At 38.0% G+C, this 72089-nt stretch overlaps 2 protein-coding genes, 1 long non-coding RNA gene and 1 pseudogene across 4 annotated transcripts; 2 read left to right on the top strand and 2 right to left on the bottom strand.

The window, feature by feature from the left end:
• The first annotated feature begins 29840 nt into the window (after positions 1–29840).
• On the top strand, positions 29841–32918 carry LOC133298103 (uncharacterized). Of its 2 annotated transcripts, XR_009749736.1 has the most exons (4): positions 29841–30282; positions 30355–30592; positions 31755–31838; positions 32581–32918. It is a non-coding gene; the product is annotated as an uncharacterized LOC133298103 (long non-coding RNA). The 2 variants fall into 2 exon arrangements; XR_009749735.1 differs by having other exon boundaries at positions 29841–30592.
• A 15321-nt stretch (positions 32919–48239) lies between these two features.
• Positions 48240–49226, top strand: LOC133298105 (polygalacturonase inhibitor-like). Its single transcript, XM_061497338.1, has one exon. The coding sequence runs from the start codon at positions 48240–48242 to the stop codon at positions 49224–49226; it is 987 nt and encodes a 328-aa protein (XP_061353322.1).
• Positions 49227–51190: 1964 nt separating this feature from the next.
• LOC133298104 (polygalacturonase inhibitor 2-like) lies at positions 51191–52170 on the bottom strand (annotated as a pseudogene).
• A 1345-nt stretch (positions 52171–53515) lies between these two features.
• On the bottom strand, positions 53516–59171 carry LOC133298102 (guanine nucleotide-binding protein-like NSN1). Its single transcript, XM_061497337.1, has 9 exons — positions 59066–59171; positions 58683–58927; positions 58266–58374; positions 57972–58148; positions 57670–57884; positions 56382–56646; positions 54610–54789; positions 54270–54481; positions 53516–54116 (listed from the first exon to the last, which is right to left on the bottom strand). The coding sequence occupies exons 1-9, from the start codon at positions 59082–59084 to the stop codon at positions 53754–53756; spliced, it is 1785 nt and encodes a 594-aa protein (XP_061353321.1). The 5' UTR covers positions 59085–59171; the 3' UTR covers positions 53516–53753.
• Positions 59172–72089: the final 12918 nt, after the last annotated feature.

Below are 72089 nucleotides of genomic sequence, written 5' to 3'. Positions count from 1 at the left end.
AACATTTATTGAATTCACGAGGCTCCCTGTGAAAAGATAAGCTTTAAACATGGGGCCATTTGGTACCTGGCTTTTGGGAGGATTCCCAGAAAATTAATTTTTTCTAAATTTTAAATTTTCAGATATTATCGTAAATTGAATGCAAAAGTTATATTTTTGAAAATCAAGATTCCCGGAGATCTGGCGGGCATGGTATTGACTGGACCGATCGGTACCATGTGGGCTTTGGCTTTGGTCGGTGCTTGGAGCTTGTGTTTGCTTGGTACATTGAACTTTCTTAACAAGAAACACACGGTGGGTTCTTCCTTTTGGCGACTGGTAACAGGCCATGAACAACCGCGTTGATGAGGGCAGATCGGTGACTATTGCAGCAGTATTCGGCGATCTGGATGTATGTGCTTGATACCGAGGGGGTGTTCTTATCATACGTCCCTGATCTGAACGCCGAGTGTTATCGATCGTCACAGGGTCGATCAGCAAGGAGTGCCCTGCATAAGGGCGACTTGCATAAAGGCGATTGGAAGATGGGCGACCTGAACAAAGGGGGGCCTTCAATGGTTTTCTGAATGAGTGAGGCTGGTTAAAACGACGCTCGGTGTGAAGCAAACCAAAGCCCATCCAGTATTGAAGGAGAGGTGTGTTATTGGTTTTTTGACTGGTGTGGCCTTGTAAATTGGGGCGGGCGAGCGTGAGATGGGTTCCATGGGAGATTTTGTTATTAGATAAACTTGAAATTCAAAGAAAAGGATGTGAAAGGTTTATGTCTGTAAGAACCTGCACTGTTAATTAAGGAAATTAATTAATTAATTATGTGAAATTAGGAAATAATTTCATAAATTGACCCTAATAATTATTATGAGGCTCTAATAATTATAGTAAGTGAGTAAGAATGTTGAAAGTTGTTTTTCGGAAGAAAAATGTAGATACCAGTTCTGCTAGTCGGTATAAATGCATACCGAAAAAGTACCCCAGAAAATTATAATAAGTGCATGATAATTACTAGAATAATATGTAGGACTTGTAAAACGAGTTTCAAGTCAAAATAATGAGAACTGGTGCCAGAAACTGATACTGGCTATGAAAAGCGGGTACCAGAAAGGTGCTCCAAAAATTCTAAGAAAAGTATGATAATTCTTGTAAAATTGAGTAGGTTAAGAATCCAAAGTTTGAGATTAAAATTCTAAGCGTAGAAATTAAATTTAATACTGTGTATTTAATGAGTGAGTGGCTATAAATACCCGTATTATGAGCACAAAACCCTAGACTCTTCAGCCTCCTAGTGACTTTTGCTGGTGTGTGAGCTCCCCTTGCTGCCACCTTCATTCTTGGTCATTCTTGCTTGGTTTTGTGTCAAGTCTTCACCTTTTCTTCTCTTTTTCATAATCTAAACACTTGGTTGGAGTGAGGGTGAGCTTGGTGAGTGAAAAAGGCAGTCATTTTCTGAGTTGGAGACTATTTTGAGGAACCTTGAGTGCTGACTTGGTTGGTTGTGTTGTTGGAGCCTTTGCTATGGCATTTGGAGCACCAATGAGTGATCTTTGAGTGCAAAGAAACCACCTTTGAGTTCATTTTCGTTTTCTTGGTGAAGTCAGAACCTTTGGTGTTGGTAGTGAGCTCCAAGAGCATCTTTCTTTTCTGTTTGAAGCTTGGGTAAGTGGTTGAACCCATGATCATAAGTTTTTATGCTGAAAAATGGAACCTTGATGCATGTAATGGTTAAAAGATGATAACCTAATGTTGGGTAATGCTTAACACACCTAGAAATGCATGTGTTAGTGTCTAAAATCGGTAAAAACCCAACCTTTGAAGGATATCTTCGCGAAATGCAGAAACTGTATTCTGTCGCGAAATATCCGGATATTTGCCCGTGAAATATCCGGATATTGATATCCGGATATGGATATCCGGATATGGGGATCTGGATATCCGGATATTGGATATCTGGATATTGTCAGTGAGATATCCGGATATTGTATATCCGGATATGCCCCGAAGAATATCCGAATATTCTGGGATTTCGAAGAACAGTAGCTGTGCTGTGAGGACAGTAGGCTATTGGGGGTTTGTGGACCCTAGATTGATGAAGTTGAACTTCTGTTTTAATTGAATTAAGTCAGAATCATGTGATTAAGGGCTTGTGGCTTTGTTGGAAGCCTTAAGACATAAATTGTTAAAGGAGAACATAGTCTTTATGTTAATGCTTTTGAGCTATGTATGTTGATATACTTGCTGGTCCTAAATCAGATTGTGATCTGCTGTGTGGTGGACTTGAGCTGTGAGGACTCTTGGCTTTGGATAGTGAGCTTGCAAGGTAAGCTTTCGTGTCCCCAGTTTAGCCATGTTGTGGTTCCACCATGTCCCATGGGGGTATGGTTATATGCATGTTGTGTTACATGCTTTTGATATATGAAATGCTGTTGAGCTTTATGTGTTAATGGCTTTTAATATGCATGTGTTGTTCCATCTTGACGGTAAGCCTGAGTATGCAGCATCATACAAGACGGTGATCCGGGGTGGATTCAAGTAGTATCTTGCACTATTTGTGGGTATTAGACGTATATAAATCCTACATTTCTCTGGCCAGTAGAATAGAAACAACTTTTTTTACATTTTCCTACCAAACTCACTTTCTAACCATTTCCCTATTAATTACATTTCTCTAGTATTCAAAAAATTTCTCCTCAACCAAACGCTCCCTCGTAGCTTTAGCGAATGTCTTTTAAAAAAAATCTTCATGCCCAAGGATTCAACATTTATTGAATTTGCGAGGCTCCGAGTGAAAAGATAAGCTTTAAACATGGGGCCATTTGGTACCTGGCTTTTGGGAGGATTCCCAGAAAATTGATTTTTTTAAATTTTAAATTTTCAGATATTATCGTAAATTGAATGTAAAAATTATATTTTTGAAAATCAAGATTCCCGGAGATCTGGCGGGCATGGTATTGACTGGACCGATCGGTACCATGTGGGCTTTGGCTTTGGTCGGTGCTTGGAGCTTGTGTTTGCTTGGTACATTGAACTTTCTTAACAAGAAACACACGGTGGGTTCTTCCTTTTGGCGACTGGTAACAGGCCATGAACAACCGCGTTGATGAGGGCAGATCGGTGACTATTGCAGCAGTATTCGGCGATCTGGATGTATGTGCTTGATACCGAGGGGGTGTTCTTATCATACGTCCTTGATCTGAACGCCGAGTGTTATCGATCGTCACAGGGTCGATCAGCAAGGAGTGCCCTGCATAAGGGCGACTTGCATAAAGGCGATTGGAAGATGGGCGACCTGAACAAAGGGGGACCTTCAATGGTTTTCTGAATGAGTGAGGCTGGTTAAAACGACGCTCGGTGTGAAGCAAACCAAAGCCCATCCAGTATTGTAGGAGAGGTGTGTTATTGGTTTTTTGACTGGTGTGGCCTTGTAAATTGGGGCGGGCGAGCGTGAGATGGGTTCCATGGGAGATTTTGTTATTAGATAAACTTGAAATTCAAAGAAAAGGATGTGAAAGGTTTATGTCTGTAAGAACCTGCACTGTTAATTAAGGAAATTAATTAATTAATTATGTGAAATTAGGAAATAATTTCATAATTGACCCTAATAATTATTATGAGGCTCTAATAATTATAGTAAGTGAGTAAGAATGTTGAAAGTTGTTTTTCGGAAGAAAAGTGAATATACCAGTTCTGCTAGTCGGTATAAATGCATACCGAAAAAGTACCCCAGAAAATTATAATAAGTGCATGATAATTACTAGAATAATATGTAGGACTTGTAAAACGAGTTTCAAGTCAAAATAATGAGAACTGGTGCCAGAAACTGATACTGGCTATGAAAAGCGGGTACCAGAAAGGTGCTCCGAAAATTCTAAGAAAAATATGATAATTCTTGTAAAATTGAGTAGGTTAAGAATCCAAAGTTTGAGATTAAAATTCTAAGCGTAGAAGTTAAATTTAATACTGTGTATTTAATGAGTGAGTGGCTATAAATACCCGTATTATGGGCACAAAACCCTAGACTCTTCAGCCTCCTAGTGACTTTTGCTGGTGTGTGAGCTCCCCTTGCTGCCACCTTCATTCTTGGTCATTCTTGCTTGGTTTTGTGTCAAGTCTTCACCTTTTCTTCTCTTTTTCATAATCTAAACACTTGGTTGGAGTGAAGGTGAGCTTGGTGAGTGAAAAAGGCAGTCATTTTCTGAGTTGGAGACTATTTTGAGGAACCTTGAGTGCTGACTTGGTTGGTTGTGTTGTTGGAGCCTTTGCTATGGCATTTGGAGCACCAATGAGTGATCTTTGAGTGCAAAGAAACCACCTTTGAGTTCATTTTCGTTTTCTTGGTGAAGTCAGAACCTTTGGTGTTGGTAGTGAGCTCCAAGAGCATCTTTCTTTTCTGTTTGAAGCTTGGGTAAGTGGTTGAACCCATGATCATAAGTTTTTATGCTGAAAAATGGAACCTTGATGCATGTAATGGTTAAAAGATGATAACCTAATGTTGGGTAATGCTTAACACACCTAGAAATGCATGTGTTAGTGTCTAAAATCGGTAAAAACCCAACCTTTGAAGGATATCTTCGCGAAATGCAGAAACTGTATTCTGTCGCGAAATATCCGGATATTTGCCCGTGAAATATCCGGATATTGATATCCGGATATGGATATCCGGATATGGGGATCTGGATATCCGGATATTGGATATCTGGATATTGTCAGTGAGATATCCGGATATTGTATATCCGGATATGCCCCGAAGAATATCCGAATATTCTGGGATTTCGAAGAACAGTAGCTGTGCTGTGAGGACAGTAGGCTATTGGGGGTTTGTGGACCCTAGATTGATGAAGTTGAACTTCTGTTTTAATTGAATTAAGTCAGAATCATGTGATTAAGGGCTTGTGGCTTTGTTGGAAGCCTTAAGACATAAATTGTTAAAGGAGAACATAGTCTTTATGTTAATGCTTTTGAGCTATGTATGTTGATATACTTGCTGGTCCTAAATCAGATTGTGATCTGCTGTGTGGTGGACTTGAGCTGTGAGGACTCTTGGCTTTGGATAGTGAGCTTGCAAGGTAAGCTTTCGTGTCCTCAGTTTAGCCATGTTGTGGTTCCACCATGTCCCATGGGGGTATGGTTATATGCATGTTGTGTTACATGCTTTTGATATATGAAATGCTGTTGAGCTTTATGTGTTAATGGCTTTTAATATGCATGTGTTGTTCCATCTTGACGGTAAGCCTGAGTATGCAGCATCATACAAGACGGTGATCCAGGGTGGATTCAAGTAGTATCTTGCACTATTTGTGGGTATTAGACGTATATAAATCCTACATTTCTCTGGCCAGTAGAATAGAAACAACTTTTTTTACATTTTCCTACCAAACTCACTTTCTAACCATTTCCCTATTAATTACATTTCTCTAGTATTCAAAAAATTTCTCCTCAACCAAACGCTCCCTCGTAGCTTTAGCGAATGTCTTTTAAAAAAAATCTTCATGCCCAAGGATTCAACATTTATTGAATTCGCGAGGCTCCGAGTGAAAAGATAAGCTTTAAACATGGGGCCATTTGGTACCTAGCTTTTGGGAGGATTCCCAGAAAATTGATTTTTTTAAATTTTAAATTTTCAGATATTATCGTAAATTGAATGTAAAAATTATATTTTTGAAAATCAAGATTCCCGGAGATCTGGCGGGCATGGTATTGACTGGACCGATCGGTACCATGTGGGCTTTGGCTTTGGTCGGTGCTTGGAGCTTGTGTTTGCTTGGTACATTGAACTTTCTTAACAAGAAACACACGGTGGGTTCTTCCTTTTGGCGACTGGTAACAGGCCATGAACAACCGCGTTGATGAGGGCAGATCGGTGACTATTGCAGCAGTATTCGGCGATCTGGATGTATGTGCTTGATACCGAGGGGGTGTTCTTATCATACATCCTTGATCTGAACGCCGAGTGTTATCGATCGTCACAGGGTCGATCAGCAAGGAGTGCCCTGCATAAGGGCGACTTGCATAAAGGCGATTGGAAGATGGGCGACCTGAACAAAGGGGGACCTTCAATGGTCTTCTGAATGAGTGAGGCTGGTTAAAACGACGCTCGGTGTGAAGCAAACCAAAGCTCATCCAGTATTGAAGGAGAGGTGTGTTATTGGTTTTTTGACTGGTGTGGCCTTGTAAATTGGGGCGGGCGAGCGTGAGATGGGTTCCATGGGAGATTTTGTTATTAGATAAACTTGAAATTCAAAGAAAAGGATGTGAAAGGTTTATGTCTGTAAGAACCTGCACTGTTAATTAAGGAAATTAATTAATTAATTATGTGAAATTAGGAAATAATTTCATAAATTGACCCTAATAATTATTATGAGGCTCTAATAATTATAGTAAGTGAGTAAGAATGTTGAAAGTTGTTTTTCGGAAGAAAAGTGTAGATACCAGTTCTGCTAGTCGGTATAAATGCATACCGAAAAAGTACCCCAGAAAATTATAATAAGTGCATGATAATTACTAGAATAATATGTAGGACTTGTAAAACGAGTTTCAAGTCAAAATAATGAGAACTGGTGCCAGAAACTGATACTGGCTATGAAAAGCGGGTACCAGAAAGGTGCTCCGAAAATTCTAAGAAAAATATGATAATTCTTGTAAAATTGAGTAGGTTAAGAATCCAAAGTTTGAGATTAAAATTCTAAGCGTAGAAGTTAAATTTAATACTGTGTATTTAATGAGTGAGTGGCTATAAATACCCGTATTATGGGCACAAAACCCTAGACTCTTCAGCCTCCTAGTGACTTTTGCTGGTGTGTGAGCTCCCCTTGCTGCCACCTTCATTCTTGGTCATTCTTGCTTGGTTTTGTGTCAAGTCTTCACCTTTTCTTCTCTTTTTCATAATCTAAACACTTGGTTGGAGTGAAGGTGAGCTTGGTGAGTGAAAAAGGCAGTCATTTTCTGAGTTGGAGACTATTTTGAGGAACCTTGAGTGCTGACTTGGTTGGTTGTGTTGTTGGAGCCTTTGCTATGGCATTTGGAGCACCAATGAGTGATCTTTGAGTGCAAAGAAACCACCTTTGAGTTCATTTTCGTTTTCTTGGTGAAGTCAGAACCTTTGGTGTTGGTAGTGAGCTCCAAGAGCATCTTTCTTTTCTGTTTGAAGCTTGGGTAAGTGGTTGAACCCATGATCATAAGTTTTTATGCTGAAAAATGGAACCTTGATGCATGTAATGGTTAAAAGATGATAACCTAATGTTGGGTAATGCTTAACACACCTAGAAATGCACGTGTTAGTGTCTAAAATCGGTAAAAACCCAACCTTTGAAGGATATCTTCGCGAAATGCAGAAACTGTATTCTGTCGCGAAATATCCGGATATTTGCCCGTGAAATATCCGGATATTGATATCCGGATATGGATATCCGGATATGGGGATCTGGATATCCGGATATTGGATATCTGGATATTGTCAGTGAGATATCCGGATATTGTATATCCGGATATGCCCCGAAGAATATCCGAATATTCTGGGATTTCGAAGAACAGTAGCTGTGCTGTGAGGACAGTAGGCTATTGGGGGTTTGTGGACCCTAGATTGATGAAGTTGAACTTCTGTTTTAATTGAATTAAGTCAGAATCATGTGATTAAGGGCTTGTGGCTTTGTTGGAAGCCTTAAGACATAAATTGTTAAAGGAGAACATAGTCTTTATGTTAATGCTTTTGAGCTATGTATGTTGATATACTTGCTGGTCCTAAATCAGATTGTGATCTGCTGTGTGGTGGACTTGAGCTGTGAGGACTCTTGGCTTTGGATAGTGAGCTTGCAAGGTAAGCTTTCGTGTCCTCAGTTTAGCCATGTTGTGGTTCCACCATGTCCCATGGGGGTATGGTTATATGCATGTTGTGTTACATGCTTTTGATATATGAAATGCTGTTGAGCTTTATGTGTTAATGGCTTTTAATATGCATGTGTTGTTCCATCTTGACGGTAAGCCTGAGTATGCAGCATCATACAAGACGGTGATCCAGGGTGGATTCAAGTAGTATCTTGCACTATTTGTGGGTATTAGACGTATATAAATCCTACATTTCTCTGGCCAGTAGAATAGAAACAACTTTTTTTACATTTTCCTACCAAACTCACTTTCTAACCATTTCCCTATTAATTACATTTCTCTAGTATTCAAAAAATTTCTCCTCAACCAAACGCTCCCTCGTAGCTTTAGCGAATGTCTTTTAAAAAAAATCTTCATGCCCAAGGATTCAACATTTATTGAATTCGCGAGGCTCCGAGTGAAAAGATAAGCTTTAAACATGGGGCCATTTGGTACCTGGCTTTTGGGAGGATTCCCAGAAAATTGATTTTTTTAAATTTTAAATTTTCAGATATTATCGTAAATTGAATGTAAAAATTATATTTTTGAAAATCAAGATTCCCGGAGATCTGGCGGGCATGGTATTGACTGGACCGATCGGTACCATGTGGGCTTTGGCTTTGGTCGGTGCTTGGAGCTTGTGTTTGCTTGGTACATTGAACTTTCTTAACAAGAAACACACGGTGGGTTCTTCCTTTTGGCGACTGGTAACAGGCCATGAACAACCGCGTTGATGAGGGCAGATCGGTGACTATTGCAGCAGTATTCGGCGATCTGGATGTATGTGCTTGATACCGAGGGGGTGTTCTTATCATACATCCCTGATCTGAACGCCGAGTGTTATCGATCGTCACAGGGTCGATCAGCAAGGAGTGCCCTGCATAAGGGCGACTTGCATAAAGGCGATTGGAAGATGGGCGACCTGAACAAAGGGGGACCTTCAATGGTTTTCTGAATGAGTGAGGCTGGTTAAAACGACGCTCGGTGTGAAGCAAACCAAAGCCCATCCAGTATTGAAGGAGAGGTGTGTTATTGGTTTTTTGACTGGTGTGGCCTTGTAAATTGGGGCGGGCGAGCGTGAGATGGGTTCCATGGGAGATTTTGTTATTAGATAAACTTGAAATTCAAAGAAAAGGATGTGAAAGGTTTATGTCTGTAAGAACCTGCACTGTTAATTAAGGAAATTAATTAATTAATTATGTGAAATTAGGAAATAATTTCATAAATTGACCCTAATAATTATTATGAGGCTCTAATAATTATAGTAAGTGAGTAAGAATGTTGAAAGTTGTTTTTCGGAAGAAAAGTGTAGATACCAGTTCTGCTAGTCGTATAAATGCATACCGAAAAAGTACCCCAGAAAATTATAATAAGTGCATGATAATTACTAGAATAATATGTAGGACTTGTAAAACGAGTTTCAAGTCAAAATAATGAGAACTGGTGCCAGAAACTGATACTGGCTATGAAAAGCGGGTACCAGAAAGGTGCTCCGAAAATTCTAAGAAAAATATGATAATTCTTGTAAAATTGAGTAGGTTAAGAATCCAAAGTTTGAGATTAAAATTCTAAGCGTAGAAATTAAATTTAATACTGTGTATTTAATGAGTGAGTGGCTATAAATACCCGTATTATGGGCACAAAACCCTAGACTCTTCAGCCTCCTAGTGACTTTTGCTGGTGTGTGAGCTCCCCTTGCTGCCACCTTCATTCTTGGTCATTCTTGCCTTGTTTTGTGTCAAGTCTTCACCTTTTCTTCTCTTTTTCATAATCTAAACACTTGGTTGGAGTGAAGGTGAGCTTGGTGAGTGAAAAAGGCAGTCATTTTCTGAGTTGGAGACTATTTTGAGGAACCTTGAGTGCTGACTTGGTTGGTTGTGTTGTTGGAGCCTTTGCTATGGCATTTGGAGCACCAATGAGTGATCTTTGAGTGCAAAGAAACCACCTTTGAGTTCATTTTCGTTCAATATCCGGATATGCCCCGAAGAATATCCGAATATTCTGGGATTTCGAAGAACAGAGCTGTGCTGTGAGGACAGTAGGCTATTGGGGGTTTGTGGACCCTAGATTGATGAAGTTGAACTTCTGTTTTAATTGAATTAAGTCAGAATCATGTGATTAAGGGCTTGTGGCTTTGTTGGAAGCCTTAAGACATAAATTGTTAAAGGAGAACATAGTCTTTATGTTAATGCTTTTGAGCTATGTATGTTGATATACTTGCTGGTCCTAAATCAGATTGTGATCTGCTGTGTGGTGGACTTGAGCTGTGAGGACTCTTGGCTTTGGATAGTGAGCTTGCAAGGTAAGCTTTCGTGTCCTCAGTTTAGCCATGTTGTGGTTCCACCATGTCCCATGGGGGTATGGTTATATGCATGTTGTGTTACATGCTTTTGATATATGAAATGTTGTTGAGCTTTATGTGTTAATGGCTTTTAATATGCATGTGTTGTTCCATCTTGACGGTAAGCCTGAGTATGCAGCATCATACAAGACGGTGATCCGGGGTGGATTCAAGTAGTATCTTGCACTATTTGTGGGTATTAGACATATATAAATCCTACATTTCTCTGGCCAGTAGAATAGAATTGACACACATGATATGATTATCTGTTGCATTACACTGTTTCAGAAATGATATTGATGAACTGCTTTTAAACTTATATTGCACATGTAAGTGAGCTTGGGGTGGAAGACCCTTGAGGACCCCTTGTCTTACTTAGATTTCTTGTTTAGAGATCTCACCCCACGTTTGGGGAATGCTTATTTCAGGTTCAGGTAGTATGGTGACTGATGCCTCTGGCGGCAGGAGGCCAGAGCTTAGCTGATTATGATATTTATGTTGTATTACTGTCATGACTGGATTGGATGTTGTTTATGTTTTCTGCTCTTTATGTTTTGAGTTGAGACTTATGTTGGGCTTTGTTGCCTTATTTGGGTGAGCATGGTAGTTGTCCATGCCACTATGTTGTTAGTACTTTTGAGTTGAGTTGTATAAACTGATAGTTGGTCTGGTCTACGTGTTGTAGTTCCGTGACTAGAGACATACATTATGTTATTTTAATTAATGAGGTATTTCAGTTAGCTGTTTTATTGCAATTGCATACAGGCGATGTTTTATTAATTGATTAATAAGCAAGTTGGTAATGATAATGACATCATAATTGAAAAGAAAAAGATATTCCGCATTTTTAATTAAGCGCAGCTTAATACGATAGTATGATAACATTACCGGATATATATGGGGTGTTACATTTATGGTATCAGAGCAATGGTTCGAGGAAAAAGCCTGTATGTATTGCAATAGCTAGGATGTTTGGTTGTGTCTGTCTTGTGTGTTTACTCCGTCAAATTTTAATATGATAATGCATACGTAATCACATTGCGTGGGCCTGATCAACTCATAATTTGTGTAACTTGTGCAGAGTCATGATAAGGTCCAGGAGAACACGAGAGAATTCTGAGGATCAATCTGATCCTATCCTGACTGCATTGGCTGAGATGCAGGCGGCTAGGTTAGCCGATCAGGAGGCCACTAGATTGGCCAATGCGGCAATGATGGATGTTGTTCGCGAGGCGAACCGAATAGCTGCAGAAGAGGTTCGTGAAGCGAACCGGAGGACCACTGAGGATGTCCTCGAGGCGAACAGGATGGCGAACATGACGATGATGAGAGTCATGTTGGAGGAGATGAGGGTTGGTCCTGCTGTAGGCCAGTTTCCGCCGCCGCCTCCACCTAGTGTTCAGGATGAGAGCCTGAGTCACATTGGCAGTGCTGCTCATGTCGCTGAGACGATGGAGACTCTTGTAGAGCCTGCTGAGGATCGTGACGTGATAGATCATCGGCTGAATGCTTTCAGGAAGCATAAGCCACCTGTGTTTGAAGGGTCTTTGTATCCTATTGCTGCGGCGAGATGGCTGGAATCGCTGGACAAGATATTTCGGGTCATGCAGTGTACAGACCCACAGAAGTTGATGTTCTCGACTTACATGCTGGAGGGCGATGCCCATGAGTGGTGGACGAACACCTCTCGTGTTTTTGAGATGCAGGGTCGTGTTTTGACATGGCCATTCTTCGAGGAATGCTTCTTAGGCAGATACTTTCCCTACGATGCGCATGAGAGGAAGCAAGGGGAATTTGATAAATTGGTTCAGGGCTCGATGTCTGTTGACGAGTACCTGGCCAAGTTTAATGAGCTTATGAAGTTTGCGCACTTCCGGATGGTTCCTCCTACTCCGATGTTTCTGGATGCTAAGTTCCGTAGAGGACTTAGTGAGGTGATTGCTGAGCATATTGCTGGGACTGCTTCGAGGGATTTTGGTACACTGGTTCAACAGTGTAAGGACATTGAGGATGTCTGCATAGCGAGCAAGGCCAAGAGGGCCAAGGGCGACGAGACCAAGGGGACTGTTAGTTCCACTCCTGCTCCTACGTCCTTGAAGGACATGAAGTTTGCCGGGAAGGGCAAGGGTAAACAGTTGGCGACTAGGCAGGCGCCTGGTCAGTTCAAGAGGGATGCTTTACAGCAGGGGAGTTTTGCTAGGCCTCCTTCCACTCCGAGATGTGTGGGGTGCGGAAAGGAGCATGCTAGTCGTTGTGCTTCGGGTCAGCTGATCTGTTTCCATTGTGGCAAGGAGGGCCACTTCTCTAGAGACTGTCCTTCATCGACGACGAGAGCTGTAACTGTTCAGGCGGTTCCTTTGCAGATGGTTTCGATGGCTTCTACTTCGGCACCTGAGGTGCCACCTTCTGTTGGGCGTGTGTACACATTGGATAGGCAGCAGTCGGACCGCGCTCTGAACCTTGTTAGAGGTACTGTGTCTATTGGTGGTATAGCTGTTGATGCATTGTTTGATTCCGGGGCTACGCATTCTTTTGTTGCTACCCCGATTGCTTTAGGGCTTGAGTTATCCATTGCTGTGCTTTCTCCACCGTTGCGGGTGACTACCGCCACCAGAGAAATATGTGATTCTACCACTGTACATCGCGATGTAGTGTTTCAGTGGGATGGCCGTGAGTTCTCGGTAGATCTGATAGGATTGCCGATGGCCAACTTGGAGATTATTCTGGGCATGGATTGGTTGTCTAGAAACTGTGCACTGATTGATTGCTGTGCAAAGCGCGTGGTAATGTCTCCGTGTGATTCCACAGCTAGTTCCTCGCCATATATTTCATTGTTGCAGGCTAGGAAGGCCTTGAGAGCAGGGGCATTTGGTTATGTCATGTTGGGAGGTTTGGTTAGTGAGACACAGGAGGATATCACTAGCATTCCTGTGGTGGGGGAGTTCCTCGAGGTGTTTCCTGAGTTTCCGCCACAGCGGGAGATAGAGTTCTCCATTGATTTGTTGCCTGGTGTGGGGCCGATTTCTTTAGCTCCATATCGGATGTCGCCACCGGAGTTGGCTGAGCTGAAGAAGCATATTGAAGATGTTTCGGCAAAAGATTTCATCCGGCCGAGTGTGTCTCCTTGGGGAGCACCAGTCATCTTTGTGAAGAAGAAGGACGGGACAATGCGATTGTGCACCGACTACAGGCAGTTGAACAAGGTGACGATCAAGAACAAGTATCCCCTTCCTCGGATTGATGATCTGTTGGATCAGCTCAGGGGTGCTTGCGTGTATTCCAAGATTGATCTCCGGTCCGGATACCATCAAATTCGGGTGAAGCCGGAGGATGTCCCTAAGACCGCATTTCGTTCGAAATACGGTCACTTTGAGTATTTGGTGATCCCGTTTGGACTCACCAATGGGCCGACAGTGTTCATGGATTACATGAACAGGATTTTCCAGCCGTATCTAGATCAGTTTGTGATCGTCTTTATTGACGACATTCTGATTTACTCCAAGATTGAGGAGGAGCATACGGAGCATCTGAGGATTGTTCTGCAAGTGCTGAAGGAGAAAAAGCTTTATGCTAAGCCTTCTAATTGTGAGTTTTGGCTCAAATTAGTCAAGTTCCTTGGGCATGTGATTTCAGCGGATGGAGTTGCAGTGGATCCCAACAAGATTGAGGCCGTGCTGGATTGGGAGAGGCCTTGTTAGTATATGGGTGTCCTAGAGACAATCTTTTGATTAAATAAGGATATTAAATGTAGACCTTTATTGTCGCAAATAAATAATAAGCACTCTTTATCCTGTTTCATATTATGTCTCGATATTATTGTTAATATTATGAATAAACTGGATAAAACCCTTGGAATAGAACATGTATCTCTTGAGTATGTGTGATGAGATCACAATCATGAGGATTCAAGGATACCGCACGTTTATTCCTAATTTTATGTTCCTAGTCTAGAGACACTGAGAATGGGGATCAGTGATCTCGGATAAGACTAGCACGACTTATCTACTTGTATACGGATACAAGGTAAAGACCTCATGTGCTACAGATATGGAGATGTCTTAGCTAAAGTCGTGGGTGGACCTATAAGGGTATAGCTCGCACTGAACAGACCCACAAAGAGACTCTATGAGGAAATCTCACAGAGAGTATCATTAAAGTAGTCTCTTTATATTTGGGTATGTCTTTCCTTAGACCAGAAGTTATTACCTAGACTGTGTTCTAGAAGGCATGCTTTGACTGTATACCTCGTCTGCCTGAAACATGAAGACTCATAGGTATACTGTTGGGCTTGTCCTGAAAGAGCACAGGGCTAGGGTGATAAGCTGAAGGAATTCGTCAAATCTCTGTGAGAGATTAGGTTATCTGTAAACCGGAGAAATCGAGATGACATTTACAAGGACTCGGGAATCTATGCATAGTAAAAGAGATCATAAGATGATCTGCCTTTAGAGTCAGTAAATTGAAGATTCCCTATTTCAAATAAAGCTTACCCTAAACCGCAAGGGTTGATACATTTCCTTACCCTAGGTTAATGGGAAGATAATCGAGACGAAGGGAAATACATACGGCAACCAAATATGTGTAATAGAATGATCAAGTCATTAATCTAACTTGTTCTGGGGAAACAAAGCATTGCTAGTGCTCTGTGTTGTCATTAGATGGGTTGTGGGCTTATTGGGCCCAAACCCATTTATGTCAGTGGCTATGTTGGACCTAATGGGTCACACGCTAACACCCAATTGTATAGATGAACTAGCATTAAAGGTATTGGGCCTAATAATGGTCATTAGTCCAAGAAGTAGTTTGGAAGTCCACCTTGAGGGTGGAGGGCGCATGATCACAGTAATGGGCTTGGATAGTCTAAGACACTACTAATTAATTTAATTGGTTAAATTAATTATCAAACATTTAAATTTTGAAATTTGGAATTTGAATTTTGAAATTTGAATTTTGAATTTGAATTTTGAAATTTGAAATTTGAATTTTGAATTTGAATTTTGAAATTTGAATTTTGAAATTTGAATTTTGAATTTTGAATTTGAATGTTTGAAAGTTTGAATTTGAATGTTTGAATATTCGAATTTAAATATTTGAATTCAAATTTGAATTGGCTATGAAAAGTTGTTTCATAACAAAAGGATAAGATAAGATCTTGTTGGAACAAATCACTAGTATGAAGAGGAGATCTTTTGGACAAGATCCAAGAAGATTGGGGCGTTGATTTTGGCTGTTGGTGAGTGTCATTTAGTCATCAAAATCAGCTCCAAAAGATACGGTCTGTTGGGAGAATATTTGAGTGAGTTGATTCAAGTTTGAATGCAACTACTCTAACGTATCTGGATTCCTTTTGGGACTGAGTGGGGCGCACAGTATGAGTGATCATGTCATGACCATCAGGTCAGAATCTTGATTAAATAAAGATCTTATCTCATAATGATTCAATGGAGAGGTTGTTTGGAGTTTTGAATTGCAACAACTCCTTTATCTCCTCATTTGTTGTGTGCCACTTTCATGGGATTTTGAAGTGAAAAATCTGATTTCACTTATTTATTCCCTCACTCTCTTGTGCTATATATAAGTGTGTTCCTCCTTAGGGTTTTTAAGTGAAAAATACCTAGCCATTCTCTCCTCCTTCCATGCGCCACCTTGTGAGGTTTTCTCTCTGAAAACATCACTCTTCTAAACACATTTGCCTAGCCTCCTCTTTCATACATTGAGCGCATAGCAAGCCACATTGTGGTGATCAATTGGTGGTTCTACAAGAAGGAGTTCTTGCATCTAGACGCGGGTGGTGTGGATCAACGTTAGAGGGTTTGAACCCTTCAGACCTGACCTTGATCATCCTGAAGTTTTACGAACAAGGTATAATATACGTCTTAAAGCACGTATCTTGATGTGCTTGTGTGTTCCGCGAAAATTTTTGTTTTTCCCTATCACATGCCTCGACCTTCAAGGTCATTCTACTTTCAGGCCCAAGACAATTACAGAGGTGAGGAGCTTCTTAGGTTTGGCAGGTTACTATCGGAGGTTCATCAAGGATTTCTCCACGATGGTTCTCCCTTTGACTCGCCTTACCCGAAAGGAGACTCCATTTGTGTGGACTTACGAGTGTGAGGCGTGCTTTCAGGAGTTGAAGGAGTGATTGACTACTTCACCTGTGTTGATTCTTCCTGATCCTGAGGAGCAGTTTGAGCTTTACTGTGATGCTTCTGAAAGGGGCTGGGCTGTGTGTTGATGCAGTCTGGTAGAGCTGTTGCTTTTGCTTCGAGGCAGTTGAAGCCTCATGAGGAGAACTACCCGACTCATGATTTGGAGTTGGCTGCGATTGTGTTTGCTTTCAAGATTTGGAGGCATTACCTGTTCGGTATGCAGTTTGCGGTGTTCAGTGACCATAAGAGCTTGAAGTATCTGTTTGATCAGAATGAGCTGAACATGAGGCAGAGGAGATGGATGGAGTTTCTGAAGGACTACGACTTTGAGTTGAAGTACCATCCTGGCAAGGCCAATGTGGTAGCTGATGCTTTGAGTCAGAAATTTGTGAGTCTATCCAGTTTGACGATGGGTGACTTCGACCTCATAGAGAAGTTTCGAGATCTGAAGGTGACAACCTTGTTTGGGGGTGCACTTCTCGAGATGGAGACTGTGAGAGTCAGGAATGAGCTTATGGAGAAGATCCACGAGGCGCAAGTGCAGAGAGAGTGTCTCGACTACGTGAAGAACCAAGACGGTGTGTCTTGGAATGAGGATGGACTTCTGTTGTTTCAGAAGCGTGTTGTGATTCGTCAAGGTCCTTTGACAGAAGAGGTTATGGCAGAGGCCTATAAGGGACAATTTACTGTTCACCCTAGTGCTACAAAGATGTACCAAGACCTGAAAAGGAATTTCTGGTGACCAGGAATGAAGAAGGACATATCTGTGTATGTGTCCAAGTGTTTGATCTGCCAGAAGGTGAAGATTGAACACCAGAAGTCGTCTGGTAAACTTCAACCTCTTGAGATTTCGGAATGGAAATGGGAAAGCATTTCCATGGACTTCGTTGTGGGTTTACCGAAGACTCAGGTTGGCTGTGACTCGATATGGGTCATTGTGGACAGACTGACGAAGTCTGCTCATTTTCTTCCAGTGAAGGTGAGCTTCACTACTGAGCAGTTGGCCAAACTGTATGTTCGCGAGATCGTGAGGCTTCATGGGGTGCCCGAGAGTATCATCAGTGTTAGGGACCCGAAGTTCATATCTCGGTTCTGGGAGGCGCTGTAGGGAGCTTTTGGTACTCAGTTGAGATTGAGTACAGCCTATCACCCTCAGACTGATGGACAGACTGAGCGGACTATCCAGACCTTGGAGGGCATGTTGCGGGCTTGCACGTTGGAGCAGGGCTCGGCATAGGATAGGTACCTTCCGTTGGTGGAGTTTTCGTATAACAACAGTTTCCATGCTAGCCTGGGCATGGCACCCTACGAGGCGCTCTATGGTAGGAGGTGCCGTACACCTACCTGCTGGTCTGAGGTTGAGGATCGTGAGTTTTTTGGCTTGGACTTTGTCCAAGATACCACCCTGAAGATCCAGATGATCAGGGAAAAGCTGAAGCAGGCGCAGAATCGCCAGAAGAGCTACTACGATGTCAAGCATCGTCCACTGGAGTTCAGTGAGGGTGAGCACGTGTTTGTGAGACGTTCACCTGTCACCAGTGTTGGACGCGCACTCGGAGTGAGGAAGCTGAGCCCGCGGTTTATTGGGCCATACCAGATTCTTGGTAGAGTAAGACCTGTTGCCTATCGGCTTGCCTTGCCTCCGAACCTAGCCAACATCCACGACGTGTTTCACGTGTCTCAACTTCGCAAGTATGTAGCGGATCCTTCGCACGTAGTGCAACCGGATGATGTGGAGGTTCGGGAGAACTTAAAGACTCCTGTTGGACCACTCAAGATTCTCGATCGTGGCGAGAAGCAGCTGAGGAGCAAGATCATTCCGATGGTCAAAGTGCAATGGTCGGGAAGAACTCCTGAGGAGTGTACCTGGGAGGAAGAGGACGAGCTTCTCTGGCAGTATCCCGACTTCCGAGACAGGTATATTCTGATTTTGAGGACAGAATCCTAAAAAGGTGATGTGAATGTAAGAACCTGCACCGTTAATTAAGGAAATTAATTAATTAATTATGTGAAATTAGAAAATAATTCCATAATTGACCCTAAAAATTATTATGAGGCTCTAATAATTATAGTAAGTTAGTAAGAATGCTGAAAGTCGTTTTCCGGAAGAAAAGTGCAGATACCGGTTCTGCTAGTCGATATAAATGCGTACAGAAAAAGTATCCCAGAAAATTATAATAAGTGCATGATAATTACTAGAATAATATTTAGGACTTGTAAAACGAGTTTCAAGTCAAAATAATGAGAACTGGTGCCAGAAACTGATACTGGCTATGAAAAGCGCGTACCAGAAAGGTGCTCCGAAAATTATAAGAAAAATATGATAATTCTTGTAAAATTGAGTAGGTTAAGAACTCAAAGTTTGGGATTAAAATGCTAAGCGTAACAATTAAAGTTAATACTGTGTGTTTAATGAGTAAGTGGCTATAAATACCCTTATTATGGGCACAAAACCCTAGACTCTTCAGCCTCCTACGTGACTTTTGCTGGCGTGTGAGCTCCCCTTGCTGCCACCTTCATTCTTGGTCATTCTTGCTTGGTTTTGTGTCAAGTCTTCACCTTTTCTTCTCTTTTTCATCATCTAAACACTTGGTTGGAGTGAGGGTGAGCTTGGTGAGTGAAAAAGGCATTCATTTTCTGAGTTGGAGACTATTTTGAGGAACCTTGAGTGCTGACTTGGTTGGTTGTGTTGTTGGAGCCTTTGCTATGGCATTTGGAGCACCAATGAGTGATCTTTGAGTGCAAAGAAACCACCATTGAGTTCATTTCCGTTTTCTTGGTGAAGTCAGAACCTTTGGTGTTGGTAGTGGGCTCCAAGAGCATCTCTCTTTTCTGTTTGAAGCTTAGGTAAGTGGTTGAACCAATGATCATTAGTTTTTATGCTTAAAAATGGAACCTTGATGTATGTATTGGTTAAAAGATGATAACCTAATGTTGGGTAATGCTTAACACACATAGAAATGCATGTGTTAGTGTCTAAAATCAGTAAAAACCCAACCTTTGAAGGATATCTTCGCGAAATGCAGAAACTGCATTCTGTCCCGAAATATCCGGATATTTGCCCGTGAAATATTCGGATATTGATATCCGGATATGGATATCCGGATATTGTATATCCGGATATGCCCCGAGGAATATCCGGATATTCTGGGATTTCGAAGAATAGTAGCTGTGTTGTGAGGACATTAGGCTTTTGGGGGTTTGTGGACCCTAGATTGATGAAGTTGAACTTCTGTTTTAATTGAATTAAGTCAGAATCATGTGATTAAGGGCTTGTGGCTTTGTTGGATGCCTTAAGACGTAAATCGTTAAAGGAGAACGTAGTCTTTATGTTAATGCTTTTGAGCTATGTATGTTGATATACTTGCTGGTCCTAAATCAGATTGTGATCTGCTGTGTGTTGGACTTGAGCTGTGGGGACTCTTGGCTTTCAACAGTGAGCTTGCAAGGTAAGCTTTCGTGTCCTCGGTTTACCCATGTTGTGGTTCCACCATGTCCCATGGGGGTATGGTTATATGCATGATGTGTTACATGCTTTTGATATATGAAATGTTGTTGAGCTTTATGTGTTAATGGCTTTTAATATGCATGTGTTGTTCCATCTTAACGGTAAGCCTGAGTATGCGGCGTCATACAAGACGGTGATCCGGGGTGGATGCAAGTAGTATCTTGCACTATTTGTGGGTATTAGACATATATAAATCCTGCATTTCTCTGGCCAGTAGAATAGAATTGACACACATGACATGATTATCTGCTGCATTACACTGTTTCATAAATGATATTGATGAACTGCTTTTAAACTTATATTGCACATGTAAGTGAGCTTGGGGTGAAAGACCCTTGAGGACCCCTTGTCTTACTGAGATTTCTTGTTTAGAGATCTCACCCCACGTTTGGGGAATGCTTATTTTAGGTTCAGGTAGTATGGTGACTGATGCCTCTGGGGCAGGAGGCCAGAGCTTAGCTGATTATGATATTTATGTTGTATTGCTGTTATGAATGGACTGGATGTTGTTTATGTTTTCTGCTCTTTATGTTTTGAGTTGAGACTTATGTTGGGCTTTGTTGCCTTATTTGGGTGAGCATGGGAGTTGTCCATGCCACTATGTTGTTAGTACTTTTGAGTTGAGTTGTATAAACTGATAGTTGGTCCGGTCTACGTGTTGTAGTTCCGTGACTAGAGACATACATTATGTTATTTAATTAATGAGGTATTTCAGTTAGCTGTTTTATTGCAATTGCATACAAGCGATATTTTATTAATTGATTAATAAGCAAGTTGGTAATGATAATGACATCATAATTGAAAAGAAAAAGATATTTCGCATTTTTAATTAAGCGCAGCTTAATACGATAGTATGATAACATTACCGGATATATACGGGGTGTTACAATGTCCGTTAGGTTTCTTTTAGTGGATATTAATTGTGTTTAGTTTTTCTAAGAGTCTTTTAAATGCTTTAGGGTATTATACTTTTGCTTATAAATGCTATCTTATAAAACAATTGTAAGTTTGGTTGGCAGATTATTACATAATAAGAAGTGTGTGTTTCATAGAATATTATTGAGTTCTTGTGAGTTCTGTGTGAGAACATCAGTTAAGGGACCTGTAAAAGCCAACAAATTGGCATCAGAGCATGAGTCAATGGAGAGTGTAACGAGTAATAGTCTGCCACTACCCCGCCTGACAAAGACAAACTACGAGAGTTGGAGTATCTGGATGAAGGCTCTTTTAGGAGTTCATGACAGTTGGCATTTGATGGAGGAAGGGTTCGTAGAACCAGCAACAACAACAGGATTTTCAGCTACTCAACTAAAGCAGTTGAAAGAGACGAGAGCAAAGGACAGGGGGGCGTTTTATATGCTGCTTCGAGCAACAGAGGACTGTCGGGGTTTGGAGAAGATTGGAGGCGCAGCAACAACAAAGGAGGCATGGGATATTTTGGAGGTGGCTTACAAAGGAGCAGACCGAGTCAAGCAGGTCAGACTGTTCATAACCCGGGTTCAGACCGTGGTGAATCAGTTGAAAAGAAATGGAGAAACCTTGACAGATTCCCGAGTTGTTGAAAAAATTCTGAGGTCATTAACAGACGACTTCGAGAATGTGGTATGTGCAATCGAGGAGTCGAAGGACTCGTCTACGTTCTCGGTTGAAGAACTAGTAGGCTCTCTTGAGGCGCATGAGCAACGCAAGAAGAAGGAGGAGGAGGAGTCGCTTGAGCACGCACTCCACACCAAAGCAACCATCAAAGATGAAAAGGCTCTTTACTCAACAAACTTCCGAGGTAGAGGTCGTGGACGAGGTGGACGTGGAAATGGCCGAGGTACTAGAGGCCAAGGTCAAGAAGCAAGGCATGAGGAGAAAGCTGAGTGCGGTCAGCAACATTGGCAACAAAATTGGCGAGGCTGTGGACGAAGTCGTGGAAGAGGCCGGATGTCAAATCAATCAAACATGGAGTGTTACAAGTGTGGGAAGTATGGTCATTATTCAAAAGACTGTAACTCGGACAGGTGTTACAACTGTGGCCGAGTTGGGCATCTTGCAAGGGAATGCCGAGATGAGAAACGAGTAGATGAAACCTCAAACCTTGCTACAGAAGGAGAATTTCGGGATTGAGGAGTTTTGATGATGACAAATGGAGATCAGAATTCAAAAAATGAGACAGAATGGTATATAGATACTGGTGCTAGTAATCACATGTGCGGATATAAGCACTTGTTCAAAGAGTTGCGAGTTGTGGAAGCCGGACACGTCTCTTTTAGAGACGCTTCAAAGGTTGATGTAAAAGGTCGAGGTACGGTCTGTTTCTTACAAAAGGATGGATGGGTTGGAACCATCCGAGATGTCTACTACGTGTCGAATCTAAAAAGTAATATCTTGAGTGTGGGACAATTGATGGAGAAGGGATATTCGGTTCTTAAGTCAGACCGAGTTCTATTGTTGAAAGACAAACAAGGTCGGCTGGTGTGCCGAGTTCATATGGAGAAAAATAGGATGTATAAGTTGAACTTGAGAAGTGTGCAGGTCGGCTGTTTGCAAGCCGAAATAGAAGATAAAGTGTCCTTATGGCATCGTCGGTTTGGACACCTTCACTATGGTGGTCTGACCGAGTTGACGAGGAAGAATATGGTGGAAGGATTTCCAAGGATGAACTATGAAGGAAAGTTCTGTGAAGACTGTGTACTTGGAAAACATGCAAGGAGCTCATTTCAGTAGTCGGCGAGATACCGGGCTACGCAACCTCTGGAGCTTATTCATACTGACTTATGTGGACCCATTACTCCGGGTTCATTCAGTGGGAAGAGTTATTTTGTGTCATTCATTGACGATTTCAGTCGAAAAACTTGGGTGTACTTTCTGAATGAAAAGTCTGAGGTGCTTGAAGTGTTTAAAAGGTATAAAGTGATGACTGAGAATACAACTGGGAGATTCATTAAGTTGGTCCGTTCTGACCGAGGTGGGGAGTACATCTCTAACGCATTTAGGAAGTATTGCGAGGAGCACGACATAAGACGTTTTCTGACAGCTCCGTACTCACCACAGCAAAATGGAGTTGCCGAAAGGAAGAATGGACTATCCTGGATATGGTACGATCAATGTTGAAAACAAAGAAAATGCCTAAGGAATATTGGGGAGAGGCAGTACAATGTGCTGTGTATGTGCAGAATAGATGTCCTCATTCGAGCTTGAATGATAAGACTTCGCAGGAAGCATGGAGTGGACATAAACCTTCAGTGGATCACCTCGGGGTATTTGGCAGTGTGGGTTATGCACATGTACCAGATCAGTTAAGAAGAAAGCTTGAAGATAAGAGTAGAAAGTTTGTATTCATCGGGTATGATGAAAAGACAAAGGGATACAGATTGCTAAATCCCGTCAGTAAAAAGGTGTTGGTAAGCCGAGATGTGAAATTTAATGAAGAAGCCGAATGGGACTGGAGTAGTCCAACCGGGATCATCTCAGAACCCGGACATCCATCAGTTCGTCCATTTGAGGTCGGACAACCCTCGACGTGGATCCCGGCAAGTCCTGAAAGAACGGATGAAGAGGACGAGCTGAGACAACCCAGAATGAGGAGCTTACAAGATTTGTGTGATTCAACTAACGAGGCACATCTTATTTGTTTATTGGCAGATTCAGAAGATCTGAGTTTTGAAGAAGCAATCCGAGATGAAAAATGGCAACCGCCATGGAAGAAGAAATCAAGGCCATTGAGCGGAACAAGACATGAAAGTTGGCCGAGCTACTTGAAGGAAGTCGGCCTATTGGATTAAAGTGGGTGTATAAAAGGAAAATGAATGCTCAGGGAGAAATAGAGAGATACAAAGCACGACTAGTAGCTAAAGGATACAAGCAGAAGGCCGGAATTGACTACGACGAAGTATTTGCACCGGTAACCAGGATGGAAACAATCAGATTGCTAATCTCTCAGGCAGCTCAGTTCGGGTGGCGTATATACCAGATGGATGTAAAATCAGCATTCTTGAATGGAATACTTGAAGAAGAGGTTTATCTCGAACAACCTCTGGGCTTCATGAAAACCGGAGAAGAAAGGAAGGTGCTGAGACTGAAGAAAGCATTGTACGGACTGAAAAAGGCACCACGAGCGTGGAATACCCGGATTGACAATTACTTCAAGTAAGACGATTTTGAGCAGTGTCCTTATGAACATGCTCTCTATGTTAAAAGAAGTGGAAATGATATGTTGATTATAGCTTTATATGTAGACGACCTCATCTTCATAGGGAACAATGAAACAATGATTCAAGATTTCAAGAAGAAAATGACAAAGGAGTTCGAGATGACAGATCTCGGGTTGATGAGATATTTTCTTGGGTTGGAGGTCAGACAAGACGAATCCGGGATTTTCGTCTCTTAGGAGGCTTATGCAAAAGAAATTCTGAAAAGGTTCAAGATGTTGAACTGCAACCCGGTTTCAACCCCTATGGAACCTGTAACACCCCGTGTATACCCGATTTGTTAACATATCATCGTATTAAGCTGCGCTTAATTAAAAATGCGAAATATCTTTTTTTCTTTTCAATTATGACGTCATTATACTTAGCCAAGTTGATTACTTAGTCAATTTCATAAAATATCGCCTGTATGTAAATTGCCAAAAGACATCTAACTGGAATACCTCATAATATAGATAAAGTGAGTATCTATGCCACAGATCTACTACACATAGTCCGGACAATATCCTGGTACATTAATACAACTCCAAATTAAACAAGACAATAAACAAGTCTACGTGGCATGGATAATCCCCATGCTCACCAAATCAACAGCATAACCAACAAAGTCTCAACAGAGAAATCCATAAACTGAAGCTAAAAGCATAAGACAGTAAACAGGATCCAACATGCAATCATAACAGCATATCAGCAAAGCAGCATAAACATGTAACATCTATCAGCTAAGCTCTGGCCTCCTGCCACTAGAGGTCTCAACCCCCGCATTACCTGAATCTGAAATAAGCATTCCCCAAACGTGGGGTGAGATCTCTAAACAGAAATCTTAGTAAGACAAGGGGTCCTCAAGGATCTTCCACCCCAAGCTCACTTACATGTGCAATATAAGTTCTAAAATCAGTAATCCAATATAAGTTCTCAAAACTCAATGCAGTGCAACAGATATTCATGCCATGTGTGTCAATACTATTCTACTGGCCAGAGAAATGCAGGAATACGTCTATTACCTACAAATAGTACAAGGAACACCGCTTGCACCTCACCCACAGCCTCACCATATTGTATGTACTACATACTCAGGCTTACCGTATAAGTGGAACATCACATGCATATCATAAAGGCACTAGCATATAACAGCTCAACAGCATTTCCAAAACATCAAAAGCATGTAGCACAACATGCATATAACCATACCTCCATGGGACATGGTAAAACCACAACATGGCTAAACCGAGGACACGAAAGCTTACCTTGCACGCTCACTATCCAATGCCAAGAGTCCACACAGCTCAAGTCCAACACACAGCAGATCATAATCTGATTAGGACCAGCAAGTATATCAACACTCATAGCTCATAAGCATAAACATAAAGACTACGTTTTCCTCTTACGATTTATGTCTTAAGGCTTCACCAAAGCCATAAGCCCTTAACCACTTGGTTCTGACTTAGTTTGATTAAAACAGAAGTTCAACTTCATCACTCTAGGGTCCACCAACCCCCAATAGCCTACTGTATGAACAGTGCAGCTACTGTTCTTTGAAATCTCAGAATATCCGGATATTCGTCGGGGGCATATCCGGATATCTCTCTTCCAATATCCGGATATCCATATCCGGATATTCAGATCCCCACATCCGGATCCGGATATCAATATCCGGATATTCACAACAAAATATCTGGATATTTCGCGACAGAACCCAGATTCTGCACTTCGCGAAAATCCAAACCAAAGGTCCAACTTTTACCGATTACATAAGCTTAAACATGCATTTCTAAGTGTGTTAAGCATTAACCAACATAAGGTTAACATCTTAGCTCATTATATGCATCAAGGTTCTATTTTTAACCACTTAGACTAATGATCAAAGGTGATGAAGCTTACCCAAGCTTAAACTCAGCAAATAAACACTCTTGGAGCTTCCCGCCAAGTACTCACAGTTCTGACTATGAAGAGAAACGAAAATAACACACCACCAAGGTTCTCTCTTTACAAAGGTTGCTCCTTGAAGCCTCACAAGCAAGGAACAAAGCCCTTCAACACTCAACCAAGAAGTCAGCCCTCAAGGTACTCCAAGACAGTCCCCAAACTCAGAAAATGGCTGGCCTTTTCACTCACAAAGCTCACCCTCACCCCAACCAAGTGTTTAGATTAAGAATAAAGAGAGAAAAGGTGAAAGCTTGGGAGATTTTCAAACAAGAAGGACCAAGAATGAAAGGAGCAGCAGCTGGCCTCCAAGTTTCACGTAGAGTGGCTGAAGAATCAGCCTAGAGTTTAGTGCCAAGCACTATATATAGGCGGTTAGGTCATTAAACACACAGTATTAACATTAATTGCTATGCTTAGCATTTTAATCCCAAACTCAGGATCCTTAAACTACTCGATTTTACAAAAAATATCATATTTTTTTATATTTTTCGGAACACCTTTCTGGTACGCGTTTTTCATAGCCAGTATCGGTTTCTGGCACCAGTTCTCATTATTTTAACTTGAAACTCGTTTTACAAGTCCTATATAATATTCTAGGAATATTCAAGAACTTATTATAAATTTCCAGGATACTTTTTCGGTACGCATTTATACCGACTAGCAGAACCGGTATATGTATTTTTCTTCCGAAAAGCGACTTTCAGCATTCTTAATCACTTATCATACTAAATTAAGCCTTATAATAATTATTAGGGTCAATCATAGAATTATTTCTTATTTCTCATATATAATTAATTAATATCCTTAATTAACGGTACGGGTTCTGTAAGAACCCGGTTTAAAACTCTCAAAGTATGATAGTGGAGACCGAGTTGATCTGAGTAATTACAGAAGTTTAGTTGGATGTTTGAGGTACTTGACGTGTACAAGACCGGACTTATGTTTGAGTGTTGGGATTATAAGCCGGTTCATGGAGGATCCGGGCTACTCACACTGGAAGGCGGCAAAGAGAATACTAAGGTATATACGAGGAACAACATCCATAGGACTTCACTATTTGAAGTCGGATAATTACAAGTTAATTGGCTACTCGGATAGTGACTGGTGTGGAGATGTGGATGACAGGAAGAGCACGGCTGGATAGGTATTTTTCATGGGAAATACGGCATTCACTTGAACATCGAAGAAAGAACCCATTGTGGCACTATCGACTTGTGAGGCTGAATACGTGGCTGCGTCTTGGTGTGTATGTCACGCAATTTGGTTGAGAAATTTGCTCGGAAAGCTGAAACAAGAACAGGCTGGACCAACCGAGATCCAAGTCGATAACAAACCCGCTATTGAGTTAGCTAAGAACCCGGTTAATCATGAGAGAAGCAAACACATTGATGTCAGATTCCATTTCATCTGGGATCAAGTAAAGGAAGGAAAGGTGGAGCTCGTACACGTGGGAAGCTGAGATCAAGTTGGGGATATTTTCACAAAGCCGTTGCCAACTTTACTTCTCGAAAACTGCAAAAGGATGTTGGGAATGAAGGACGGTAGAAAATTTAAAGTTTATGGGGGAGTGTTATTAGATAAACTTGAAATTCAAAGAAAAGGATGTGAAAGGTTTATGTTCGTTAGGTTTCTTTTAGTGGATATTAATTGTGTTTAGTTTTCTAAGAGTCTTTTAAATGCTTTAGGGTATTATACTTTTGCCTATAAATGTTGTCTTATAAAACAATTGTAAGTGTGGTTGGCAGATTATTACATAATACGAAGTGTGTGTTTTAGAGAATATTATTGAGTTCTTGTGAGTTCTGTGTGAGAACATCAGTTAAGGGACCTGTAAAAGCCAACAGATTTTGGGCGGCAAGTTGAGGGAGATGAGTGAACGCCGGAGAGTCTTGGTAAGTATGTATCTCTTTTGTTTTTGATTTGTTTATGATGGATTCCACTCGTGTCTCTGGTTGATGATGTTTTGGATGACTGGCTTGATATTTTCTGAAAGGTGGCTGGTATGGTGCTTGATGCTTTTTTGAGGCGAGTTTTCCTCTCGGTGTGTTGAAGTCTTGGTGGGGGACGCCGAAGAGGGCATGTGAACGCCTGAAGCTATGTGAACGCCAGAGGGTAATTGAACGTCTAACTTCCTGTCGGCATGAAGCTAGCATGTATCTCTCTCTGACTGGCGCGACTCAAGGGTGTTCTGAACCGACAACATATGCTGAAATGGTGCGACTCATGACTGCAAGTGGAGTAGAAGGATATTTCTGGTTGGTTGTTATTTTCTTTTGGGCGATATCTTTTGGGCGATGGGAACTTATGGCGGGCGGTGGTTTCTTTGAGTCTTTTTTGGGCGGAGGATCTTTGGGCGGTTGCCATCTTTGGATCTGCTGATGAATGTTAGACGGTGGGACTTTCTTTGGGCTTTGGGTTGTTGGCATGATGGGTGCTCTGGGCGACCATGAAAGAACGATGTTGCCATTGGTTATGATAGAGTCATGAAGTTCAATCACTTGTTGTTGATTTGTTGCATATGTTATTGAGAGATGGCTAGACTGGTGTTGATGCCAACAGGAAAAGTACAACTAAAGCTTGTAGGACCCCTTCAATTTTAGGCATTTAAACCGACAGGATTATATACTAATTTATGGCATTATAATAATGTATGAATGCTGTGAATGCCATAATAACAATGTATGGCGTATATAATAAATTTGGTGGCCATGAACGCCAATATAATATTGAATGATGTATGACATTATAATATATGATATTATATACCTTCTTACTAACGCCAGTTTTTGTGAAGTGTAATCAACTTACCTTTGAAGCATGTAAGCCGACTGGAAACAAGTTAAAAATAACGAGATGATGATTCCTAACAATGAAGGTCGATTTTTCTCGCACCACAGATGCTTGAATTTCTGACTGGGTGGGTGATGTCGAGCTTGAACTTGTTGAAGTTTGTGAGCATGTACCTTTTCGATAGATCTGGGTTCTTTGGTTATGATATTCTTTGCTCTGAGTTCTGAACTCTGGTCTGGAAAATTTGCACTTCTTTATAGATGTGGGTTCTTTTGGCTTTCCTTTCTTTTGGTAGATCTAGCCCTTCTGGCTCTTTGCAGATCTGGGCTCTTGCACTCTGACTTTCTGAAACTTTCTCTTATCTTTCGTTTCTTTATATGATCTTCAAGCTCTTTTTTTTTATGGTTCTTCGTGCTCTTCTTGTTCAATTGCAGAAGTGTGGAGGAATTGCCTTTCGATAGCTTTTAGCAAAGAAGAGGGAATCAGAGTTTACTGTTTACCACAAACGGCGCCAATGTACATTTGGTATACATAAGATGTGTCCAGTAACATTCCGCAAAATTAGAAAATTACATAACTTACAATTAGGGGTGTGTAGCATGCTTGAAATTCGAAATAAACTTATGTTTAGAATGGAATGTATTTAAGTTAGGAAAATTATTTTGTGTTGATAATATAAGTGAGTGTATGTGTGGATTCTAATAGATCCAAGATACTAGTTAAAAAAGGATAATATTGCATTTAATTACATTATAGATAGGGACACTAACCACTAATTTGTGGGAACATGAAATAATAATTATTAGGAAAAATATTTAAAGTACCACATACAATGAAATCCTAGATAATAATTGGTGAACCACATGAAACAACATGGTTTAGGTGAAAGCTTGGGCCCAAATTCCCCATTGGCCACGGCCCAACCCTTGTAAAATAGGGGACTAAGTCAGCCTATGTTTTTCCTCCAGTGAATCTCTAAACAAATCTGTGTGCTTTGATTGGCCAAGAGGAAGCTGACTTGTGCCATTTGTCAAAAAGCAAACAACCTCACCTTATCTCTACTTGTACGTCTAACACCAAGAGAAGCAGCAACCCATTTTGTTGGTTCCCTTGTTCAGAATTAAACTGAGTCTAGTCCTTATTCCATTCCCCTCCAAGCTGTAACAAAGAGAAGGAATACCCACACAAGAAAACGAATATTTCCCTTCCCATCTTCAACCACCAAGCGCTGATTAGGAGTTGGCAAGTCTGAGTTTATAAGTTTGTACCCAGAGCCCAGTTCCTTTATTTTCCCCCTCAAGATCGCATACCACTTATGCAGAAGAACAAATATCACCTAGCTTTCAAGTTTCTTCCTCCCTTTTTGAGCGCTAGGCTGAACATCAGCAGCAGGGTTACAAGTTCTGTTCCTTCCCATTCTTCTCTCCCCAAGTCGCTGATCTTTAGAAAGGAGGAATGAAAACCTAAGCAACCATCTTCATTCCCTTCCAATGGTGCGCTCGGCTGAACCACAAAGAGGGATAGGTGATGAACCTCTTCCATGTCCCTATTTCTTTGCACCATTCCGTTTTGTAAGCTTCTTTTCCCTGAATGCAGTTTGAACGTATTCTTTGGATGAGCATCTTCCTCAAGCGGGCTTGAGAGTTTTTTGGACACATGCATGAGGGTATGAGTTGAGTTATCATAACTCTCCTTCCACCCCCATGTTTCGACCTTCACATATGACCTAGGAGAGTGGTAATTGGTGAGTTCTTTTTGTTCCTTTTCTGTTCAGCCCTGCAACGTTGGACTGTTGGATACATGCAACCAAAATCTGAGTTTGGGAACTTGAAAGGTAACTATTATGGAAATTAGGGATTGTACTTTGGAATGGTATAAATGTTAAGCTTTGCGGGTATTTTTATTCATGGAGACAACATACAAATTTACTCATTAGTTCATGTCCAAATTAAGTAGAAAGGTCTTGTTAAATGGAAATGATTCTTAGACTTGATTCTGCTTTGGAATGAGGCATTCATGTTATATAGATTGAACAAAATTCTATTTGGTAATAACTTAGCAATGAGCACTAGGACCCATTGTAACACGTTGATTGTTGGCCATATGAAGAAAACTTAGGAGATGATAGAACTTGTCAACCGGAAGTATGTGTTCTGTTTTAGTTAAAACTTAATGATTAGAACAAGAGCTCTATTGGTTATGTGACCCTCGGCCAAACCCCTTAAAAATGAGAATTTATAGTTGGAAAAAAAAATTATACAGCCTAGCATGTTTTAATTCTGTTTGAACAACCTTGGAATTGATACTTAGAAAATCGAAATTGATAGTTTGTGAATTGGAAAAATAATTCCTTAATTCTGCATTTTGTACAACACTAGAACTTGATACATGTGAGCCTAAACCGATATCTTGTGAGCATGGAAATGGCTCTCTTTAAACTTGGCTGGACTGTTTCTTGAATTAGAAAAAAATTAAAGTAGGAGGATGGACCTTGTTAATGGTTTTAAAAACCGAGGCTGCATGCTTAGAAAATTTGGGTGTGGTCACTAGATAATAATCGGAATGCACTTTAAGTCAGAAAATGTATGTAGTCAAGAGATTTTGAACATCATGTTTTAGGTCCCCTGCAATACTCCTAGGTTTAGTGGGTTTGGTTATTTAAATAAAATTTTGAATATCTTGTTTTAAATGCTAGAAGAACCGAATCTGCATATATATGAGGCTTTGGAATTTCTCGCCGTTATATGTTGGTAAATTAATATGAAATTAGAAATTGTGTAGGAAAAGAAGCATGGTAAAACCGAATTGGATACATGGAAGAACCTTGGATGTTTATTAATGTAGCAAGTTAGAAAAAAAATGATATAAAGTCGAAAAATTAAATTATTATGAGAACCATGAAAGCTGATCATATGCAAGAGTAGGAGGCATAGGAATTGTTTGTGAATTATAGGAAAAATTATATGAGATTCTGATTTGGTGCAATGGTATATTAGGTGCGCAAATTCCCTAAGAGCGTGGTCTATTCTTGTGCTGTTTGATTGATACTTGGCTGTTTGATTGATGCTTGGACTCACAAGGTATGTGTTTGGTGGTGAGACCTACTGTGACTATTAGCTAGAGTATGGAATTTTGAACTGATGCTCACATGCGACTTATGATTAGTATTTTGTTATATGTTACATGTTATATGTATTCTGCTTTTGGACTTGCCATGATGGAAAATTCTGCCTATGGAAGTATTTGTTATTCGGCAGCATGGTATTAAATATACAAGAGATATACGCTATTATGATTATGATCTAGTCATGCATATGCACATCATGTTTCACCTTTCTCTGTTTGTGTGTGTGTCAAGCATGTCATAGCATACAGCATTATGCATTCATCTTCGAGATTGAAGTATATAATAAAAGTAAGCATACGTTTGAGCACGCCTCATATAGGCATCCCTCCGGTACCAGGGTATGGGACACTTGGCTTCCGTCCACTTAGGTCACAGTTGGAGCCCTTTTGAGGAGCCACCCAGGATTCTCCACTGTGTTTGTTAGTGATATATGCACTGTAGTGCTATGAACTTACACTTTTGGCGTTATATACGCATCTTGATTAGTATTATGGCGTTATATATGCAATATGATTAATATTTTGGCGTTATATACGCACTTTGATTATATGTTAGCATCTGTCCGGAAAATCAAATGTTGATGCGATTGTTTTGGAATTTTGTGCTTAGTCTAATATTGTTGCTGTACTGGTTTTATTGCCACACTACTGGGATTTTTCTCACCCCTTCGGGGGCTCAATTTTTATAAATTGCAGGAGGACTTAGGAGCAATTGAAGAAGTGTTTGATGACATGATCACATGGCTAAATCTGTTTAAGTTATGCTGGTGACAACATTGTTGTTTGCTTGTTGTTTCTGCTGATTGTATTTTGATTATTTGACCTTGATGTAGTTTCTTAAAGAATGGCATGCCATGATGTATATTCTGTTTTGAAAAGAAGTGTAGCATGATGTTTATAATTCTGGTAATTAGTTTGTGAAAATAATTACTGTTGTACTTAAATTCGGATTTTTGAAATGTTTTTGCGAGCACTTTGCGAGTTGCCGTTCTGAGGCTACAGACCTCCGAATGAGGTATAATTTATATGTGTAAAGCCCCAGTTGTGTACTTTCAGATTATATAAAGATTATGTTCAAAGTTTGTAATCCTGAATTATTATGATTTTTACAAGTCAGGAGGTTTTTAGAAATATACACTGGATTTTCGAGTACATTGCGAGTTCTGTTTCGTGGGGCTATTCTCCTCCGATTCACTTATAATTTATATGTACGCGTAGCTCCGGATGTCTAGTTTCCTTGCATCAAAGAATATTTTTTTAAGCTGTAGACTTCGAATTTACATTATTTTTGCAAAACAGGCTATTTTTAAGAAAATCAGAGTGACGCAGCGAAAGCCTCTTTAAAAATTTATTTGTTGTTTCTATTTTTTTTATAGTCAGTTTTTGAGGCAATCTTTTCTAATTGGTAATATCAAAAAGATTTTGGAAAAAGAATTTTACTCGTTAACATTTCAACTCTAATCCGCTTAGCAGACAACTGTTTTGGATGCATACAGGGGAGGGTGTCACATGTCTTATGGATGGTGAAGTATGTTGATATAGGGGGTGCTCATAGTGGCAATGGTAGAGACCAAAACACTAATGAAGCTTCCCATGGTGTGCATAAATGGGAGGTGTGTGAGAGTGGCTAGGATTGCTCTCCAGGGTGGCAGCGCATCAAGCTGAATGGAGGAGAAGAGGTCTTTCCCTCAATGTGAGAGGGGGTATTTAGAGTTGGAGCCTCTCAACCTAGCCAGCCTAGCCCTCTCAGGCTAGGCATGCTGAACCTCTGCCAGTGTGCAGGGGCAGCCTTGTGCCTTGGGAAGAAGGGGAACCCTAAGTATTAGTAGTGGGCTTTTTAGATTGGACCTAATAGTGGGCCTATGCATGTGGGCTATCCAGAACAAAAACTAAATTAAACCGAATCATATCCATTTTTAAGCGTATAAAAAATCAAATTGAACTAAACCATACCTATTTTTTAAAGTATAAAAATTCAAATGAACTTGAACCACAAACCAATGTCAATGTGGTAAAGGAAAGTAGGCTTTCTCCAGAAAACTGGGATTTCAACTAATTTGAAGCATAATCACAATGAATTTAGCCATATTTCACGTAAAGTTAAAAAATATTTAGCCAAATATGAACTTTCTAGTAACTGTTCCAAAACCAAAACAGATGCCTGAAACTTCGATATGGAAAATATTTCCATGTAAATTGAACTCACAGCAATAGATTCAAGGTCTCGATTTTGAGAAGAGGGAACCATATCTCGGTTGACAGAAACTATATAATGTCCTCATGAGAGATCAATTGCATCCTTCACATAAACCAAAAAATATGAACAGAGTAAAGTAGTTACCAATAAACAAATAATTTCTTTATATGAAAAAAAAATTGATATATTTTTAGGTCCAGAAAAACTCAAAAATTAAGTCAACTCAAAATCTGATTAGTATAGGTGGGAAGAGGACATATTGCATAAGTTTTCTTATGAATATGAACCACAACTACGTGAAAAATCCATATCTCCAAGAGCATAATTACTACAAAGAGAAGCAAAATCTCAATAGAACTTTGAATTAGGATGCAGAAGTAAAATCAAACATACAAAGAACCATACCTATTTGATAATGAGTTATGACAGCAGATGTGAATTCTACCCAATACATATATTGAGGCGAAGAGTATTTTTAGTACTCTCATAGCACTGAATAGTAGGTATTACTCCTATTCAAAATGAAATTACAGGCTATGTATTTCAAAAAATACGTAAGTATAATATTAGTTATTTTTTTTATCTCTCATCAGGAAACATATCAGCATAAGTCATATTTTTATTGGCTAGATGTAAGTACAACGGGAGTATATTAAATATTTCCAACGAGACGATGTCCACACACTTGCATTATTCCATCTCAAAACTTGTTCAAATAATAGCACAGAAGTGCATTCCAATTTCCAACCACAACAAATGTTTATCTAGTCTCAACCCAGGCTATAGAATAGGGAGCTTCATGCTCTCTATAGCAATGTTCCAGATAAAAAATAAAAATAAATTAAAATTCAGGAACCCTTTAATGAATTAAAAAAAAATTAGACGGCCTAGGATCATTAAAAATGGGGTGAAAAAGTTAATTATCCATAGGCACGTCATTAGTAATGTAATTTAATTCGCTTGTTGATTTAGTTAGAGGATGATAAATTTGATGACTTGTCAATTGGTTAGTTAATAGTTGGATAATCTTGTTTTATAAAAGTCCCATATATTGGCTTGTGATGCACACTTTTACACATTTACTAACTCTTTTTTCCACCACTCATTTTTATTTTGTTTTTTGGCTTTTGTCATGGTTCTCAACAACAATGTCTAAACCGAGGACACAAAAGCTTACCTCCTAAGCAACTAATCCAAGCCAAGTCCACACTAGCTCAATATCACCAAACAACACAATCACAGTCTGTTTATGCAAAAAATAATCATTAATATTCATTGTCCGAGATTCCATTAAGTGACTAAGGCTTTCCAACTTGTTTTAGGTGATTTCAAGCAAATTCTGTAAGAGGTATTCGAATACTCCTCGATGAGTATTCGAATACTCCATGTCTCCAGAAAGTATCTGAATACTTTCACTTAAGAATTCGAATACCACAGGGTATCCGAATACTTTCCCAACAGTATTCGAATACTACACTATGGTATCCGAATACTTTTCTTCCCAGAAAAGTATCCCAATACTCCTTCAATGAGTATTCGATTACCTGCTGATGAGTATTCGAATACTCCACGAAAAGTATTCGAATACTTATCAGACAGAATGCAGAAACTTGAGCTGTTCACTGCGTAATCCTATTTTTAAGTGTCCAATTATGATTTGGAGTCCAATGACTCCGTAAACATATGTTTATTAACATATTTAAGACATAGATTACCAGCCTTTAGCTCAAATGGTTCAAGTTTCTATTTTTCAAGACTCACACAAGTTCAAACCATGGAAAATTCAAAAGGGATGATCATGGCTCACCTTAGGACTTGAAAACTCAGAAAAGACACTGACTTGGAGCCTCCAACACAGCTCCAAGGTGCTAACCTTAGAGAATCACGAATTAGACACCTCAAGTTGGCTCTTTTACACTTAAAAATGGCTCCTTGAAGCAACCAAGACAAGACAATGGCTCTCACAATGAGAACTCACAACTCAGCCCCCAATACCTCACAAAATAGAACCTAAACTCAGAACACAAAAGCTTTTCTCCCACCCAAGTCTCAACCACACTCAACCATGGTGTTTTTTGATGAAGAAACAATGGAGAAAGGTGGTCACTTTGAAGGTTTCTTTGGAGAAATGAAGGTGGCAAGGTGAGGGACACAAACTCAGAAAATGGAGGCACGTAGAATCAATTTTGAAGAATGAAAACTGACCTAGAAAGGTGTGCCCTTAAGTATATATAGTCTACTTAAGTTTTAATCGTCAGTATTAGCGCTAATAGCTATGCTTAACATTTTAATCCCAAATTTTGGATTCTAAACGTAGCCATTTTTCTAGGATTTAAGATATTTTTATTTTATTTTTTGCAGCACTTTGCCAGTACGCGCTTTTACGTAGCCGGTATCAGTTCTGACACCAATTCTCATTATTTTGACTTCGAACTTGTTATACTAGTCCTATATATTATTATAGTAATATATACACACTTTTCATAATTTTTCGGGATACTCCATCAGTACGCATTTATACCGTGAGACAGAATCGGTATCTGTACTTTTCGTCAGAAAAGCGACTTTCAACATTATTAATCACTTACCATAATTATTTAAGCCTTCTCATAATTATTAGGGACAATGATGAAATTATCTCATTAGTCTCGTAATTAATTAATTAATTTTCTAAATTAACAGTGTGGGTTCTTACATGTCACGGGGAGTACAACTCTTATTACATCTTATGAAAGGAAATCTACTACACATTGCTCTCAATACAGAGTTTGAGGCATCTCCAAATCGCAAATGCCACAATGTAGAGGCATTAGTGAGTGTGTTATTTGCATATCCACTATCAGAAACATTGATATCAAAAACAGTGACTTCTTCCAACTTCTTGTTGTTGTGTGTTTCCAATTGAAATAGTCCATTGCATAGTCTAGCTAAACCAATCACTTGCTGTGACTTGATCTGTTTAATACAACAAACATAATTATGGAAAATAAGTTCACAATCAAGGGATTGAACTAGCTTGGCCACTGAGATCAGATTAACACAAAAATCTGAAACAAATAGAACATCAGACAAATGCATATTTTGCAATATTTCAACAGATCCAGAGTGGTGAGCTAAAAATTTCGAACCATCGGGTAGAGTATTGGAAACTGGACTAATATCATGGAAAGAAGTGAAATCAGATAAATTGCAAGATATATGATCCGTTGCTCCAGTGTCAAGGATCCAATGAAAATTTGTCTTACCAGAATTTTGTGTGCCTATAGGAGTAGCATAGGCTGTAGTGGAAGCTGTGTGAATCATGTTGACAGCATGGTTAATGGAGTTCTATTCTTCTCCATTGTGAACCTTTGTTTGCTGCAACATATTCATTATATTCTGATACTGTTGTTGAGTCATAATCATGGCATCCTGGGATTCATTTCGTTCAGTTCTTTCATCCCCAAGAATCGCATTTGCAGAAACATTTCTAGGCCTCGATTTGAACCCTGGTGGATATCCATGCTTCATATATCATGTATCCACTGTGTGATTGGTTCTTCCATAGTGTGTGCACAACTTATTTCCACGTGGCTTTGGACCTTTCTCTTTATTGAAGTTACCATTTCGACGACACTGATCTATAGAGTATGCTCTTGGTTCCATAGCAACAGATCCATGAACTTCAGAATTAAGCTGACGTTCTTGTTATGTAACAAGTGAAAACGCCTTGTTCATGTTAGGTAATGGTTGGATTAGCATGATCTGTGAACGGAGATGTGAGAACTGATCGTTCAGGACTTTGAGAAACCTGATTGCTTGATCAAGTTCTCGTCCACGTCGCATTTCATCAAGAGCTCCACAGTAGCATCATGGAAAAGGATTGAGATTATCTAATTCATCACATAGTGTTTTCATTTATTTGTAATAATCAGAAACGCTTCTCTCTCCCTGATGCAGACGTTGAATCTCCTCTTGAAGATCTGCAACTCTAAACATATCAGATTGGGAGAATCGCTCAAAGAGGTCACACCATACATCAGCAGCATGTTCAATCCATAGAGTGGACTTCAAAATTGATTCATCAATGGAGCGATGAATCCAAGACAATACCATTGTATTGCATCGTACCCAAGCTGAGAACAGAGGATCCTGATTATCAGGAGGAGGAAAACTTCCATCCACGAAACAAAGCTTATTCTTCGAAAGCAAAGCCATTTTCGCACGCAACCAAGTGTGAAAGTTGCGTCCATTCAAAGGAGGAGCTACAAGAGCTAAGGAAGGATTTTCGTTCGGATGGAGGTACAGTTAGTTCGCTGGATTTGACAAGTGATCTGGAAGAGTGCTCTGGTTCGCCATTGAAGATGAACAGAAGAAGAAATCAAATTGGAGGAAGAAGAATGCTTCAACAGAAGCTGAGAAAATTCAAGAGGTTGCGATACCAGAGCTCTCTAGAGCTCTGATACCATATTACGATCCAAAGAACTCAAAGAATACATGAAAATGAAGTAATGAATATTCACACTAATTCTCAATAATACAAGGATGTATATATACAAAGAGCAGAGAGCTAATACAACACGTAGAACATCCACTCGCGTACGTGGAGCACCAGCCTGGGCACGTGACTTCACATGAAGACACAACGTGGCAACTTGAGCAACGTGGCAACTAAAGTTATCCCTTGGTGTTAGACGGTTGTTAGTTAGTTAGGAATACTCATTAGTGTAGATAATGAGATGTATAAATACACATAAACTGAGATGTAAACAATCAATCAAATGAAATAAAACAATTCTTCTTCTTTTCTTTGATCAGAGTTTTCTCTCTCTTTCTTCTCTGCAACCCTAGGTTGCAACATTGGTGCTTTCATTCTTGTTCATAAGCCTGACACAATGCGGGTACAAGAGGTAGTTGATGAATTGGCTTCCACACGGGCGGAGTGGAACCAGAGAAATCTAGAATTGACTCAGAGAATCAATCAAATCTCTGAGTCTTTGGAGCTTCGTTTGACGAATTTCTTTGAAGCTCGGTTCAATACCTTAGAAGCTACGATGAGGGAGTTTGCGCATCAAGGAACACACCATGTTTCTCCAGCAAGTTCTCACAGCCATGCGCGTACCGATTCACAAATTGGGGGAAATGTTGTTCATGACCAGCGTGCAGCATTGAAGTTTATCAAGATGGAAATCCATCATTTGATGGCCAAAATCCTCATGTTTTGCTTTTCAAAAATGAGCTATTCTTCAACATGCAAGTCATTCCTGAAGAATTTAAGATTCGATTGGCATGGCTAAAAATGGAGGGTGCTGCAGTATATTGGTTCCAGTGAGTGCATGCAAGTGGAACAGTGCGATCTTGGGAGGAATTTGCCCAAGCTGTTCGTCAGGGATTTGGGGGTACTGCCTATAGGGATCTTTGCGGTGTGCTTTCTAAGCTTTCCCAATCAGGTTCCCTACATGATTATGTGAAAGAGTTTGAGGCACTCATGAATCAGGTACCTGGTTTAGATGATAACATGCTTTTGAGTTTTTTTTTGTCTGGGTTAACCATGGAACTTCGTAGTGTGATACAAGTTCACTGGCCAGCCAATCTCCACCAGGCCATGCAGTTGGCTTTTGCTTATGATGCTCATCATCAAGAACTTCGTTCATCCTTTTATGGCCAATACAAGAAACAAGGTTGGAAGAATAATGCACAACCGACTACTACAGCCTCCACCATGTTACAGAACGCTGTCACTCCAAGTGTACCTCTGTTACCAGCTCCTTCTTCTTTACCAATTAAAAGGCTATCACAAGAGGAACTTAAGAAGAAACGTGAGCCAGGCATATGTTACACATGTGAAGTGTAAGGACCCGCACCGTTAATTAAGGAAGATAATTAAATAAATATGAGAATTAGGAAATAATTCTATAATTAACCCTAATAATTATGAGAAGGCTTAAATAATTGTAGAAAGTAATTAATAAGGCTGAAAGTCGCTTTGCTGACGAAAAGTGCAGATACCGATTCTGCTACTCGGTATAAGTGCGTACCGATGAAGTATCCCAGAAAATTATAACAAGTGTGGAAATATTCCTAAAATAATATATAGGACTAGTGTGTCAAGTTTCAGGTCAAAATAATGAGAACTGGTGCCAGAACTGATATTGGTTATGTAAAAGCGCGTATCGAAAAGGTGCTGCGAAAAATAAAATAAAAATATGAAAAATCTTAGAAAAATGAGTAGGTTTAGAATCCCAAGTTTGAGAATAAAATGATAAGCGCAACTATTAGAGCTAATACGGTGGGATTAAGGTTAATATGACTATATATAGAGAGTGGCACAAAGACCTAGGTTAATTCCTATTGTCTTCTACGTGGGTGGCTGGTCAGCAGCTGGTGCCCCTCTCCTTCTTCACAATTCCATTAACTCTTCTTCACCAAAATCCTTCAAGACACCACTTTTATGAGAGATTATCCACCTCTAGCCTTGTAAACACTGAGTAGTTGGCTTGTAGGTGAGTGAGGTGTTTCATTCTGTGATTTTAAGTTGCTGTGTGTGGGGTTTTTGTGCTGAGTTTGGGAGTTGGGTTGGTTGAGGCCATTATCATGGCATCTTAGGCTTTAAGGAGCCACCTTTGAGTAGAAAGGTTCAAGCTTGTGTTGTATTTTCGTGGCTTGGCAAAGTCAGAACCTTGGTGTGTGGTTGGAGACCTCTTTGCTGTCTCATTTTCGAATTTGTGAGCCTTGGAGGTATACCATGATCACCTCTTTGTCATTTTGAGGTTTTAAGCTTGTTTAATCGGTTAAAAAGTAAAACTTGGATCATTTAAGTAAAGGAGTGTGTTTCTGAGTTCTTAACATGCTTATGAATATCTGTTTATGGAGTCATTGGACTCCAAATCACGTTTGGACCCTTAAAAGTGGGATTATGCAGAAGTCTGTTCGAATTTCTGCATTCTGATGGAGAAGTATTCGAATACTTTTCGTGTAGTATTCGAATACTTGTCCTCTGGTAATCGAATACTCCTTGCTGGAGTATTGGGATACTTTTCTGGGAAGAAAAGTATACGGATACCTTTGAAGAAGTATTTGAATACTAGAGAGTATTTGAATACAGTGAGTTTTGGTATTCGGATACTGTGGTATTCGGATACTTAGGGTGTTGGTATTCGAATACCTTGTGGTATTCGAATACCTTAGTGAAAGTAATCGAATACTTTATGGAGAGCTGGAGTATTCGAATACTCATCGAGGAGTATTCGAATACCTCCTGCAGAAACAACATGTAATGACTTAAAATGAGATGGAAAGCCTTAATCACTTAATGTAACATTGGTAAATGGTTATTGATGATTAATTCCTGGATAAACAGATTGTGATTGTGCTATTTGTGGGCCTTGAGCTTGTGTTGACTCTTGGCTTGGATAGTTAGCTTGTAAGGTAAACTTTCGTGTCCTCGGTTTAGCCATTGTTTGTTCCACTATATCCCATGGGGGGATGATTTATATGCATGATGTGTTTTCATGTACTGTTTTATTGAAATGCTATTGAGCTGTTAAGTGCAAAATGCTTATGATATGTATGTGGTGTTTCGCCTTGACAGGAAGCCATGGGGTGGTCCTGTGGGCGGGTACAGGATGGGCGTGTACTATGTGGATAATAGACGTATTCCTGCACTTCTCTGATTAGTAGAATAGTTATAACACACATGACATGATTATCTGCTGCATTGCACTGATTTTGGAACTGATATTGAATTACTGATTTTAGAACTTTTATTGCACATGTAAGTGAGCTTGGGGTGGGAGATCCTTGAGGACCCCTTGTCTTACTGAGATTTCTGTTTAGAGATCTCACCCCACGTTTGGGGCACATATTTCAGGTTCAGGTAATGCGGGGGTTGAGACCTCTAGCGGCAGGAGGCCGGAGCTTAGCTGATATTTCTGCTTATGCTGTTTATGTTTAGATGCTGGATGATATTTGTTGCTGTTATGTTCTTAGTTTCATGTTATGGATCTTTGAGCTGAGACTCTGTTGATTATGTTGTTATTTGGTGAGCATGAGAATTGTTCATGCCACATTGACTTGACTTTATGTTTTTAGTTCGGAGTAGTATTAATGTATCAGGATATTGTCCGGACTACGTGTTGTAGATCTCTGACTTAGATACTCACACTTATCTATATATTGAAGTATTTCAGTTAGCTATCTTTTGCAATTTACATACAGACAATGTTTTGGAAATGAATTAAGTAATTCAACTTGGTAATGATAATGACGTCATAATTGAAAAGAAAAAGATATTTCGCACTTTTAATTAAGCGTGGCTTAATACGATGACATGTTAACAAACCGGGTATACGCGGGGTGTTACATGAAGAAAAGTGGACCATAGGTCATAGGTGTAAATCAAGGATGTTACTTCTGATTGCTGAACCGGATGATGATGGTGGGGAAGGGGAAGAGCAAATTGTTTGGTGCCCCGAAGCAAATAATGTCATTCCACAAGAGGGTCTCTTGAACTCCTTGTCCATGCCCAGCAATAACCAGATCATGCAGCTGGAAGTAATGATCAGGAGCCAGAGGGTAGGTGTTCTAATCGATTCTGGAAGTTCACATAACTTCATACAGAAGGAATTGGCATTGGAGCTTGGTGTCCCTTTTGTGTAGACAAAATGCATGAAGGTGGTGTTAGGTAATGGTCAATTCTTGTTGTGTAATACAAAATGCTGTGATGTATCATTAGTCATTCAAGGTAAAGAATTTGTGGTTGAGCTGTGGACATTGGACCTGAAACACCTTCAAGTCATTTTAGGCATGCCATGGTTGGAGTCATTGGGGAGGGTCACACATGAGTACAAAAGTATGACTATGGAGTTTATTTTGAACAAGGAACGAGTGATGCTACATAGTTGCCAGGCAATAGCAGCTAAGCAAACCTCTTGTTTCTTGATACAGCAAGATACCATTCCACATCAATCAGTCAATGCCGAATTGTGCACACTGAAAGATAAGGTTCCTATAGAATTGTGGGAGATTTTAATGCGATATCAGAGGGTGTTCGAAGTTCCCAGGAGTCTGCCACCCTCAAGGGATATTAATCATTCAATTCATCTCATTGAAGGTTCTAAACCAGTCAATGTGAAGCCTTATCGTCACCCACACTTCTAGAAGGCAAAAATAGATAAGCAAGTTAAGGAATTGATGTCAACCAGATTCATCCAAGAGAGTAAGAGTCCATACTCTTCTCCTGTTCTGTTAGTGAAGAAGCATGACAATACCTGGCGTATGTGCATTGACTATAGAGCATTAAATGCAATAACGGTAAGAGATTGCTTTCCTATTCCCACTATAGATGAACTCTGTCATGCATATGTCTTTTCTAAGTTGGATTTGTGTGCTGGCTATCACCAAATTTGATTGAATAAAGATGATATCCCAAAGACGGCGTTTAGAACACATGATGGTCATTACAAATACACTGTAATGCCATTCGGATTAACAAACGCCCCATCTACCTTCCAGTCAACTATGAATAATATTTTCAGACCATTTTTAAGGAAATTTATCATTGTTTTTTCCGATGATATTCTCATTTACAGTAACTCTTTACCCGAACATATACATCATTTAGAAAGTGCTCTAAATTGTTTGAATAGCCATGAATTTTTTGTCAAACTAAGCAAATGTTCTTTTGATGTTGATGAAATTGACTATTTGGGTCATTTGGTATCGGGTTTAGGAGTGAAAGTTGATCCTACTAAAGTGGATGTAATGGTTCAATGGCCACGTCCTCAAACAGTGAAGCAGCTTCGTGCATTCCTTGGACTGACAGGCTACTACAGGCGTTTTGTGAAAGGCTATGCATCTATAGCTACTCCTTTCACCAACTTGTTGTCACAAGATGCATGCAGTGGTCACCAGAGGCAGAGGTTTCATTTGACACCCTCAAGCAAGCTATGGTTTCAACATCGGTGCTAGCTTTACCTGACTTTTCATTGCCATTTTGTGTGGAGACTGATGCATCGAATTCAGGAATTGGAGCAGTTTTGATTCAAAAAGGGAAACCCATCTCTTTTTTCAGCAAAAAGCTTGGCCCTCGGCTGGCAGCTGCTTCCACTTACATTAAAGAATTCACAGCCATCATTGAAGCAGTAAAAAAATGGAGACCATACCTTTTGGGGTCTCATTTTGTTTTGCGTACAGATCATAAGAGCATCAAAGAAATTTTGTCACAGGTCATCAACACTCTAGAACACCAGAAATTTGTCTCCAAATTGATGGGCTACTCATTTTCTATTGAGTATAAACCTGGCAATTTAAATTGTGTAGCTGATGGGCTGTCTAGACAACATGATGGTGAGGCAACTTGCAATGTGTGTTTGTCAGAAATCTCATGCAACCTGGTGGAACTGTAAAGAAGGAAAATGAGACAGCATTGGATCTGGTGGCAATACATGCAAAATTGGTTAAGGGTGAATTAGTGGATAATAATATTTCTCAAAAGGATGGCATTTTGTTTCATAAACAACGATACCTTTTGAGCTCAACTTCATCTTTAAAGAAGACTTTAATGGAAGAGGCTCATTCTTCTTTAGTGGGGGTCATGCTGGATCCTTGCGCACATTCTTACGGCTCTCAGCTTCATTTTACTGGCCTAAGATCCGGCTAGATGTCAAGAATTTTGTTCAACAATGTGCTATATGTCAGTGAGTGAAGGCTACAACATCTCCACCAGCTAGTCTTCTTCAACCATTGCCTATTCCTGAAGCTGCTTTTGATGATTTGACCCTTGACTTCATCACAGGTTTGCCATTATCAAAAAATAATTATGTCGTTCTAGTGGTGGTAGATAGACTAACAAAGTATGCACACTTTGGATCTCTGGCATCCGCCTTCACAGCAGTTATGGTTGCTCAATTGTTTATTGAGATCATAGTTAAGTCTCATGGTTTTCCCAGGTCCTTGGTATCTGATCGTGACAGCATCTTTTTGAGTCAATTTTGGCAAAGCCTTTTTCGTTTCAGTGGCACAAAGTTGCACATGAGTACAACTTACCATCCCCAATCAGATGGCCAAACTGAGGTCACAAATCGCTATTTGGAACAATACCTTCGAGCTTATTGTTCTGAGCAACATGCTTCGTGGTCTTCTATTCTTCCATGGGCTGAGTTTCATTATAACTCAGCAATACATTCCTCAATTGGAATGTCCCCATTCCAAGCTTTATATGGTCGTCTTCCACCTTCCATTCCTCATTACCCACGTGGTTTACTGAAGTTAGAAGCAGTTGATACTATACTTGCGGAGCGTTCCACCTTGTTGATTCGCCTCAAGCAGAATTTGATGAGGGCTCAAAATAGAATGAAGACCCTTGCAGATAAACATCACCAGGATCGTTCATTCAGTATAGGTGACTATGTGCTAGTGAAGTTGCAGCCTTATCGTCAAATATCAGTGGCCAAACGTTCCAGCCACAAATTGGCAAAACATTTTTTTGGTCCATTTCCAATAATAGCAATTGTGGGTCGTGTAGCTTACAAGGTTCAAATGCCAGAAGGATCTCGTATCCATCCTGGCTTTCATATTTCGGTGCTGAAGAAATTCTATGGTGATCCCTTAGCCTCTACTCTTTTGTTGCCATTGGAGTCAATCGACAATCGTCCTGTCCAACAGCCAATAGTTGTACTCGACAACAAAGTGGATCACGGCAAACACAGGAATCAACGTCAATTTTTGGTTCAATGGTCACAAGCTGTCCCTGAGGATGCAACGTGGGAATTTGAAGGTGATCTGAGAAGGACATATCCTCATATAGACCTTGAGGACAAGGTCTCTGTCGTTGGGGAGGGCAATGATACAACACGTAGAACATCCACTCGCGTACGTGGAGCACCAGCCTGGGCACGTGACTTCACATGAAGACACAACGTGGCAACTTGAGCAACATGGCAACTAAAGCTATCCCTTGGTGTTAGACGGTTGTTAGTTAGTTAGGAATACTCATTAGTGTAGATAATGAGATGTATAAATACACATAAACTGAGATGTAAACAATCAATCAAATGAAATAAAACAATTCTTCTTCTTTTCTTCGATCAGAGTTTTCTCTGTCTTTCTTCTCTGCAACCCTAGGTTGCACCAAGAGCTCTCAGATAAAGTAAACTGAAGAAACTAACTACTAACTACTTTCTGTAAAAAGAGGAACTGCTCTTAATAACAGATGATAGTTGGCACATAAATAAACACAGGTGGCATAAGTGGCTTCTGCATTACTTTCATCACAAATTGTCACCGCGGTATGCAACTTGTGTGTGTTTTATCTGTTGTTTTTTTTTTTTTTCAATCAAACCATCTGACTCCCCTTGTCTCAAACAATGGATAATTCTCCACGTATAGTCCTCTTCCACAACATCCTCCACGTCGGGATGGATACATGGATGAAGATGATAAAAAAAGATGAAGGCAAGGCAAGACACACTAGCTGTCACCTAATCTCTAATGCACAGGTGATAATTGTGAAACGTTTCGATGGACAGGAATTCTAACTTTATCACAATTGTGGATAAGAAAATCTATCAAAAGTAGTAGGTGGGTCCTTTTTCTTATAATATACTTTTTAGTATGTTATAATATTCCTCATGCTTCACGAGGTGTCCTCGTTACAATAATTTTGCTGACAAAGCTCTTATGAAATATACAAGAAGCCATGGCATTCATATGGAAAACGACATTTATCAGAGACCCACAATGCTATAAGATTAACAGAAAATAAAAAGCATGATTGTCTTATTCAATGCTTTATACTAGCATTACGTAACTTTTTCTTGGGATACACAACATTTTGATTAAAGTTTTCGGGCTTTAATCAAGAATAAGTACGGTAACATTATTGATTTGCATAACTTGTGTTCTCGCGTTAATAAAAAGGGTAGACTTCAGAAAGTCTCCGGTGGTGTTTGTTTCAAGTTATTTCAAGACTTTTTCATATATCTAAGATTGGCAAATTAGACAAGTCACGTTTGGTAGACCGATTTTGAATTTTTTCTCAGACACCACAGATGCATAGCATTTGAGAATTGCATGCAAAAATTACTGTTTAAAAAGACAATTTATAAATGGTATTTTAGTTGCCCAGTTAAATGGGCAAAGTAGAGGACCAATGATGCAGACTAAAATACCCTCATCAATTTGAAAAAAAGAGGGTATTTTAGTATATTTAATCAATTATCTCATCAATATTTTACCTTCAATCAAACATACACTCAAAAAATTTAACCCAATTTTTTCAGTAATATTTTTTCTAACCAAACATACATGATTGATGCATTTCTCAAAAATAAAACACTAACACCATTCAGGTGGGTGGAGTTTGACGTTTGATTTCCCTAGAGATCTTGCCAATGATAATGATGTTGAGCCTATATTAATATATAATCCGTATAAATGAGCACACACATTTCACACAATAATTCTGTCAATTGACCGGAATTGCGTAATGATAATTAATGCAAGCAAACTTGTAATATCGTTTCAACTGTGATTTTTTTTTTTTTTAATTCCATTATTTTAATTATTTCTTATGGGGTGAATCAAATTTCTTGATTTCTCCATAATCCGGGCAGAAAAAAGGATTTATAGACTAATCCCGAATAAGAAGGTGATAGTTTTTTAGCTTGCTCTTGATCACTGGTGAGCACATATTACTGCTTAGGGCTGTATGAGAATTCTTAGTTTTAGTTATCTTTTTCCTTGTTAGCAGAATTTTAATCAAATATATTTTTATAAAAAAAATTTATTAAAATATTTTTTTATTATGATAAATAAAAAAGCAAAAACTAAAAGCTTTCAAGATGAGCTTTTCTTTAAGATACCTATTAGTTTTTTAGAGTTTTTTTATTTATTTTTCAGTTTCATCCTTATTCTAAATTTATATTTATCAATTTTAATCTTTACCCTAATAATTCATCCTAATATGTAACAAATTGTTTCCTCAAAATTCTCATAAAAGCTTTATATAATCATCAAACAGTTTTTAATTTTTTTTTTAAACTCTTTCTTTTAACTTTAACTTAAAAAAAAAAAAAATCTCAAACAGCCTATTAAGTCAACTCCTCTGCCTATATAAAAAAACACTTCCGCATCCATTTTTCTCACCACAAACTCAAAATCCCCCGTGAAAACAAAGGCAATGAAAACCACATTATTTCTCTTATTCATATTGCTCTCTAATGCTGCACCTTCACTTTCAGGAAAGTGCAATCCGCATGACAAAAGAGCACTTCTCCAAATAAAGAAAGAACTCAACAACCCAACACTTCTCTCCTCATGGAAACCACACACTGATTGCTGCAACACAAAATGGTATGGTGTGGATTGCTATCCCGTTAATAATCGTGTAGTATCTCTAACTATCTCAAACAACACCCACGTTACCTCTCAATTTCCACCCTCAATTGGTAACCTACCTTACTTGGAAACCCTTTTTTTCTTCCTATTACCAAACCTCACTGGCACAATCCCACATTCAATATCAAAACTCACAAAGCTCAAATACCTCACAATCAGCAAAACAAGCATATCAGGTCCAATACCCAACTTCATAACCACACTTAAAAGCCTCATTAACTTTGATTTATCATTCAACAACCTCTCTGGAACACTCCCTCACTCTCTTGACCAGTTTCCTAATCTCTCATCGGTTAACTTTGAAAACAACAAGCTTACAGGGTCAATCCCTGATTCATATGGGAATTTCAAGAACAACCCAATTGCTGGTTTAATCCTCTCTCATAATCAACTCTATGGGACACTCCCATTGTCATTGGCAAGGTTGAACTCTTCCATTATTGACTTGTCTCATAACAGGTTTGAAGGTGATGCCTCGATGCTTTTTGGGTCCACCAAAGTGACAGTATCATTAGACCTTTCGTGGAACAAGTTTGATTTTGATATGGGGAAAGTGAAGTTGTCTAAGACACTAAATACGTTGGATGTGAGTCATAATCAGATATATGGGAACCTTCCTATGGGAATGGAAAATATATTGAGTTTGAATGTGAGCTACAATAGGCTTTGTGGTGAGATTCCAAAGGGTGGCAAATTGCAGAGCTTTGATGTGTACACTTATTTTCATAACAAGTGCTTGTGCGGATCTCCACTTCCAAGCTGCAAGTGATGACTGTTTCTATTTCATTTACATTTTGCGAATAAATAATGTGGTCATTTTGCTAGCCGCATGTGGTTTTAATGACCATTGACTAACACCAGTTTGGAATAATTAATCTGTCATGTATGTGTGTCTCTCTGTTTTAAATTTTTGAGATTTTCTAATTAGCTTTTTATTTATTTATTTATTTTTCGATTCCTGAGTTTGGTGTTGTTAGACAAAATTATAATTTCCTCTATCATGAGGAAGCGTGTTTGTTGCAAAAATATCTTTACTATTTTCCTTGTATTTCAAATTAGGGGTGTGAAGAAAAGTAAATTATTCAAATTGCACCAAAAGAATCATATTCATTACTTGCCTCAAAAACCAAATCACTTTACCAATGTGATTCGGTTCGAGTTAAAAACTAAATTAAACCGAATGGATACTATGCGTATAAAAATTCAAATTGAACTAAACCATACCTATTTTTTAAAGTATAAAAATTCAAATGAACTTGAACCACAAACCAATGTGGTAAAGGAAAGTAGGCTTTCTCCATAAAACTGGGATTTCAACTAATTTGAAGAAAATCACAATGAATTTAGCCATATGTCACGTAAAGTTAAAAAATTATTTAGACAAATATGAACTTTCTAGTAACTGTTCCAAAACCAAAACAGATGCCTGAAACTTCGATATGGAAAATATTTCCATGTAAATTGAACTCACAGCAATAGATTCAAGGTCTCGATTCTGAGAAGAGGGAACCATATCTCGGTTGACAGAAACTATATAATGTCCTCATGAGAGATCAATGCATCCTTCACATAAGCCAAAAAATATGAACAGAGTAAAGTAGTTACCAATAAACAAATAATTTCTTTACATGAAAAAAAAAATTGATATATTTTTAGGTCTAGAAAAACTCAAAAATTAAGTCAACTCAAAATCTGATTAGTATAGGTGGGAAGAGGACATATTGCATAAGTTTTCTTATGAATATGAACCACAACTACGTGAAAAATCAATATCTCCAAGAGCACAATTGCTACAAAGAGAAGCAAAATCTCAATAGAACTTTGAATTAGGATGCAGAAGTAAACCATACCCATTTGATAATGAGTTATGACAGCATATGCGAATTCTACCCAATACATATATTGAGGCGGAGAGTATTTTTAGTACTCTCATCGCACTGAATAGTAGGTATTACTCCTATTCAAAATGAAATTACAGGCTATGTATTTCAAAAAATACGTAAGTATAATATTAGAGTTTTTTTTTTTATCTCTCATCAGGAAACATATCTGCATAAGTCATATTTTTATTGGCTAGATGTAAGTACAACGGGAGTATATTAAATATTTCCAACGAGACGATGTCCTCACACTTGCATTATTCCAGCACAAAACTTGTTCAAATAATAGCGTAGAAGTGCATTCCAATTTCCAACCACAACAAATGTTTATCTAGTCTCAACCCAGGCTATAGAATAGGGAGCTTCATGCTCTCTATAGCAATGTTCCAGATAAAAAATAAAAATAAATTAAAATTCAGGAATCCTTTAATGAATTAAAAAAAAATTAGACGGCCTAGGATCATTAAAAATGGGGTGAAAAAAGTTAATTATCCATAGGCACGTCCTAGTAATGTAATTTAATTCACTTGTTGATTTAGCTAGAGGATGATAAATTTGATAACTTGTCAATTGGTTAGTTAATAGTTGGATAATCTTGTTTTATAAAAGTCCCATATCAATTGGCTTGTGATGCACACTTTTACATATTTACTAACTCCTCTTTCCACCACTCATTTTTATTTTATTTTTTGGCTTTTGTCATGGTTCTCAACACCATTAATGTAGAAAACAAAATTTCTTCAAAGTAAATTTTTGTTTATTTTCAACAAGTATCACATGTGGACCAATAAAACCACATGCGAACTGTTAAGAACACATGATTTATATCGAACCATTTCACATTATAAATTAACTAGAACTTATGTCTCTTGCAGCTTGGAAGTGGAGACCCACATAAGCCCTTATTGTGAAAGTATGAAGACACGTCAAAGCTCTGCAGATAGCCACCTTTTGGAATCTCACACACAGCCTATTGTAGCTAACATTTAAGAACAACAAATGTTGTGCTCACACAGGAATTTTCCCATAGATCTGATTGTGACTCGCAGCCAACGTTGTTAAGTTCTTAGGAAACATCACTTCCCCCAAATCAAATGCCAACAAGTTCTTCGAAAGGTGCATTACAGCCACCCTTTTGGTGGTCCCAAAAAGCATGGATGCATCTTCACCTTCAAGCATGTTCCTAGACAAGTCAATATAGTACAAGTTGTTCAACTTTGCAAAGGACATTGGGATTGGGCCTATAAGCGTGTTCTGTGAGAGGGACGATGTTTGTAACTTATTGAGGGACCCATATGAATCAGGGATTGGGCCTGTAAGTTTGTTGTTGTCAAAGAAAATCCCTGTGAGATCATGCAATTGGGAGAGAGAGGGAGGGTCCCACAGAGATTGTTTTCTGTGAGATCCAATCTAATGAGGCTTTTTAGTTTGGACACAAAGTTAGGTATTGGGCCTGATATACTTGTGGAGCTTATTGCGAGGAATTTGAGGTTGGTGAGTTTGGAAATGGCTTGAGGGATTGGGCCAGTGAGGTTTTGGGAAGAAAAGTGTTTCAAGGTAAGGTAGGTTACCTATGGAGGTTGGAATTTGAAAGGGGTGATTGTTGTTTAAGAGGGTAAGAGACTGGACCCGGTTTGTTTGGTATTTGCAAGATACCCCTTTCCAAGTAAGGTCACAACAATCAGTGTGTGGGTTCCAAGAGGAGAGAAAGGTTGGGTTTTTTAGGTCTTTTTTGATTTGGAGAACGGCTCTTTTGTCATGTGGATTGCACTTTTCTAATGCTGCATGAGAGAGCAATGTGAATAGGAGGAACATCAATGTTGCCATTGCCATTGTTTTCAAGGTGGGTCTTGAGTTTGGGGTTAGAAAAATGGATGGTGTAAGCATTGGTTTATATAGTAGGATTAGGAGTTTAAGGTAGAAAGATATTGCTTGCTAGCTGGCATAATAATGGCTTGCCATGCAATGTATGAACTGAGAAGTACTTATAGTCCAAAACAGGTGTCTATATTCAATGGGCCAAATATTCAATTTGAAGCAAATTGCTGAAATCTGTATAGTTTTTTTTAGCTAGTGAAAGCACATTTGACTAAGAATTTAAACAGCTTATCTTTTCTATGTCCGTCAAATACAATCAAGAAACTTTAGATAAAAATTAGTATATAGAAATTTTACACGTGATATTATTAACTATTTTGTATTATAAACGGTTAACTTATCCACAAAAATCGTGGCTGTTTTTCAAACCCAGAAATTATTTGATTTAAATTGAAGCTCAATAGTAATTGGCAATGGAAAATATAAGAAAAATGGTTAGTCCGTCGTCACGCAAAATGAGATGTTCAATTGAGCTAATGAAAGAAATCTAGCAAGTCATTCTATATCTTCATAATGAATGAACCTAATAATCATTTTATCTATCAAATACTTTTTAAGTTTCCAACATATAAATTTTTCTTCAAAAGAAATTTATATTTACAATATCTTTTCGCTTATAACTTTTACAACTAAATCTTAACCGTTGATTTTCGTCAATCTAATGATTTTAATTTATTGGATCACAATAAACAATTATAACCATCAAATTGTATTTATCTATCAAATAATGAATTAATCTAATAATCATTTTATCTATCAAATACTTTTTAAGTTTCCAACATATAAAAAAATTTTCCGGAGAAAAATTATATATACAACCTCTTTTCGCTTATAGTTTTTACAACCAAATCTTAACCGTTAATTTTTATTTATAATTTATTAAACCACAATAAATAAATTATAATTATCAAATTAGTGAAAATCAATAGTTAAAATTTGATTATAAAAGTTATAAGCAAAAAAAAGAAATTGTAAATATAACCTGTCTTTCTTCTACTTTTTCAATATTTTAGGATATAACGTTACTCAATCTAAAATAAGGGGTTAAGTTGGTACCCACAAAAAAAATGAAGGAATAAGTTACAAGATTGAAATAAGGAACCCCCAAAATCCCCAAGCGATTTCCCGTCTTAAAATTTGTAACACTTACAAAGATCAAATTTAAATTAGACAATACGAAAATGTAAAACCATTCACACTAGAACTCAAGAACAATGACTGGAATTTTAAGAGTTGTCACCATTCACAGTATAACTAACGGTACTCATCGCAATGAGTTATTCCGAACCGTTAAGGAGACAGAAGAGTCACAAATAGAGCAGTAAAAATAACTGGAAAAAATTTGCATTTGCATTGCCAGATACCTCAATTGGACACTTTTCTTGACCTTATCCAAAATTTTGTGCATATCTTGCCAGAATAACATGTACAAATAATGGATCAACAACTGCAACAATTTAAAATCTGCGAAACCAAAAGTGAAATTTAAAAGCCCAACCTCACATCATGTCTAAATTATAAACGTGTCCATTTCCCCATCATTCATCAACCTGAATACCAGACATAGGCACCTCAGAGTTGATTTGTTCTTCATCATCCTCACTTTTGCTCCCTTCAACATCCATTGTGGATCCCTTTTGGATGTAATCAACTTTGAAGTCATAATCATCATCCATGGGATCTGATGAGGCTTTGTTAGCCTTTTTCCTTTTTTTCTTCTCTGCTCGCCTAAGTTTTGTATTAAGTATACCATCCGCTGTATATAATTTCTCATTTTGTCTACTAGCTGCATTGTTCACCTTGTTCTTGCTATCATCATCATCATCATCACCATCATGTTCCATAGATTCATCAACGTCGGGACCTTCGCCTTGTACTGAGGGTTCAATTTGTACATCATCCTATAAAATGCATAGTTTGTAAGACAATAAGATATTTTAATTGATAAATGTGAAAAGACTAAAACTATTTATGATTAACACAAAAACTAGCCAAATTCCAAGGCATTTTCTCCGAATTTAAATGACATTAAATCAACATCATCAACAACATACCTCTAACATTGTCTCATCAAGGTTTGGAGGGCAACTTGAAGGAACTTCAACAGGATTGAAGTCATCAGCAGATTTAAGGCTCCCAATAAATGAAGATTCACTGTTGTAGACTTCATCAACGTTAAACTCTTTCGAGAACTCAGAAACTATATTGGCCTCTGAAGGTTCCCCTTGATCCCTAACTGGGGGCATGGTATAATATGGAATTTTACCTGAAACATGCAAGTAGACATTTCTCTTAATTTTGTAAAGCATCAAGTTCTTCCTATTCTTCACCTTCAAAAGAAACATGTTTCAATGTCTCTGCTTTTAAACCTAAACAAACTCAATGTATGTATACCTTCATTCCAATCATGAAGAACGATTCTTGCAGTAGCTTCAATGTCAACTATTCCACCTTTCTTGAGCTTGCCCCTAACTGTAGCAACCTTCTGTAGGAAGTCATCAACTGAATCAAAACTTGGAATCTTGTACAGGGTTACCAGCAGCCTGGCTGGACAGAGCTTGAGAATTTCTTTCACTGCATTGCCCAAGAAAAAAGGAAGAGTTAGATTTTTTTTCCATTTGGTCAGGGAAACATGAGTCAAGATAAGGCTATATGGAAAATTAGCCTGAAAGAAGCCAAACTCTTTCAATTTTGACTACAACAAAAACTTTTTTTACACTAAGTGGAGTTGGCTATATGGAACTAGTGGTGCCATTGTGTTATGTCAAAAACCAAATTTTAGCAAAGGCCAACTATATCAAGGTCTTTATCAATAGACCTCTGAGAGTTTTCCTTGGTCTTCCTATACCTCTCATCATCAGCCTATCCTCCATGTTGTTCAACCTGTTTTTACCTCTATTGGTCTTCTCCTGATCTGACCAAACAATCTTAGGTGAGATTATGTCATCTTTACCTCATAGGTGCTTCTCTAACTTTCTCCCTCTGATGCGATCATTCATGTCCATAACTTCATATATTTTCTTTTAATTTTGGATAATGCTGACAAAATACACAGCATACTTTCATGACTTTATATTTGTTCTAATAAGCGACAACATATTTTTGTTACTTTGCCAGAAAGAGCTAAGTTTAAAAGGACGGCTGAAGGTCAGAGAAAAAGGAGATAATTCAAAACCAAAAAGAATAAGGCTAGGTAGGTGGTGAGGTTAAAAGGACAGCTGAAAGTGGGACTGAGCCCATCAAAGCAATATAGCACCTAGAATCCAGGCTAGAATTGACTTGTTTGGTTCATGTTCTTAAACAAACAAATCAAGTAGCTTGGGTTTGGATTCCAAAAATATGCCCTAATAGGCCAGGATTAAACTGAATAGAGTAATATATTTAGCATTAAACAAACTAAAACAACTTGTTGGTTTTGGGAGAGATTATTAGAGTGTGGGATCTCAATAGATAATTCCCTTAACTGAGCACCAGGGTTATATAGACCAAAGTTGGAAATATTTCAGGTAATCGAAACCTAAAGATAAAATGAACAAAGGATGATGAAAAATAGAAGAAATGAGACATAAAGGGTGGAGGGTGAAATAACATTTTTGTATGAACATTCACCCTCTCTTCCTCCATGAAGAAGAAGCATCTTCTGCTTTAGAAAATGACCGGAATGTACCATAAGCAAGAGGAAATGATAGAGATGTCTCCCGTGCTAAAATTGCAGGAAGTACAACAGGATAAAAACTTCATCACTATTTTAGGGACTAGAGGAAGGACCTTGGCTGATCAAAATTTGAATTTTTTATTAATAAAAAAGGAATACAATTTGAGAGATTCCCCAAAAAAGACAATAAATCAACTATTTACCGTGGAGCAACTCCTAAAAACAACCATGAGCAAAACACTAGAGAGAAGCAACAAACATAATCCTATCCCATAACAAGTTAATAAGCACGCATTCTGGTCGAGCCAAATGCACCAAAGAATGTCATAAACAGCATGCTCCATAAAATGAAAGAGTGCCTTTCTTCAATGTTGCAAGTTCATTTGGTTTACTACTTTATTTACATGATATTGTAATAAAGATTCAACCATCCAATTCGAACTGCATTACTCTTATATAAAGACCTAAATAAGCAGATTAATCAATAAGGGACAAAAATGCCTTTATATACCTGGGCTAATTGGATCATCTAACTTCTCAATTCTCTTGCAATTCTTTAAAGCAATAGAAGCATCATTTTCTTGAGTCTTCAGCATAACAACACCAGGGCAATCCAGCAACTTAACATTTTTGTCCAATTGAACCTCTTGCATTGATCTTGTTAACCCAGGAGTAGCACCAACATTGACAACATGGCATCTCTTTAAGCTATTAATAAGACTACTCTTACCAACATTGGGCAGGCCAATCAAACCCACAGTGATTGACTTCTTGATCTGTCAAGACAAGGATGCATAATAAATGAAGATCAACAACAAATAATCTAAAATCAAATAGACAATTATAAAAATAACAAACAATTAAATATAAGAGGGAAAAGAAGAAAAGCTATATGAATTAGAGGGAAAAGAAAAAAGTCAGTCAAATGCAAAATCCCTGATGGAACCACCCATGAAGAGGCACCCTATAGCATATCCTTCAAACTTAAAAGCTCATAATTTGGTTTTTCTAAATGATCAGAACAAGCAAAACATAAAAATTATAATGGAATACCTAAACCTAAAAGGTCCAGCCAGCATACATGCATGAAGAGGCAACCTATAGCATATCCTTCAAACTTAAAAGTTTATAATTTAGTTTTGCTAAATGATCAGAACAAGCAGAACATAAAAATCATAATGGAATACCTAAACCTAAAAGGTGCAACCAGCATACATACATGAAGAAAGAAACAAATGGAACACAAACGGGATAACAAAGATATAACACTGCGCTCTCCAAATCTCCTCATCTATCTCAAGAAGAGATGCTACAGAGACACACAAACCAAGAAATGCAGAAAAGCTGCAGATCTGAGATAATAATCCGAAGGTAGCAGCCATAAGCAGCACACTAAAGAGAAGCCAATTCTGTGCCATAAGCCATCAAGTGACAACTCAGTGCTTCAAAAGCACTTCAAATTCAGCAAAAAAACTTTCATTATATTATGGCATTGAGATTATACGAACAGCTAATGTGACTGAACCAATAAAATAAAAAGAGAACTATAATTCAACCACATTCATAAAATACTTGCAAACCATCATGAGCAAAATACAATTTAGATGAAATATATGAAGTGTCAACATAGACATATTGTGACAAGCAATTAAACATTAATACAGAAAATAAAGGGAAAGGACAAGAAAAGCTTGAACATAAGAATCCTATGATCTTCCAATAAACCTTTGAGATAACATTAAAAGCAAAAACTCTACTTCTATGAGAAAAAATATCTTTGTTCCAAATAATTCAGTTACCTCATGGCTTCTTGAGTAATTCTTCAACAGTTTGAGGAGAGTATCAGCTCCAAGACAATCACTTAATTGCAAAATATTACTTGATTTAGCTTTTTTAGAGGATTTCCACCCTAAGTTTGATCTTTGTTGCTGTGTACTGCACTTGAAGGCCACAGTAGGTAATTCTTCTCTAAGGTATTTGAGCCACTTCTCTACAGCTTCTCGTGGGACAAGATCTAAGTAAAGAACACAAATGATTAGCAATGTAAAAATTAACATTCCTAAAAGGAGAGAAAGGAGTCAAAATTTATCAGACAAGTTACCAATTTTATTTAAAAGCAATACGAGATGTTTATCAGGTCCCGATTTCATCACCATCTTTTCTATATCAACACAACGGGTACCCAAGGGGTCCCGGGCATCAAGGACCTCCAGAATGACATCAGAAGCTTCAATAACCTTTACCAAATCCTTGTAAAAGGCCCTATCTGAATTATCAACTGCAAATAGAAGTCATATAAAAAGAAATAAATATAAGAATAGCAATGAACTGAGGCAAATAAATATTTGACCTAAGCCAAATTTTCAGCCAATTAAAATAAAAATATTAAAAACACCTCTAGTCTTCACAACTGTAGTAAAATCATTACTGTCTTTTGCAGAAGACATTTCAACCAATTTGGAGTTATCATCATCCTCTAACAAGCCCAATTTCCTTTTTCTAGCCTGAAACAAGAGTTAGGCAGAGTCAAGTTTCAAATTATAAAAAAAAAAAATAGGAATTATATTAATTTACAACTGCATACAAAACTAGGTAAAAAATTACGAATTTCGATAATGCTACTAAAGTCAGGCATAACACAGAAATATTCACATAGGTCTTTGAATTCATTTAAGCATGGAAAAAACAACAGTATGTTTTTGTGTGCCTGTCTACACTATCTAATTATCTATAGACAAAAATCGTATAGTTCTAGCAAATTAATAATAATAATAATAATAATAATAATAACAATAATAAAATGAAACAATACCCTCTCCTTGCGCTCAGCTTTCTTTTGCTCCAATTCTTCAATAGCACGAGCTCTTCGAGCTTCAAGGGCCTTAAGCTCCTGTTCCTTAAAAGGCCAATCATTGGGAATTCCAGGATCCTTCTCGGTCTTGTTTTTGCGATTCAGATTAAGCTTTTTGGCCTCTTTGGCCTTCTTTTTTTGATGCTCCTTCACCTTCCTTATAATCTTATATTTCTTTTTCAATGGAACCCTCTTACTCTTACTCTCTGCAAAATAAAAAAAAACAACAACAAGAAGAACAACAACTCCATCAGATAAAAGTCAATTATTTTATGATGATTATGATGGTGATATGGCTATAAACTTAGAAAATCAATTGAAGCGAGAAACATAAGTTTTCTTACTCTTGCTCTTCTTCACCATTGTGTGATTCTTCGGTTAGAAAAGAGAAAAAACCTAAGAAGCTGAAGGGGAAACTACTGCCGCTAAAGAGTGTTTGCGCCTTCGTTTTTGTGGTTTAGGGTTTAATATTAACTCTCGTACATAGCGGGTTCATTCGGGTCGGTTATTTAAATAAATAAATATTTTTTTATGGGTTAAATTAGGACCTATAAATTCAAAGAAAAATACTTGTTCTTTTAAAACATATAATTTTATACATTTTAAATTCTATTTGTTAATTTATGTTACTCAACGATTAGGATTTATTGAGTTAAACTTATAAATTAATTAGTTATTCGTAATAAAAATCAATAAATATTAACCGTTAATTAATGGAAATCAATGGTTAGGATCTAAAATAACACAATGTTATAGATCCTTTAAAAATACAAATATTTTTTCCTTAATTTAAATGGGTAAAAGATTTCTCGAGTCAATGAAAATAAGTTATATCCGATAAACCCAAAATGACATCGTTTTGGGACGAAAATTAAGTATTTTTATAATTATAATATATTGCAAGATTATATTAGTGTTTATTATTATAATTTCTTAATCTTATAATCCAAAACGACGTAGTTCACTAAGGGGGCGTTTGGTTGAGGAGAAAATTTTTGAATACTAGAAAGATGTAAATATGGAAATGGTTGGAAAGTGAATTTGGTAGGAAAATAAAGTTGTTTGCTTGGAAAAAAATTTACCGGAAAAATTAGATAAATTTTATAAAGTCTATGTTTGGTTTGAGGTAATATATAGATGAAAAATAAGTGGCAATTACAAAAATATCCCTAAAAAGTGAGCTGTCATAAATCTGCTCACAAGTCTGCAAAAAAGATTTGGTAGTAGATTTTCACTTTTTGTGCAAAAGTTGAGGATATGTTCGTCATGTAATTTTTCACCCATTTCTTCATTTAGGTAGACAACGTCCAATACCATATCTGAATTGAGAATATGTGGCCTTGCATTTGAGTCCAATTGACATGCAAAGTGGATCGTTGGAATAGTGATTTCGCTAGCCAAATATTCCAAATTCTTCAATCAAACACGGTCAACGAAGAATCTCACTTCTCCAATACCTATCTATCTCATCATATAGCTCCAACCAAATGCCTCCTAAAAATAACTTTGTTTTTTGTGACTGGAGAAATATTTTTTCTAATTTAAATATAACATAACATTATTGACAACAATCCTTTTGATGGAGCAATTACATTCTTTAGTTTGATTTTCTACGGGGACCTTATTTCTGTGAGAGATTTCCGCTGTTGTCGTATTAAAAAATATTAAAATTATAACATAAATTTAGATAATTATTTAAGTGAAATCCAAAAACAATAAATTATCATAATTTTTTTGTTTAGTGTAGTAGGAGAGAATAGAACCCAGCAAAACAGAAACACAGGCCGGAACCAAACAAAAACAACCTAAGAAATAAAAAATTACTTAATGATTATCGGTCACAATGGTTAAAAGTGATGGTTTAAATTTAAAAGTCAAAAGTTTGATCCTTAAAAATATATTCTTAAAAAGACCTTTAATCTTTACTACACCCTAATCGAATAGTGAAATGCACTCAAAGGAATATAAAAAATATGCATTCGCTTTTTCTATTCTCAATGTAGATAACTTATTTACATTGAGCTAAAACGACGTCGTTTTGAGGTGAAAATCAATGTATTTTTGTAATTATAAGTTATTTCAGGGTTATAATAGTCTTTTTCATTGTAATTTTTTAATTTTTCAACTCAAAATGACGTCGTTTTAGCAACGAATATAGATCATTTATCTACATTCACTTTAGAAACATTAAAGCCATTAACTAAATATTAAATTTTAAATTTTAAAAATAAATAAATGAACAATAGTTGGTGTAAAATAAATTAAGAAAACGAGCTCTAATTTAATACAAAGGAATAATTTGACCATAAGGCTTTTTTTTATATATAAACCACATGTATTCTTCACATAAAATAATTTTGTTCGGGATAAATCTAGAATTAAGGTTTTAATCCTCTTCCAAAAATGGTACTCGAAATGATCAAACATTTGCTCTCACCCCACCTGTTTAATTTCCATACACTAACTGAGCTACCATCATTTAGTAGCATAAGCCTTCTTTAAAGTAGCTTAAATGATTTGATGTCTTAATGTATTTATCTTCTTCTTTTTTAAAGAATGACCGGTGTTGTTTTTAGCTTATCTTATTCAAGATTTAAATTAAAAGTTATTCTATACTAAAAAAAAAATTAAAAGTTATTTTTATTTAATTATGTATATTTTTTTATAATTTTCAGTATTTTTTTAATATATATTCTTAGATTCTAACTGAATTAGTTATACATATCTTTCTTATGATTTAAAATATTTTTTCTTAAATATTTTTTAGATTTTAATTAAATTTCAAAATATGAGTATCATATAGAGATATACTTATTCAGAAATTATTATCAATTCACTCTCATAAAAATTGAGAACGGATCTTCTTATGTTTTATTTTAACATAATTATATTATGCGGGAATATCTTAGCTATCTATAAATTCAATAATAAATCAACTATCAACATTATGTTAAAAATTAAAATGATTATTAATAATTAGATTTGTCATTAAGGCTAATCACAATTCTATTCAACCCTAACATACGGTAACTTTGATGTGTTCTTAAAAATCATAAATGATTATGATTCTTACATGGCATGATATTTTCTTTCTGGAAAATTAAGCAATAACAATATTTTTGCAAATGTACGTATTGTCGACAAATAATAAAGAGTTAATTAGAGCACCGTCTACAAAGAAAATCGACAAAGTTAGTCAGTGTAAAATATGTGCTAGTTATGACTTAAAGAATTGAAGAAAAATATTATCGGGTCGAGACTTGCGATCAGATAATTTATAAAAAGTGATGGACAATGAAACAAATATGTAAATCAAGAATGTGAAAGGGCAAAAAAAAGTTTTGGGAGAACTAAGTGTCAGTTTCACCCTTTCTCTGCAACTGTTCATGAGAACGTTGTAGCAATTGTTGTAGAAAACTTAATTTGAAAATAGTTCATTAAGCTCAAGTAACTCATGATTTAGGAAAGAGTTAAAGCTTGAAAAAATAAATAAGCAAATTTTATAAATAAAAAAAGGCTTATTTTCTTTACAAGCTAGAGCAGAATCAAGCTTATTTTAATGGAACCGAACTTAAGTTAGGATTAGTTTGACTAAGCTTTAGCCCAGGTTAGCTTTGGTGCACCTAATAAGAGGGATAGACTATCCTATCATATTCTTATCCATTGTTTGATGAACCAATAGAATAAGATAGACTTGTCATATTGGCTTCTCTTATCCTACTCACATCTTGATATCTAATTATAAGGCTTGGGTTAAGAGGGAGATAGGATGGGATAAAAATTACTATTTTATTTTTCCCACTATAGCCCTCCCTATACTTCAAACGACCTGAGAGAAGTGTTCGCTTAAATCCCTTTTCTTCCATAGTTGCATTGGCCAATCATCGCATCATCTTTCATGTCATCCCCTTCAGCATCTACGCAAAGAACGTAGTTCAGTGCAAGGTTATCTCCTTTGTTTTGACAAAGAGCAAGAATATGATTTCTGGTTCTGGAATTTATTTTTTGTTTATTTGTTTCACCTTTTCTTCATTGCTTATTAATTTCATTACTAGGTGCATCATAATTCTTGTAACAGCCCGTTGTACACCGGTATATGTTAACATTGATTATGATATTAAACGCAGTTACAATTACAGCAGTTTATTTCAAAATACGAGTAAACTTTTTTCTTTTTATTACTATGCAATTGAAAACAACCATAAAACGTAATGACACCAACTGTGATCGCAACTGAAATCTAAACGCGGAAGTAATATTATAATTGTCTAATTATCATACAATACTTATTTTAAGTTGCTAAGAGATTCTCATAAACCAACTATGCATCAAACTCATTTTTACCACTTTCCTAAAACAGAGTCCCCTTCGGTTTTCACACAACAGGGGGTGATCCACTCTTCATTAATTTTTCATCTTTAGTATGTTAAACTAGACTCTTTCACCTTTCCAACAAGGTATCACACGTCTCATTTGGAGTTCTCTAGCTCTGGTTATCACCGTTTGAAGTTGGACAAACAAAGCTGCCAACAAACTCCAAATAGAGAACAAAATTAGGTACCCATTGGAAAAACGAGTATAGTTAAGAAAACAAAGTAAATGTTGAAATTTCTAGAAAACGTAGGAATTTTACCCCTGACTTTGGAAAGCCATATCTCACTCGAATTCTTAGTTAAATGATGCGTGTGAGGTATCATTTTGAAGCCTAGGATGTCCTCTATATTGTCCAAAAATATGAGGCATGTAGATCGTTCCCAGATTCCAAATAAGTGAAGACTGCGCAAAAACGCAAAATGTGAGTCAGCCTCAGTTTTGGATTTTTGAAATTCAACATCTCTCTCATTTCTTACCCAAATCAGGCTTATGATACTTCAAATTAAGTGTCTAGGTGTGTACTATAACCTATTAAAATTTGAGAGTGAACAGATTGGTAGAAATCCATCAGTTTCAAAAACAGTGAAGGAACCCAGATCCCATGTTCGTTGTCTGTTGACAATTTTGAATATATAACTTACGACGAGCATATATAGAGTTATACAATTCCAAATTAGTCTTTATGGTACCTTGTTGGAAAGCTTTGAGAGTCTAGTTTAACATACTAAAAAATTGATTATTATGGACATGTAGTCCATTCCCAGTTTTGATAAAACTGAAGGTAACTCTGGTTTGGAAAATGTAAAATTGTGTAATTGAGCTTTGTTGGTTTATGGGAACCATTTAGCAACCTTAGATATATGTTGTATGATATTTAAGTAATAGAATTTATGATTCTGAAATTGTTTATGGGTTATGATCACAATTTGGAGTTTTGCTAAATGTGGTTGTTTTAAAATGTAAACATTGTTAAAAAGGAAATTTTTTATCGTATTTTAATTTAACTGTTGTGATTGTAACTGCGCTTAATATCATATGTGATGATAACACACCAGTCCAGTAACGGGAAATTACGCTCTCATGGCCTCTTACAAAATCTGCATTTTGAGCTCTCCTAAGCCTTCTTTAATGTCTTCTTTCGGTGGGTTGATTGTGTTAAATGAGGGAGATCGAGACTCATTCTTTTAATTCTGATTTCGCGATTTCATGCTAAGTAGCTCGTATCAGCGAGCTAGGTTAGTGAGCACTTACTGAGCTCGCTACGCACCTCGCTTCAGCGAGCAAGGGGACAAGAAATGGCTTCTAGATGCAAAAAAAAAAATTAGGTGCAACAACTTCACCTCGTCCTTTGGGGATACAGAACAAGCACTAAAACTGCTACAGGGGAAACCCATTTCAAACTCATATACAAATGTGAAGCCATGATGCCGGTCAAGATCGGGGAACCATCTTGGTGCAAGACACAAAGGTGGGAAGGAACTGAAGAGGAGAATAATGAGGCTTTATCTGTAGAGCTCGACCTATTAGATAAACAACTAAAAAACTGCAAATATAGAGACATAATAGCTAAGCGCCTCACCATGACACGTTACAACAGAAAGGTCAAGCTAAGATCTTTTGAGACCGGCGATCTCATGCTAAGAAGGGTTGACGTCGGTAATAAGAATACCAAAGACAAGAAGCTCGCTACAAACTAGGAAGGTCAGTGTTGTGTTAAGGAAAGCTTAGGCATGGGTGCTTATACCTTGGAAACACTCCTGAAAAAGCCCATTAAAAGGACTTGGAATACGGACAAGTTGAAGAGTTATTGCAGCTAGAAAAGGGCAGCCTGGCTCTAAAGCTCGGGAATGACCCTCGTAGTTAGGATTTTTGTTCATTGCAAATAAGACGGGCATATGAATACATTGAGATCCTAGTAGTTGTTTCTTCTTTTCTTTCTTAGGCGCATCAGTGGGACACAATTATAAGTCCTTCACTATGACGCAACCCTTTATGTAAACTTTATCATTATTAGTGAAAGATTAATTTATCAGTATTATATGACATACGTTAAGACCAAATAAAGACATCGGTACAAAAAGCCAGGCTTATAAATATATAAATATTATGAGGGACTCCGGCCTAAAGTTGAGTCCCATGTTCCACAAAGGTACAATCACTCCAAGGAAATAACTTCTGAGAACCTCGGCACAAAGGCCGGGTCCATAATTCAAAGTTTCAATATTAAAGCAATCACAGACTCAGACTCAAAAGTCAGTCCTAACATGATAAAAATTTAACCAAGAAAAATGATTAGCTAAAATGAAATCATTAAACGCAAGTGCGACGAAAAAGCTAAATGAACATAGGAAATCAAGTACGGGCCAAGCCCAACAATGTTTATACAAAATCAAAAAGAGGCTGAGGCCCCATAACACAAAATGAGGTCGACATACCAACCCTTCCCAAGGACAATAGAATCGTCCTCCACAAAATAGCTAGCATCCATCCCCTCATTAATAAGATCCAAGTTTAGAACCCAGGCTTGATCGATTGCATTGGCGAAAGATTCTTCGGCTGTCCTTTCCACCAAAGCTTTCGCTTCCTCAAACTCAACTTGAAGATCTCTAAGATGATATTTTTTCTCCTTCATTGCTGCCTCAGCTGAGGTTATAGAGTTTTTCAGATCCTCCGCAGCTTTGGTAAGTTTTGCATTAAGGGCCTTAACATTGGCTTCTAAGTCATTTTTCTCTTTGGAAAGTTCCTCCACTTTCAGAGATAGCATCGTGCTTGAGGAACTGGACGACTCGAAGCTCAAATGAGCTGCCGAAATGACTGAATCAAAAAGGTTGACTTCAAGGCCTCCTCCTCCATTCGGTTCAGAGCAGCCAACATATCGGCTTTGAGCAGGGAGATCTCGATCCACTGGGGAGGTGGACTCACCAGGACTCGTAGACCGCCCGAGACCCCTTTCTTCCAAAGTTACTCGAGTTCAAGGAACACGATGTCCCCAAACTTCTGCTTAGAAGGAAGAGGTGGGGGGACTTGTTGGGCTATTATGACCCCAGCGGATGAGCCGCTTTCATGAATCTCAAGCCTATACTTCTTCTACTTCTTCTCAATAGGGTCGGCCGATTCCCTTTGCTAAAGTCCTTCTTGACGAATTTTAAGTATGCAGGGCCTGTTACGTATGCTGCAAAAAGAGGGTAAATCATGAAGCACAAAAATCAAGGAATCTCATAAGCCCAATTTAAGCCTAGGAAACATATTGAACTCAGCATCCAAATCAGTCCCGAATTTGTTCACAATCTGGCTCAAGTCAAAAATTGCATGATCATCTACATAATTCATCAATGTATTGAAAGCTATTGGCTCTGCGCCGGTGAGCAATGACTTAAGGGTCGAATAGTCCATAGGCTCCTTAAGATAGTGATGCCGGGACCAATAAAGGGAGAACCTAGTCAATAAACTCCCATCTCGGTTCACCATGCCCAACAACCAAGGCTAGCAGTGTGGATGAATTTCCATTTTGAAAAATTGGTCCTTAAGCTTTTTGAAGGACTGTGTAAACACACAGAAGGTTTTGAGGGAGGCCACGCTATGAATAATAACCCAACCTTTCCTCTCCTCAACCTCAGACCCTATCTGAGATGTATACACCTTGAATAAGTAGAAAAAGAGGGAAACGGTGCATGGAAGTCGAGATACGTGCACACCATCTCGGTACCTCGAACGAAAGCCCAAGAATGGGCGGAGTTGGGTCAGAGCGATGCGAAGGCGCTTCAACAAAGCCATCTAGAACTCGAAAAGGGGGAATCAAATTCTCACCTTGGTAATTAAATCTCTATAAAAGAAAAAAAGATGGGGATCTTCCTCAACCGGGCCAACGCACACAGGCTTGTCATCACTCGTAGAGATAAGATCCACCCAAATAGTATTTCCTGCATAAAGCTTGCCAATTTCTGAAGCCGACATACAAGATCTGAGGCTGAGTACCTCTAACAAAACCCAAGAGTACTTAGCTTGAAGCTCGGCTAATGGTTCCACCATTGACGACTGAAACAAGAAGACTTGGAGTTAGCATAAGAAGTAGATGTGTCTGAGCTCCTAGAAGCCAAGTCGAGTTTTAAAGCATTGAAGTCAGAATCAAACGAGGTGAAGGACTCGTTAGAGATCTTGATAGGATGAAACAGATCCCTAGCCAAACGGGATCCCGAAATTGGAATATGTGAAGAACTTGTCCCCCTACTTGTTTTACCTTCACTGTCAAAGCAGTGGCTGACCCCCTCAAGGTTGGGTTTGACGATAAGGCCATAGAAAAGGTACGACCTCGGCCTAAGGTTTCGTTGGGTAGTGGTACGAGAGCTCGTGATAATCTGCCTTCGTTCGACCCCATCCTCGTTCAGATGATACAAACCTCCTCCTACCTCTGCCACAGTAACCACGAAAGAGTAGTTGTAGCTTCTCCTCTTTAGTACGATCAATCCCGTAGAACCAGTACTTCACCCCATATGGCACTTTGGAGAGGTCCTCTTGGGAAGCATTGTAACATCCTGTGTGCACTTGGTGTATTAAACATGTAAACAGTAATAAGCGCAGCTAAATAAATGCGGAAGCTAAATTTTTTCAATTATGGACATTATCAAATTAACCAAGTGGATTTACTTATTCTTTTTCAAAAGCCGTCTGTATGTAAATTGCAATAAATAACTATACTGAATAACCTCATAATATAAATAATGTATCAAGTTATGGAACTACAACACGTAGACCAGACATGTCCTGATACAATAATACAACTCAATCTGAAATAACACAGCTTATACTAATGTGGCATGGACAACCCCCATGCTCACCAAATAAAACACATAATCAAACCATGTCTCAAATACAATAGCTATAAAGACCTAACAACAAGGCATAAATCATAATAATATGGCAAGGTGCATGCATAATCTCAACTCAACTCTGGCCTCCTGCCACTAGAGGTCTCAACCCCAGTAGTACCTGTACCTGAAAATGTGCCCCACACGGGGTAAAATCTCCAATGAAAAATCTTAGTAAGACAAGGGGTCCTCAAGAATATCTCCACCATAAGCTCACTTACATGTGTAATATAAGTTTAAAAATGATAACGACAGTATAATAGCAAAATCTGTTCAATGCAGCATATGTCCATGTCATGTGTGTATACATCCTACTGGCCAGAGAATAAAAGGCAGAGATTACATACGTATACAATCCACAGTACAAAGAGTCCACCATGTACCTCACACACAGGATTACCTTCTTGCATGTGGCCCGACATGCTAAGGAATTACCGTCTCGTGTGGAATACCCCACGTACATATACATATAGCAATTGCACTATAATAAAATCCAGCTCAACAACATATCCAATATTCATCATATAAACAGATATATTTTTAGAAAAGCACATCATGCATATAAACTATTCCTCCATGAGGTATGGTGGAACCATCAATGGGTAAAATCGAGGACACGAAAGCTTACTTGTAGTGCCAAAATCCCTATCCAAAGGCTTGGTATATACAGATACACCAACAGTCACACAATCCAATAGTTGCAATCTGTTTTATATCAAAAACGTTATTAATATTCAGAATCCCAATTTCACATTAATTAAGCAATGTTTTCTTTTTCGTTTAGTGACTTAAACCCCTTCTAAATCATAATTATCGTATATTAATCCTCACTATTATTGGTATTAATATTTTCCAGCAGTAACACTGACTCCCTAGGGTACCATACCCAAATTAGGACTTTCCCACACATCAGAACTGATTTTTGGTCTTTCTGACAAGGGATCGATTACCATACAGAGGGTAATCGATTACTCCACACGGTAATCGATTACCATAAATAGGGTAATCAATTACTCCACACGGTAATCGATTACCATAAACAGGGTAATCAATTACTCCACATGGTAATCGATTACCATGCACATGGTAATCGATTACCACGCAGATAGAACATGAAAGCTGCAGAATTTTCTGCATAATCTGCGGGTTCCATGGCTTCCAAGGGTCCAAGGTCCAATTTTTCATCAAACAGTAGTTTAAACCACATGCTTAAACATCTCTATACCATATTTTACATGCATCATTAAGATTTCCATTTTTTACTTCACAAACTAACTCATTTTCAAGAAACTACAAAGGAAATGGCTTGTAGTTACCTATGGACCTTTGAGACCAGAAAAATGGGGAAGCTTTGAGGGTTTTGAAGGTGCTCCAAGCTACTGACTTGGTGGTGCACGAAAATTACATCCAAAGGTAGGTTCTTTCTTCATAAAGATGGATTCTTGAAGCTTCAATGGAGGTGTAACAAGCTTCCACTTCCACAACAATGAAGGGCAGCTCTTCAATGCCCCAAAACAGAACCCATAACCTTAAAAGAACACTCTTTACACTCCCCCAATGCTTGCTAACAACTATGCACTGTGATGGAAGAGGATATTGAAGAAGAAAGGTGAAGTCTTGGGTGTTTTAATGAAGAAAAACTTAGTCTTTCAAGTGAAGTGGAAGGTGGCAGCTAGGGGTGTTCAAAAAAACCAAATGATCCAAACCACTTTATGAACTGAACCAAACCAATTCAAAAAAACCAGTTTTTATAAAACAGTTTAAAAAACCAATCCAGTTTTTTAATTTTGGTTTAGGTTTGGTTATGCATTTTGATAAAAGTTTAGATATCCGAAATAACCAAACCAAATTTAAAAATTAAAAATACCGGTTTGGAAACGAAAAATGCAGGTGATGTATCAGAATAAACACCATTGTTTAAAAAAACTGAACCAAACACATTGATGCTATCTGAGAAAGTTCCAGCATTTAATTATCAGAATAGACAAACAAATTAGAGCTTTGAACCAAATCCTCATCTCTCTAGCTGATATCAGATACTCAAAAAAAAGGTTCCAAATGCATCCCCCTCTCCATCACCATTGTTATATCAGCCACCACAACCAATATTCAAACTCTTAACATCAAATACTAATACTAAAACATGCACGATGAAACTAAAAAAATGATGATCGAAGACTGATTTTGGTACTGAAATGAAGTCAAATTAGATAGTTCATCAACAATAATAGGCTCTAATTAATTAGAGTAGAACCATGTCTACATGCTCAAACACTAACACAATCAGAAATATAGCCCCACCTTTAACCCACGATGCAGAGCAGCACTTAGAGAGAGAGAGAGAATGAAAAAAAATCCAATTTTCTTGTTACAAATCCGGATTGAAAAAATTAAAACCGATTTTTAAAAAAATTAAACCGTTTTGGTTTGAAAACCAAACCATTAAAAATGGATCGGTTTGGATATTAGTAAAAACTGAACCAAACCGCTCCATGCACACCCCTAGTGGTAGCCAAGAAGCTACGTAGGAGAGTGTAATATTCTGACCTAGGGTTTAATGCCCACCTATTTATAGTGGCACACCCTTAAACACCCGGTATTAGTTCTAATAGCTACACTCATCATTTTTCTACCAAACTTAATATTCTGAACTTAGACATTTTTCTGAGAATTAACATATTTGTATTATAATTTTTCGAAACCCTTTATCGGTACACATTTTATACATAGTCAGTATTAGTTCGGACATCACCGCTCATTATCTTTACTCCCAACTTGATATCCTTGACCTAGATATTTTTCTAGGAATATTTGTATTTTTATTGTAATTTTTCAAAATACTTCACCGGTACACATTTATACCGTGAAGCAGAACCGATATCTGCACTTTTCATCAGAAAAACGATTTAAGCATTACTTGACCTTCTCGAAAATTATTCTAATCTTTCTATATTTATCCAAAGTCAATTATGGAATTATTTTTTAAATTCATAATTAAATTATTTAAATTCCTAATTTAATGGTACTGATTCTTACAAGCATCATCTTGGACACCTTCGTTGCGGCCTATGATGCACGGACACGGACACGAGACACGACACGACACTCTGACACGTTAATTCTAAAAAATGCTAAATTTCGACACGTTAGGACACGTTTTGATATTAAATAATATTTTTAATATATATAATATAATTTACATTTAATACATATAACAACTCATAATAAGTCATATACTAATCAAATATTCAAATTTCATAACATAAATATTAAGCAAAAATAATAGAACATCTCAAAAGTATAGAGGTGTAGACCACTCACAAATTCAATTATTTTCATCTCCATCTTGAATAATCATGGCCTCAAATTTCATACCATCTCCTAAATTTTTCTCTAAGCACTAGTAGATTTGGTGTCATTTTCCCGAACATCAAAGTTAAACTTCACCTAGTTATATGCTAGACATACCAGTGATATTAAAAGTATGTTTTTTTAAACATAAAATACGATTAAATAAAAAAAATGTGAATTAGATTTTATACATTGTCAAAGTAAATTATTTTTTTGTAATATAATGATGTGTTATCACATTATTTAATGAATTTAACATCTGATATTACTGTTAATATAACCAAATTCATTTAAATGATGTACTGTCAACACAATATTAAATGCTGTGAGTATTGTGATGTGACCACTCATTAATTTCTCTTCCCCATTATACCTTTCTACCCCTTTTCGTCTTTTTCCCCACACTAACCCGTCTTTCTTTCCCCCCTTTTCTTCTTCTTCTCCCTTACTTCAAAACATGGCTCACCGACGCTTACATCAAAACGTGACGCCGCCGCTAGTTCGTTGTCAAACAAGACAAGCTTTTCTGGTTCAAGGATCCTGCCGACGCTTTTCTGGTTCAAAGATCCGACGACGAAGAAGAGATGAGGCAGCGATAGGATAGGGTTCTCTTTTGTTTATTTTTTAATTTTTTTAATTGTATTTTTATTTCTTTTTTACCAAAAAAATGTCAAAACGTGTCCACATACGTTGACCGCGTGTCGGATCCGGTCAAAATCGCGTGTCCCCTTAGTCAACGTGTCCCAAAAAGTTGACCGCGTGTCGAAACATGTCCGTG

Source organism: Gastrolobium bilobum, unplaced genomic scaffold (genome assembly GCF_033153095.1).
Source record: "Gastrolobium bilobum isolate Gb01-03AN ecotype WA unplaced genomic scaffold, APGP_CSIRO_Gbil_v1 utg7053, whole genome shotgun sequence".
NCBI lineage: Eukaryota > Viridiplantae > Streptophyta > Magnoliopsida > Fabales > Fabaceae > Gastrolobium > Gastrolobium bilobum.
Note: the sequence above shows the minus strand (reverse complement) of the source record. Positions and strands in the feature narration are given on the sequence as shown.

Coding starts and splice junctions, on each gene's coding strand:
- LOC133298105 (XM_061497338.1), top strand. CDS start 48,240: ATGAAAACCACATTATTTCTCTTATTCATATTGCTCTCTAATGCTGCA.
- LOC133298102 (XM_061497337.1), bottom strand. Junction 58,149..58,265: donor TACAGTTGTGAAGACTAGAG/GTGTTTTTAATA, acceptor TTCTATTTGCAG/TTGATAATTCAGATAGGGCC. Junction 54,790..56,381: donor AGATGATCCAATTAGCCCAG/GTATATAAAGGC, acceptor TGGGCAATGCAG/TGAAAGAAATTCTCAAGCTC.